This window comes from Benincasa hispida, chromosome 11 (assembly GCF_009727055.1).
Source record: "Benincasa hispida cultivar B227 chromosome 11, ASM972705v1, whole genome shotgun sequence".
NCBI classification, from domain to species: Eukaryota; Viridiplantae; Streptophyta; class Magnoliopsida; order Cucurbitales; family Cucurbitaceae; genus Benincasa; species Benincasa hispida.
In genome coordinates, this window is record NC_052359.1 from 24,157,530 (window position 1) to 24,229,618 (window position 72,089).

Consider the following 72,089-nt stretch of genomic DNA (forward strand, 5'->3'; position numbering starts at 1 on the left):
CAAGAATATGCGGTCTTTAAGAAAATGCGTTCATTTCCCAAAAAAAAAAGTTGTTTTTTTCAATAAATTTTCATATAAAACTCCAATGTCAACGCAAGGGAAAACCTCAAAAATAATCCCAACCTGATAAGAGTTAGTTGTGAAAGGAACCTGCTTGTAGTTGGATGTTCGCATGACACCCGTGGGAGCAAGCTAAAACGAAGGTGGGTTTCCAAGAACAACGCAGTATAAAAATGGAAAAGAAAAAGGAAGAAAAGAAAATAAAAGAATGAAAAAGACAACTCCTCTGAAATTCATGAGTTAAAGTTGAAATTGGCGCACAACCGTGGTTGGATGTTCGCATGACACTTGTGGGAACAAGCCAAAACGAAGAGTGTAACCATGATCAACAGTCTCTAATAAATGACGCAAGATTTGACAACTGCATACAGATGCATTAAGTTTTTTTGATAAAGAAGAGGTAAACATTCTTTTTAAAACTAGAAAAGCATTTTTTAGTAGAAATTTGTAGTATAGAAAAATAAAGTAGGGCTTTGTTAGGAATTAGCAAGGATAGGAGGAAATTGCGTTGTCAAGTAATGTGCCTAAGTGTAACATTCGGAGCAACCAATCGACGCAAAAATATAGGATAGGAATTGAGCTTTATTGCCTTCATAGAGGATATGCTTGAGGACAAGCATATATCTAAATTTGGGGGGTGTGATAACTTGTAGAAATACAAGTTATTTATGCTGCCTTATTTAGATATTGCGGCTAAAAGGGAGAAAATATGCGTCGATTGTATGAAAATTAGCTAAGAAATACAGTAATTATAAATTATCGCAAATACACCCACTAAGACCATTAAGATGGTAGGAAAGGATATTTCAAGTTTGTTTTGCAGGAAACCAAGTCACCGCTTGTGATCAAGGCTCAAAAAGAAACTGAACAACGCATCTCCATCGCAATGCGCCCGTCAAATCAAGACTGAAGAGACGATCAATGCAATGACGACGCAATGCGACAGTCGATCCAGAGCTAAACTTCAATTGCATGTGATAATAAAAAAAACACCGCATGTGAGCACACGATCAAAGATGCAAATGAGTAGCACAAACCCGGAGGATTGTGACACGTGTACAACTAACCATTGTGCATTCGACGAACTGATTTCATAACAGAAGGAATATTTATTCCACCATTTTCAGACTTTCCATAACAATAAAGTGGGGACCACAAGTAAGAGAGTCAAAGCCTCCAGCCTATAAATACCTTCAAAGAAATCACTAAAAAGATATACTTGATACGGGGATAATTGATACGAGGCTATTGAGAGAGAGCTGATCTGAGTGCCAATCAGAGGAAATTCGGGAAGAGAAGAGACAAGGCCGAGAGGTAATTCTTAGTGTAATACTGCCAAATCCCCGCCGAGAAGTTCTATACTCATATCCTTTCTATCGGTTGAGCAAGCCTGAGAGGGAAGCTCATCCTTCCATTCACTCCATCAATTCCGGCAAGTGATTCTCCATTCCAGATCTATGCCAAGACGTTGGCACTTATTTGTATTTGTTTCTAACTCTCATTCATTAATTTTATTTCATCTTCTTAATCTCTTCATTTATAACCATGTATCAGACGCTAAATAGTATTATTAAATAACTTGATCATTTCCATTTCCACTTCTCCATCTATTTTCGTTCCTCCATAAATAATTTTCTCCATGATGTTTTCTTAATCCCTTGGTGATTAATATGAATTAAACAAGTAACTTAACTTGTGCTAAAGAAATAAAGATGTTTAGCTAAAGCATGCTAGACGGCATCTTCACCTATGAGAGCAGAAGTGAAGATGCCATTCTAATCTGTCGAGAGAAGGTTAGAAGAATGCGTTAACTAAAGCAAGAAGTAATTCCAGAGATGGAAGCAACCTTGCATTCTTTACGTTCGTCCCTGTTTCACCATAGAGATGTGGGAAACGCGGCCGATCACTGAGAGGTGTACGCTAAGGGAAAAACAGAACCGTACTTATGCCTTTAACGCAATTAAGGAACTTGTGATGTTTGTACTAATTATTTTTTCTCTCTCTATTTCACACATAAGACTTGCCACCGCATAACACGATCTTTGTATAATCTTCACAGTCAGTCTCACCCTCGGTATCTTGTATCACGAAGCTTGTATTTTGTATCATCATAGCTTAGGTTTATTTTATCCCAATTTACTTTATTATCGCATTTTTATCGCTTACCTTTACTTTATCGCATTTTTAAATACTTGTACAAACAACCTTTTTATAAATTGAAAAACCTCTGGTCGCATATATCATAAATGTAACACAATAACCTAAAATAATCCCTGTGTTCGATCTTGGATCACACCAAGAAACTTGCGGTGGAATTATACTTGTTTCCAACGCAAGGAAACTTGTGACAACGCATAGTATACTACAAGATTCTCATTTATAACACATATCTAGAAGTAGTATCGAATAAAGGACATAAAGTCATCATTCATCCATGCGTTGTATGGCATAAGATTAGAAGCTTGTATGATGATAAAGACTTAAAATTTGAACCTTGCTTGCATCATTGCATCACATCTTGTGTAACAATAGAAAGTGATTTACAAATGAATGGAAATAGACAGAAAGATGGAGAAGGAAATGATCATGACATTCAATACTAAGATTTAGCGTTTGATACATGGTGTGAATGATAGACTAAGAAGATGAATACAACTGATGATAAAAAGATAGAAATGAATATAGAAGAGTGCCAACGTCTTGACACAGATCTGGACGGTGGATTTTGCTTGCCGGCGTATGAAATGGATGAAGAGAAGAGCTTCCCTCACAGGCTTGCTTGTCCGGTAGAAGTGACCTTCGTATAGAGCTTCAACAATGGGGATTGAAAGGATTTGCCTTGTGACTCACCTCTCGGCCTTATCTCTTAACCTTTTCGGATCTTCTCCGATCAGGCTCTTTAGACCAGTCTCTTTTTCAATATACAAATATCAAAATATGCTCATATCAAGTATATCTTCTCAGTGGAATGGCTAGAGCTATTTATAGGCTCAACTTTGACTCTCTGACTTGTGGACCCCACTGTATTGTTAAGGCAGTTCCGGAAATGGTGGAGTGAATATTCCTTCTATTACGCAATCAATCCCTTCAGAGATGCACAACGGTCAGTTGTAAACGTGTCAAAATTCTCCAACATTGCGTTGCTCTTTACATCTTCGATCGTTTGCTCGCATGCGGTGTTGTTTTTTATTACCATATGCGGTTGAGATTGCGTTGATCGCTTAGCTCTTGATCAATTATCACATACGCTTTCATTGCGTTGATCGTCTATTCATTCCTGAATGATGGGCGCAATGCGAGTAGATACATTGTTCTTTTTATCTTGAGCCATGAACGCATACGGTGACTTGATTTCCGAAAAACAAACTTGAAATATTCTTTTCAACCACCGCAATGGTGTCAATGGGTGTATTGACGACATTTTGTAATTCTTGTAGTTATTAGCTAATTTCTATACAATTGACACAACTTTCCTTTCTTTTGGCTGCAATATCTAAATAAAACAGTATAAATAACTTGTATTTCTACAAGTTATCAAACATGCATCGCATACCGCGTCCAAGGGATTTTAGTTGTTGAGTAAAATCGACTTCTAATTTCCCATCATCAAGTTTTTGCCACCGTTGCCAGGGACTTGGCAGCTAAATGTTCAAAGTTTTGTGTCTCTGCGAGCAAACTTTTTATCTTGGGAGTATTGTAGCTTGTGCGACCAGGTTGCAAACAATATTGAAGTGCAGGTGATGCGCTGAAAGCCAGTATTGACCCCAAGGTAGAAGGGCAATCAGTTGCAAAAGAGCTGAAGGTAATTCTAAGCACATGACAGCCGCATGCGTCCAACAATTGCCGGAAGTTCTAATGGTTAGTGCAACTTGACCATAGCAGACGTCTTCAACTCTATATTTACTTTGCTTTCTTCGTATAGGTTATTTTCGTTTTTATTGTTATTTTGGATATATGGCTGCTTCCTTGGTTGTGGTATGTTTCCTCTTGTAGATCCAACAATAAGTCTCCTCAGTTTATAGAACAACGGAAGAATTCCTTTCACCCTTCAACGCATGGATTCAATCGCGTGGATTCCAACGCATGAGCGCATGCGTTGTTCCGCCTAAGGTCTTTTCTTGTTATCTTCTATGCCTTATCCTTTTGAAATTCTCTCTTTCCCGATTACGTTATTTTGCGATGTTTCTATGATATAGTTCATCGCATCTTCTAACTAATCAACACAATGCATTCTTTACTTTTATTAGCTTCTTCAAATTTTGAAAGTCTTGAGTTTTATTTTGTGCAAACCTTTATTCAAACCTTTATTACCGCATTCTTGTAATTTTGTTTTTAGCTTTGTGGTGAGAACGCTACCAACCTCTAAGTTTGGGGGTGGCAGCGGTCTCGGAGAATTGCATTCATTGCATTGCGATCATTTGAGGGAAAAAAAGTGAAGTGGGCTTTTGAGAATAACAACTCCACTGTCAACGCAATGAGGAAACTCTTGTTGATAAAAGTTAAGTTGTGAAAGGCACTTGCTCGTAGTTGGATGTCCGCATGACACACGTGGGGGCAAGCCAAAATAAAGGCAAGTTGCCAGGATCAACGCATAAGCGCAACTTCTCTGTCCGGTGCAAGAAAAATCAATGGGACAAGAGTTGAGTTGAACATGGAACGCAACCGAAGTTGGATGCCCGCATGACACCTGTGGGGGTAAGACAAAACGAAGAGCGTAACCAGGTTCAACGCCGCATTTGAATAAGCCATTGCAAAGTTTCGAAGTATTTTGAATGAACGCATTCTCAATAGCTAAACACAAAGTTGTGGTGAATGAAGAAATAGTTTTTGAGCAAAAGCTTGCCGGATCTAAACTTAGAAAAGATCTTTTTGAAGAACCAGCCCAAGTAGAGGAGAGTATTGCAGTGATGGTCAAAGGTGTGTGTAAATTATATTCTGAGAAGCTAGTCATCGCAAAGGAAAGCATGAAGGTGAGTTAGAATTTCTTAAGTATAACGCATGCTTGAGGACAAGCATGATTCTACCACCCTTGCGTTCATTCCTCTATTATGGTTATTATTTTGTAGCCGCAATTTCCCTGCGATCACCGCATTCGCTTGATCGCCGCAACACCCATGCGATGGACGCATGCGATCGTCTTCGTGATAGCCTTGCTTCCGCGCATGTGATTGATTTCTGCGTTCGCTACAAGAATAGACAATTGAATGCATAATAAGGCATAATAGTGGTTAGCCGAGATTCTTAATGTCGATCGACGTAAGCTCATTTTCTCATGAATTCTTAGCCTTCATAATTCTAAATGAAAGGCCTACAATGACGTGCATTTCTGCTCGTCATCACACCACAAACTTAGAATCATGCTTGTCCTCAAGCATGCTGTATACTTAGGCAATTCATAATTCGCCCTCTAGCTTTCCCATGTGATGACCAGCCTCTTAGAATATAATTTACTCATCCCTCTGACCTTGCCAGCAACGCTCTCCCCAACTTTCAGCGACTTCTTCAAAGAGATCTTTTCTAAGCTTAAATCTGGCAAGCCTCTACTAAAAAACTTTTTACTCATTCCCTGCAATTTTGCGTTTAGATTTTAACAATGCATTCGTTGAGGTTAGTCAAAACTTTGCGATTTTATTATTAGAATGCAGCGTTGAACCTAGTTATGCTCTTCGTTTTGGCTTGCTCCCACGTGTGTCATGCAGACAGCCAACTTCGATTGCATGGCATATTCAACTCAAATCTTGTTTTGGCTTAATTTTTCACCACATAGAGGAGTTGCTCTTATGCGTTAATCTTGGCCACTTACTTTCGTTTTGGCTTACCTGCACGTGTATCATGCGAAGTATCCAACTATGGGTAAGTACCTTTCACAACTTAACTCTTCTCAGCATGGGTTTCCCCATTTTGCTGACAGTGGAGTTTTTATTCCTGAATAATTTTTTTTTATGAAGGAATCACAATGTAGTGAACGCATTTCTCCAGGACCGCTGCCACCCCCAAATTTAGAGTTTGGCAGCACTCTCACCGCAAAGCTAAAGACAAACTCAACAGGAATGCGGTAACAAATGTTTGAGAAGAGGTTTACACATAATAAAATTTAGACTTTCAAATTTCGAAGAGGCTATTAAAAGTAAGGAAAGCCTTGCGATGTTTAGTTAGCAACTGTAGTGAATTATACGTACCATCATAGATGCATTGCAAAGGTAAGCAATCGGACAAAGAGAATTTCAAAAGGATAATGCATAAAAGATAACAAAGAGCCTTGAGTAGAATAACGCTTGCGACAATGCTTTGGAATTCATGCGGTCGAAGACATGTGTTGAATGGTGAAGAGGATCCTTCCTTTGTAACTACGCACTAAGGAGAATTATTGTCGCACCTACAAGGAGAAAATGCACCACATCCAAGGAAGTAGCCGCATATCCAAAATAACAATTAAAATAAACTACACGAAGAAAAGCAAGGTAAAGATAGAGTATAAGACGTCCTTGGAGAAATTAGAGTGAAGTCACCGCAAGGAATTTTCCATGCAGGAGATTGCTCTCAACTGCTTAGGTCAAGAAGCTCGCCTTGACCATTGGAACTTCCGACAATTGCTGGGAGAATGTTGGTCACCATGTGCTCAGAACTATCTTCAGCTAACGCGACTGATTGCCCTTCTACCTTGGGGTCAATACTGGCTTTCGGTGCATCGCCTACACTTCAAATATCATTTACAGCTTGGTTGCACAAGCTACAATACCCCCAAGGTTTGGGTTGCCTGCGAAAACAAAAAACTTAACAAACTATTAGCTACCAAGTCCTCGGCAACGACACCAAAAACTTGATGATGAGAATTTGGAAGCGCAATCTATGATGCATGTCTTAGGTTATGCATTTGTTCATGCGTTGGAATGGAAAATATGCATTAATCTTGTATGCAATGACCATGCGTTCCTATCACAAGTTTTCTTGCTCTCTCGCCAAGTATAATGAGATCACAAGTTTCTCGGATGATCCGAGGTTGAACTCAGGGACTTGTAGCTAAATGTTATGAAGTAATGTGTTTGTGGCGAAGAATAAAAGAATGTTGAGGCTTATTGGCTATGTGCTACTCCTACTTCTAGCTAACAGATTAAGTAGTGGAAGTATGATTGTGAGAGATAGAGACACAACATCTTTGAATGCTAATCACTTGTAGAAATACAAGTTATTTATGCTTTTTTTTTAGATATTTCGGCAAAAAGAGAGGAAAGTTGCGTCGATAGTATAAAAATTGGCTAAGAAATACGAAAATTATGAAATGTTGTAAATGCATCCACTAACCCCATTGTGATGGCGAAATAGAATGTTCCAGTCTCTGTTTTGCAGGAAATAGGTCACCGCATGCGTTAATGGCTCGAAGACAAAATGTACAACGCATCTACATCACATGCCCCAATCGATCAAGAACAAAGAAATGATCAATGCAATGACGGCGCATGCAACAATCGATCATGGACTCTAGAGATCAATACATTTCAACCGCATGCGGTAATAAAAAACAACAACGCATGCGGTGATCGATCGAAGATGTGAAGAGCAATGCATTCACAGACGATTCTGACAAGTGTACAACTTTTTGTTGTGCAATTCTGACAGATTGATTGTGGAGCAGAGAGGAATTTTCCATTACGCCATGGCAGGAATTATCAGAATTATACAGTGGAACCATAAATTCAAAGAGCCAAGGTCTTGTCTATAAATAGCTTCCTTCAATTCACTGAAAGATATATGGGTTGGGAGGGAGGTTGGTCTAAAGAGACTTTACAGAGTAAATCCGGGAGAACAACAAGACATGGCTGAAAAGTGAGTCTCCGAGCAAGGAATTCTTCCGATTCCTGAAGCTGGAGCTCTGTGCAAAAGGTCAGTTCTACCGGGAAAGCAAGCCTGAGAGGAAAGCTTTCCTCTCCACTTCATCCATACGCCGACAAACACAAGTCTCCGTTCGGGATTTGTATCAAGACGTTGACACTCTTTCCGTATTTGTTTCTATTCTCTAATTCATCTTCTGTGTTCATCTTCTTTAATCCTTCATTCACAATCATGTATCAAATGCTTATATTTAGAATTAAATGTTATCATCATCATCATTATCATCTCTGTGTCCCTTTCCATACATTTATCATCTATTTTCTCCATGATGTGTTCTTAATCCCTTGGGTAAAAAGGGAGAATTAAGCGAGTGAGTTAATTTATGTTAAGGTAATCAATTAAGTTTAACTAAAGCATGCTCGACAACATCTTCACTTATGAGAGCAGAAGTGAAGATGTTATTCTGCCTATCGAGAGAAGGTTGGAAGAATGCGTTAACTAAAGCGAGAAGTATTTCCAAAGATGGAAACAACCTTGCATTCATCATGTTCATCTCTGTTTGACCATAGACGTATGGGAACACAGCCGATCACTAAAAGGTGTACGCCAAGGGAAATTGGAACCTTAATTGCATCCTTACCGCGATTGATGAACTTGCGATGTTTTTACTCTTTACTCATTCTCTTTTAACCTCATTCATAAGACTTGCCATCACATTCATAGATTCTTTTGTACAACTTCACAGCCAGACCTCGACCCCTATATCATAGTAGTTTGGAAATTTACTTTCTAAACGCATTTTTACTTTTAGCGGAATTTATATTTCGGCACAAACCAAATTCTTTATTCTTTATTATAATCGGTCACATATATCACATTAGTATTGCATTTAATGAAAAAAATCCCTGTTTTCAACCTCGGATCATTTTTAGAAACTTGCATTGGAATTATACTTGGTTTCAGTGCAAGGAAACTTGTGACACGCTGATGACATAAAGATGGTTTATAGTTTATGCACATTACTGAAGCCAAGATGGTTTATAGTTTATAGTTTATGCACATTACTGAAGCCAAGGATACGGAAGGATGTGTTGAATTTCGATCAGATGGAGAACGAGACTCTAAGCACCACCTGGGTGCGTATCAGAAGATTGGTGAAGAATTGTCTGCATATCAGGATTCTCGATTGCTTTCTGATGAAGAATTTTTATAACGGCCTGAATCGATCAACGCAAGTTGTTGCTGACACCTCTGCAGCTGGAGGATTTATGGATACGACCTACACGAAAGCCAAGGTCATCCTTGATCGCATTTCGCAAAACACGGATGATTGGGTGGATGACGGGTATGGGGGAAGAAGTCCTGAGAGAAGAACTGAAAATTCCATTGTACTGGCAAATACAATGACAACCTTGGTTGCACAAATGGCAGCGGTGACCTCTCTCCTTCAAACGATGGCAATTAATCAAGGTGCCCTCTCTCAAGGTGCAGAGCAACCAAATGCGTTGGTGCAAGTGGCCGCAATAAGTTGCTTCCAATGCAGAGGGGGTCATGTTGTAGAGATGTGCCCATCAAACCCGCAATCAGTGTTTGCTATCCAAAACAACCCTTATAACAACATGATAACTTGTAGAAATACAAGTTATTGATACTGTTTTATTTAGATATTGTGGCCAAAAGAAATGAAAGTTGCATGAATTGTATAGAAATTAGCTAAGAAAGGCGAGAATTATGAATTTTCGTCAATACACCCACTAACATCATTGCGATGGTAGAAAAGAATATTTCAAGTTTGTTTTGCAAGAAATCAAGTCACCGCATGCGTTCACGACTCAAGATAAACTGAACAACGCATCTACGTCATATTGGACCCATCATTCAGGAATGAATAAACGATCAACGCAATGACGGCGCATGCAACAATCGATCAAGAGCTGAGTGATCAACGCAATCTCAGTCGCATGCGGTAATCAAAAGAAACACCGCATGCGGGCAAACGATCAAAGATGTGAAGAGCAACACAAATGCGGAGGATTTTGACGCATGTACAGCTGACTGTTGTGCATTTCAGACGGGATTGATTGCATAACAGAAAGAATATAAACTCCACCATTTCCAGAACTGCGTTAACAATAAAGTGGGGACCACAATGCAAAGAGTCAAAGGTTAGCCTATAAATAGCTCCGGCCATTCCACTGAAAATATATGCTTGAATACCTAGAAAAGTGTATATATTGATCTGAGGGAAAGACTGGTTGAGCGACTAATCAGAGTAGATCTGGGAAGAATTAAGAGACAAGGCCGAGAGGTAAGTCTCTGGGCAAAGAATCCTTCCGATCCCCGCCGTTGAAGCTCTGTATGAAGGTCACCTCTACCAGACGAGCAAACTTGAGAGGGAAGCTCTTCTGCTCATTCATTCCACATGCCGGCAAGCAAAACCACTGTTCAGATCTGTGTCAAAACATTGACACTCTTCTGTATTTGTTTTTGTCTCTTTATCATCACTTATACTCATCTTCTTAATCTTTATCATTCACACCATGTATCAGACACTTAATCTTGGTATTAATTGTTATGATCATTTTCATCTCCATGATTCTGTCTATTTTCGTTCATCCGTAATTCACTTTCTCCATTATGTTTTCCTAATCCCTTGGATAATTAGCATGAATTAAGCAAGTAATTAATTGGGTTAAGGAAATAATTATGTTTAATCAAAGCATGCTGGACGGCATCTTCACCTGTGAGAGCAAAAGTGAAGATGCCATTCTGCCTGTCTCTTATACACATCTAGATGTGTATAAGAGACAGCTACAAGCATTTCATTAATAACGCATACACAGCATCCACACTCTATCTCTATCTTTCTAAGTTAACAAGTTTATGGAAACATGAGCTTATATGATTCATATTTCTGTCTCTTATACACATCTAGATGTGTATAGCCATAGAGATATGGGAACGTGGCCAATCACCGAGAGGTGTATGCCAAGGGAAAGCGAAACCTTAGTTATATCTTTAACGAAATTAACAAACTTTCGACGTTTGTACTAATTATTCTTGCCCCTTCTGATTCATCCATAAAGACTTTCCATCGCATACCACGATCCTTTGTATAAACTTCACAGTCAGTCTCGAACTCAGCATCATGTATATCATGTATCTTGTACCTTGCATCACATTAACTTAGATTTATTTTCATCGCAATTTATTTTATTAACGCAACTTTAGTTTATCTGCATAATTTTTCTTTACCGCAATTTACTTTCCTGTACAAACACACAATCTTTATTAAGTGTAAAAACCGATTGCATATATAAAAAATGTAACACATTAACGACAACAATCCCTGTGTTCAACCTCAGATTACTCTGAAAAACTTGCGTTACAATTATACTTGGTTCCAGTGCAAGGAAACTTGTGACAATGCATAGCATACTACAAGCATTTCATTAATAACGCATACACAGCATCCACACTCTATCTCTATCTTTCTAAGTTAACAAGTTTATGGAAACATGAGCTTATATGATTCATATTCATCATTGGCCATATTTGTCCACATGCTTAAAGATATAAAAATTATCGTCAACACAACACTTACAATCCAGGTTGGCGGAATCATCCTAAATTTGGTTGGGGAGGTAACAATGACAAACGAGGCCAGGGGAACCATCAGAATAGTAATTCAGAGAATCGAGGAAATCCTCCATCTTTTCACCAGAATCAGAATCAGAGTCACCAAAGGGAACTGCATAACCAACCGTCCACATCAAACACCTCTGTCAATTCGTCATCATTGGAGTCCCTGCTGAAACAATACATTGAGAAAAATGATGTTGTCATGCAGCCGCAGGAATCTTCAATAAGGAACCTGGAGATCCAAGTCGGGCAATTGGTAGCCGAGCTTCGCAACAAAACAACGGGAATGCTGCCAAGTAACTCAGAAGCCCCGGGATCTCATGGGAAGGAAATGTCCTTGATGACATTGCGCAGACAAGCTTGACTGCCTGCGGGAATGCGGATTGTGGTAATCGTGAGGAATTTGTCTTTCAATCACCATCCCTAAAATCTGTGTTATTTACTGCTTACTAAAATTAGCCTTTACTGCTTTCCGAAATTACTTTCAATTTAATTCAATTGCGTTATTTCCATGCCTTGTTCAATTTACTTACTTTTTTGTTATAGTTTGCGTTGTTTTTAAATCTCCATGAATGACTGACTAAAAGGAAAATAAACACCGCAAAGTCTTATTGACATGCATTGTTGATGAAAAAAATATAATAATAATAATAATAATAATAATAAACTTTAATAAACATCCGGTATGCAGTGCAATGACAGGTGCATCTTGCGCTGATAAGATACACTTTGCATCCATCTTCCTCAAATGCATTGTGCTGAGGGGTGTGTTGCACGCGTATGTATTCTATGCCCGTCCTTAGAGAAAATGCACTATGTCGAGGTAGTGTTGTGCCAGTAGAAATACCGTGCACCCGTCCTCTAGAAATGTGCTGAGTTGAGGGGTGTGTTGCGCTAATGCATGCATTGTTTCCGTTCTCTACAATTATGCATTTGCAGTAATGGATGCATTGCATTCATCTTTAACCTTATGCTCGTCCGATTAAGATACAAAAGAGAAATTTTTTTTGTGAAGAGAGTAGTCCAATCGTTTAGGCTTCCAAAGAAATGATGATTTAGCAGACGAAAGGACGTCCTTTTCTGCTAATTCATAGATGCGAGAAGCACGGCAGGTAGGCTTTTTGAGTATGTCAAAGCCTGTAACAAAAGGATTGCGTTGGGCCCATCAAGGCCCAACCTATAAATTCTCTCCTCCTTCGTCTGAGGAAGTTTATTTGAATCCCAAGCGAAAAGAACCTTAAGCAAATCCTCTGCATACCAAACCTTTGAAATTTCTTCCTAAGTCCCAAAGAAAATTTTCAACTCTTCCACTCACCAAAACCATGGCCGAGCAATCCTTACATTCATCTTCCCTGCCTTCATCACCTTCCCCAGCCCAAGTCACTGCAAGGGAGGCAACATTCCTCGTAGAAAGCCGCCACCTCGCTGCCTAGCCGAAGCCTATCCAAAGAATCGTCAGAAAGCCTCAGCAAAGACCTGCGGTAGCCAAACCACTCCCAATCCGGGAGAGACCGAGAATGGAGAGTGCCCCACTCCCAATACTGTCATCGAAAAGTGAGAAGAAAAGAAGAGATGACAAATAAGTATTTGGGAGCATCCTGAACAACATGGAGAAAGAGGGATGGCTACCCGAAGCCAAAGTTGTTAATCAGCCCTTGCCTTCGGAGGAGAAGATGGCAGAAGCTTTGCGGAGAAGCGCCCTGGCCGTTGCGAATCCTAAGGAAACTGTTGAAATAGAATCCTATGAGGGACCCATCAAGGTTGCTTTAGAGGAAGTGGGAGCAAAGAAGCAGCCTGAGATGGCTGAAGGGAAGAAGAAAAGAAAAAGCAAGGAGAAACGGGCAAGAGGAGATGAAGAGGCCTGACCAAAGAATGAAAAGAAAGAAAAGAAGTCGGGTGGGAAGAGGGAGCGTAGGCGATAAGAGAGGCGCCTGAAGAAGGAAGAAAAGAGGAAGAGGGCTGAAAGCCCGGACGTCTATTGAGAATCCACCACTGCAAGGGTGGAAGAAGGGGTGTTACCGCATGAAAACGAATATGCGTAACCTCAAGAGGCATCAACGCATATCAGAACGGTTGCGACTAAAGACCGAGAGGATCTAGACATTACCCCTCTAATGCGGCATCGTAAGGAGAATGCGCTGCAAAGGTCAATGAGCGACCAACAATTTTGGCAAAGTCTAACAGAAGAGAAGGAAAGGAGAAAAAGAGAAGAAGAGGAAAAACAAGAAACGATGTTATGTGCACGCCAAATCACCACATCTAGCAATTTGGCAAGAAAACTCCACGATGAGTAGCACATATTGCTGGCCTCGGAGTAGTTTGAAAAAGAAATGAGAGAAGGCGAAGAGGAAGAAAATAAGAAGAAGGAAGAGAAGGAGAAACAGCGTAAAGCGAACGTGCAGCACATTAGAGAGAAGAAAAGAAAAGAAGTTGCGAAGTGGGAAAGGGAAGAAGAAGAACAGCGCAAGGAAAGGGAACGCAAAAAAAGACAAAAGTCTCGCCTTGCGTTGGCTGTAACAATAAAATTTAGTCTTTAAGCATGTGGATAAATATGAATGTGAATGAATGAACAAGTTCATGTCCCCAGCAACGACGCCATAAACTTGATGACATAAAAATGGAATGTTAGTTATGCATGCACTGTGATGATAGATAAAGAGAGTTCTATGTGCGATACTACGAGGTATATGCGTTGTTAATGATATGTTCGTATTATGCGATGTAGTAGTGCTTGTCACAAGTTTCCTTGTGCAACCAAGTATAATTCCAACACAAGTTTCTCAGAATAACCGGAGGCCGAACACAAGGATTTTTTTCGTAAATGCGTTACTTTTGTGATACATGCAACCGATTTAAATTGAATAAAGAATTGGGTTTATACAGGAATATAAATTGCGGTGAAAGTAAAATTGCATTGATAAAATAAAGTTGCATTGATAACATAAAATCCTAAACTAATATGATACAAGATACAAGATACATGATACATGATACTGAGGTCAAGACTGACTGTGAAGTTATACAAAGAATCATGGTATGCTATGGCAAGTCTTTATGAATGAAGCATAAGGGGAAAAAGCAAATAGTAAAAACAACCCAAGTTTGTCAATTGCGTTAAAGATACAATTAAGGTTCCACTTTCCCTTGGCATACACCTCTCGGTGATCGGCCACGTTCCCATATCTCTATGGTGAAAAAGGGATGAACGTGATGAACGCAAGGTTGTTTCCATCTCTGGAAATACTTCTTGCTTTAGTTAATGCATTCTTCCAACCCTCTCTCGATAGACGGAATAACATCTTCACTTCTGCTCTTACAAGTGAAGATGTCGTTGAGCATGCTTTATCTAAACTTAATTATTTCCTTAACACAAATTAACTTACTTGCTTAATTCTTGCTAATTACCCAGGGAATTAGGAAAATATCATGGAGAAAATGGATTATGGATGAAAAGAAAGAGATACAGAGATGATAATGGTAATGATCATAACATTTAATACTGTGATAACTTGTAGAAATACAAGTTATTTATACTGTTTTATTTAGATATTGCGGCCAAAAGGAAGGAAGTTGCGTCAATTGTATAGAAATTGGCTAAGAAATGTGAGAATTATAAATTGTCGTCAATACACCCATTGACACCATTGTGATGGTAGAAAAGAATATTTCAAGTTTGTTTTGTAGGAAATCAAGTCACCGCATGCGTTCATGGCTCAAGATAAACTAATCAACGCATCTACGTCGCATTGCAAAACATCGTTCAGGAATGAATAGACGATCAACGCAATGACGGTGCATGTGACAATCGATCAAGAGCTAAGATATTAATGCAATCTCAACCGCATGCGGTAATAAAAAAAACACCGCATGCGGGCAAATGATCGAAGATGTAAAGAGCAACGCGATTGCGGAGGATTCTGACGCATGTACAGCTGACCGTTGTGCATTTCTGAAGAGATTCATTGCATAACAGAAGGAATATTCACTCCACCATTTCAGAAATTGCCTTAACAATAAAGTGGGGACCACAATATAGAGAGTCAAAGCATAGCCTCGGAATAGCTTTGGCCATTGCACTGAGAAAATATGCTTGAATATAGAGAGAAGTGTATATACTGATCTGAGAGAGAGACTGGTTGAGCGACTAATTAGAGTAGATCCGACAAGGCCGACAGGTGAGTCTCCGGGCAAGAATCTTTCCGATCCCCGCTGTTGAAGCTCTGTACAAAGGTCACTTCTACCGAACGAGCAAGCCTAAGAGGGAAGCTCTTCTCTTCATCCACTCAATATGCCGGCAAGCAAATCCACCGTCCAGATCTATGTCAAGATGTTGACACTCTTCTGTATTTGTTTCTATCTCATTATCATCACTTGTATTCATCTTCTTAATCTATATCATTCACACCATGTATCAGACGCTTAATTCTATAATTAAATGTTATGATCGTTTCCATCTCCATCTCTTTGCCTATTTCCGTTCATCCATATTTCACTTTCTCCGCGATGTTGTCTTAATCCCTTGGATAATTAGTATTAATTGAGCAAGTAAATTAATTGGGTTAAGGAAATAATAATGTTTAGTCAAAGCATGCTAGATGACATCTTCACCTGTGAGAGCAGAAGTGAAGATGTCGTTCCGCCTATCGAAAGAAGGTTGGAAGAATGCGTTCACTAAAGCGAGAAGTACTTCCAAAGATGGAAGCAACCTTGCGTTCACCACGTTCATCCCTATTTCACCATAGAGATATGGGAATGCGGCCGTTCACTGAGAGGTGTACGCCAAGGGAAAGCAAAACCTTAGTTATATCTTTAACGCAATTAACAACCTTGAGATGTTTGTACTAATTATTCTTTCTCCTTCTGGTTCATCCATTAAAACTTGCCATAGCATACCATGATCCTTTGTATAAACTTCACAGTCAGTCTCGAACTCAGCATCATGTATATCATGTATCTTGTATCTTGCATCACGTTAGCTTAGGTTTATTTTTATCACAATTTATTTTATTAATGCAACTTTAGTTTATCTGCACAATTTTACTTCACCGCAATTTAATTTCCTATACAAACACAACCTTTTATTAATTGTAAAAACACCGGTCGCATATATCACAAATGTAACACATTAACGACAACAATCCCTATGTTCGGCCTTGGATCACTCCGAGAAACTTGCGTTGGAATTATACTTTGTTTCAGTGCAAGGAAACTTGTGACAACGCATTACTCCATAGCATACTACAAGCATTCCATTAATAACGCATACATCTAGAAGTAGTATCGCATAAAGTGTAAATAAGCATAACATAGTATTCACACTCCATCTCCATCTTTCCAAGTCATCATGTTTATGGCAACATGAGCTTGTATGATTCACATTCATCATTATCAATATTTGTCCACATGTTTTCTTAAAGATAATAAATTAGCGTTACATACTACGATTAAGCGTTCGATGGTGTGAATGAAAGACTAGAGAAGATGAATACAAATGATGAAATAGAGATTAGAAACAAATATAGAAAGAGTGTCAACGTCTTGACACAGATCCTAAATGGAGATATTGCTTGTCGATGTGGGGAAGTAGTGGAGAGGAAAGTTTCCCCCTCAGACTTGCTTTCTTTGTTGAATTGACCTTCGCACAGAGCTTCAGCTATGGGGATTGGAAGGATTCTTTGCTCAGAGACTCACCTCTCGTCCTTGTCTCGTGGTTCTTCCCGAATCTACTTTGGACAGTCCTTTAGACCAGTCTCTCTCTCAAAATCAATATATGTACGTCTCTATGTATTCATGTATATTTTTCAGTGAATTTGTATAAGCTATTTATAGGCGAAGCTTGGCTCTTTGACTTTGTGGTCCCCACTTTATGGTTATGGTAGTTCCTAAAATGGCGGAGTGAATATTTCTTCTATTACGCAATCAACCCGTCAAAAATGCACAATTGAAAGCTGTACATTTGTCAGAATCCTCTACAAATGTGTTGCTCTTTACATCTTCGATCGATCACCGCATGCGGTGTTATTTTTTATTACCGCATGCAGTTGAAATTGCGATGATCACTAGATCTCTTGATCGATTGTCACATGCACCATCATTGCGTTAATCATCTCTTCATTCCTGAATGATAGGCACAATGTGACATAGATGTGTTGTTTATTTTATCTTTGAGCCATTAACGCATGCGGTGACTAATTTCTTGTAAAACAGAAATTGAAACGCTCTATTCTACCATCGCAATGGTGTTAGTAGGTGTATTGACAAAACTTTATAATTTTTGCATTTCTTAGCCAATTTCTATACTATCGACGCAACTTTTTTTTTCTTTTAGCCGTAATATCTAAATAAAAAAGTATAAATAACTTGTATTTCTACAAGTTATCATTGGCTCAAGATAAGGGCAAAGAAAAAGTTGGAAGCAGCGAGCCTGCGTTGACCAAAAGGCGCCCATCAAGGAAGAATGAAAATGATGACATGATGATGAAGATGGGGTTCTTTCCTGTGTCAACACCACTACCTGATTTAATTACAAGTATTGTGCTGGAGCATGGGTGGGAGAATTTCTGCCAATGCCCATCCATCATAATTCCAACTGTAGTGAGAGCTTTTTATAATGGACGACTCCATGACACCAAAGATGCGGTGATCATGAAAGGGTGGACAGAGCCATTTAGTGCAAAAAACATCAACGAATTATATAAGATGAAGGACATCCCGAATGCGCCAGGCAACAAAATTATTGATGATCTCGAAGAAGAACAAATGAAGGATGCGCTGAGAACATTAATGCAATCGGGCACTCAGTGGTCGGTATCTTTGAAAGGTGTTGACTCACTTTTGGATAGGTAAGGATGTATGATGTTCTATGCTCATGATGATGCGATACTACTTCTAAATATGCATTAATTATGGATGTTCATGTTATACCATACGCTGTCACAAGTTTCCTTACGATGGAACCAAGTGTAATTCCACCGCAAGTTTCTCGGTGTGATTCGAGGTCAAACACGGGGACTGGTTTAAGTTATTGTGGTACGTTCATGATATATGCGACTAGGTTTTCAATCTTTAAAAGTGTGTGTGTACAAGTATATAAATTTCAATAAAATAAAGTAAAGCAGTAAAGATGCGATAATAAAATAAAAATACAGTAAACCTAAGCTAGATGATACAAGATACAGGCTTCACGTACAAGATGCTGGGGTCAAGGCTAGCTGTGAAAGTTGTGCAAAGACGTGGGATGCAGCGGCAAGTCTTATGAATAGAATAGAAAGAGAAAGACAAATAATATAAACAACGCAAGTTGTTAATCACATTGAAGCTACAAATACTATTCCGCTCTTCTCTTGGCATACACCTCTCGGTGATCGGCCGCGCTCTCTCATGTCTGAGGTGAAACAGAGACTAACGTAACGAATACAAGGTTGCTTCCATGTCTGGAAGTACTACTCGCTTTAGTTAACGCATTCTTCTAACCCTCTCTCGATAGATCAGAATGGCATATTCACTTCTGCTCTCACAGGTGAAGATGCCGACTAGCATGCCTTAGATAAATAACATAAATAAGTACTTGGTTAATTCATATTGCTTATTAGGGAATGAAGAAAACATCATGAAGAAAGTGATTGACGGGTGAACGGAAATAGACAAAAAATGGTAAATGGAAGCTATCAAAACATTTAATATCTCTATGAAGTACTTGATACATGGTGTGTGAATGAAGAGATAAAGAACGGTGAAGTACAACGATGAAAAAGATAGACAGGAATAATAAAGTGTCGATGTCTTGGCACTGATTCGATGAAGATCTATTTGCTGGATAGGATGGATTTGATGGCAAGAAGAGCTTCCCTCTCAGGTTTGCTCCACTGGTAGCAGGAATCTTTGCACAGAGCTTTCAATTGGATGTTTGGCAGATTAGATTTGAGATTCACCTGTCGGCCTTATCTCGTCTTCTTCCCGGATTTCGTCTCTTAAGCACTCAGCTCAACCTTTTCTCTCAGCAATTTTGCAGCACTTACCCCGTATCTAGTAGCATTTTTTTTTTTGAAATCAATGGGATATTTATAGGTGCAGATCTTTGACTCCGGCCTTGTGATCCCCACTTGATCGTTATGGTAATTCCGAAGATGGAGGGATATTATTCCTTCTCTTATTCAATCAGACCATCAATTCTGCACAACCGTTAGTTGTACACGTGTCTCAATCCTCCACTTTTGCATTACTCAGCTGCATCTTCAGATCATGGGTTCCCATGCAGTGTTGTTTTTATTACTACATGCGGTTGAAACACAGCTCTGGATCGACTGTTGCATTGCACTGTTATTTCGGTAATCGTCTCTTCATTGTTGATTGACGGGCGCATTGTGACAGAGATGCGTTGAATAGTTTCTCATGAGCCTTTAGCGCAAGCGGTGACTTGGTCTCTTGCAAAACAGAGTAAAATTCGGCTTGTCTTCCATCTTTATGGTGTTAGTGGGTGTAATTGTGATCATTTATAATTATTGTAATACTAGGCTAATTTTCATACAATCGGTGCATATTTGCTAACTTTTGGCCGCAATATCTAGATAAGGTGGCATAAATAACTTGTATTTCTACAAGTTATCAAAAGGCATTAAGACCCTTGCATCCAACAAACTGCTTCCAGAAGCGCGTCTTTGGATTTACTTGATGAAAAGGCGACTCATCCCTACATCGCATGCTAAAACAGTTTTAAGGGATCGAGTAATGGCTGCATATTGCACAGCGCGCGATATTCCGATTGACGTGGGCCAATTGATAGCAAAGAAAATTCGAGGTTTTGTAGGGCGTGTGAGAGGCCAGTATTTCTTTCCTTGGATGATTTCAAGCTTATGCCTCTCTGTGGGTGTAGGTATTGAAGAGAAGCCAATGCCAGAAGTCCATGGTCTCATAAACACAAAGATTTTGAGAATGTTTCTCAAGGTCCCATGGTGCCTCCCCATTTACAGTAATCTCTGCATTTTGAAGAAGCTCCTCGAGTTCCTCCGCAAAATCCTCCTCTAGAGCCCCCACCGCAACTCTAAATTCAGAGGTGTGCCACCTTCTCAATAAATTTGAAATTTTTCATTTGCAGCCATTCTTTTATTCATTCATTATTTTTTTTATGTATAGAAGATATACCTTGATTTTTTATACATGCTTAAATTTTGTGTTGCGATGATTGTAATTCTTTGTATACTTAGTTAATTTTAATACAACTGAGTAGCTATTCTTTCCATATGCGTTAGCCTCTTTACTTATCATCCTTTGTCAATTATTGCGATATTCCTTGTCTTTTATTTTGCGTTATTAATTGCACTACCATGATGAGTAGTATGCATACCCTTAGCAACATTTCTTACACTTTGCACTTTCTGACTAACACTTAGATAATTCATAGCAATAGCACTGCTTTACCTTTTCTATTTCAAGACTCTGCTCAAACCTTCTTCTCAAAATTTTGACCAAGTGTTTTGTTTTTTCTGTCCAAAACAATGCAATGAGAACCTTGCGCATCTCTAAATTTAGGGGTGGGGAAGGTTTGAGCAGATGCGATCAAGCGAATATGGTAATTATCAGGAAAATATGTTCATTATATTATAAAAAAAAATCATAAAAACTCCAATGTTGACGCAAGGGAAAATCCCAACTTGATAAGAGTTAAGTCGTGAAAGGGACCTGCTCGTAGTTGGATGTTTGCATGTCACCCATGGGAGCAAGTCAAAACGAAGGTAGGTTTTGAAGATCGACGCAATATGAAAAGAAAAAAAAAAGAGAGAAAATAAAAATATAAGAGACAAATCCTCTGATCAGCAAAAGTAAAACTTAGCTGAAAATCAAGAGTTAAAGTTGAGATTGGTACACAACCGTAGTTGGATGCTCACATGACACCCGTGGGAGCAAGCCAAAACCAAGGGTGTAACCATGATCAACAGTCTCTAATAAAATGACGCAAACCAGCCCACCGCATAAAGACACACCTAGTTTTTTTTGGCAAGAAGAGGTAAACATTCTTCTCAAAACAAGAAGGAAATTTTTGGGTAGAGGTTTTTGTAGAAAATAATAAAGTAGAGCATGTTGATGAATTGTTAAAGGATAGAAGGAAATTGCATTGTTAAGTAATGTTGTAGAGGTGGAGTATTTGAAGCAGCCAATCGACGCAAAGTTAGGATAGGAATTGAGCAAAATTGCCTTAGATGAAGATATGCTTGAGAACAAGCATATATCTAAATTTCGAGGTGTGAACTTGTACAAGTTATTTGTGCTATTTTATTTAGATATTGTGGCAAAAAGAAAGGAAAATTGTGTCGATAGTATAAGAACTAGCTGAGAAATACGAAAATTATGAAATTTCGTAAACGCATCCACTAACCCCATTGCGATGGCGAAATAGAAGGTTTCAGTCTCTGTTTTATAGGAAATAGGTCACCGCATGTGTTAATGACTCGAAGAAAAAATGTACAATGCATCTACATCGCATGCACCAATCGATCAAGAACGAAGAAATGATCAATGCAATGACGGTGCATGCAACGATCGATCATGGACTCTAGAGATCAATGCATTTCAACTGCATGTGGTAATAAAAAAACAACACCACATGCGATGATCGATCGAAGATGTGAAGAGCAACGCATTCGCAGACGATTCTAACAAGTGTACAGCTTTCTGTTGTGCAATTCTGACAGATTGATCGTGGAGCAGAGATGAATTTTCCATTACGCCATGGTAGGAATTATCAGAATTATATAGTGGGGCCACATATTCAAAGAGCCAAGGTCTTGTATATAAATAGCTTCCTTAAATTCACTGAAAGATATACGGGTTGGGAGAGAGGCTAGTCTGAAGAGACTTTACAGAGTAAATCCAGGAGAACTACGAGACAAGGATGAAAAGTGAGTCTCCGAGCAAGGAATTCTTCTGATTCCCGAAGCTGAAGCTCTATGCAAAAGGTCAGTTCTACCGGGAAAGCAAGCCTGACACGAAAGCTTTCCTCTCCATTACATCCATACGCCGGCAAGCACAAGTCTCAGATCGAGATTTGTGTCAAGATGTTGACACTCTTTCCGTATTTGATTATATTCTTTAATTCATATTTTGTGTTCATCTTCTTTAATCCCTCATTCACAATCATGTATCAAATGCTTATATTTAGAATTAAATGTTATCATCGTCATCATTATCATCTCTTTGTCCCTTTCCATACATTTATCATCCATTTTCTCCATGATGTGTTCTTAATCCCCTAGGTAAAAAGGGAGAATTAAGCGAGTGAGTTAATTTATGTTAAGGTAATCAATTAAGTTTAGCTAAAGCATGGTCGACGACATCTTCACCTGTGAGAATAGAAGTGAAGATGTTATTCTGTCTATCGAGAGAATGTTAGAAGAATACATTAACTAAAGCAAGAAGTATTTCCAGCGATGGAAACAACCTTGCGTTCTTCACATTCATCTCTGTTTCACCATAAACGTATGGGAACGTGACCGATCACTGAAAGGTGTACGTCAAGGGAAAGCAGAACCTTAGTGTATCCTTACCACGATTGATGAACTTGCGATTTTGTTACTCTTTACTCATTCTCTTTCTGCCTCATTCATATGACTTGCCATCGCATTCATAGAGTCTTTTGTACAACTTCACAGCCAGTCCTCGACCCCTGTATCACAGTAGTTTAGAAATTTACTTTCTCAATGCATTTTTACTTTCAGCGCAATTTATATTTCTGCACAAACCAAAATTCTTTATTCTTTATTATAACTGGTCGCATATATCACATTAGTATTGCATTTAACAACAACAATCCCCGTGTTCAACCTCGGATCATTCTGAGAAACTTGCGTTGGAATTATACTTAGTTTCAATGCAAGAAAACTTGTGACACACTGATGACATAAAGATGGTTTATAGTTTATGCACATTACTGATGAAAGAATGAGTCATACAAGCTCATGTCCCTGACAACGGCGCCATAAACTTGATGACAGAAAAATGGATTCCTTGTTATGCATGCACTGCGATGATAGATAATGTGCTACAAGCTCATGTCCCCAGCAACGGCGCCATAAACTTGTAATGCTAAAAATGGAGTGTTTGTTATGCTGTGTTATCTCTTATGCACACTACATCTGATTATATGCATTGTTAATGATATGATTGTAGTATGCTATGGAATAATGCGTGTCACAAGTTTCCTTGCATTGAAACCAAGTATAATTCCGACGCAAGTTTCTCAAAATAATCCGAAGTCGAACACAAGGATTTTTTACGTTAATGCATTACTTTTGTGATACATGCGACCGATTTTTACAATTAATAAAGAATGGTTGGTTATACAGTAATGTAAATTGTGATTAAATGTAGCTAAATGTCATGAAGTAATGTGTTTGTGGTGAAGAATAAAAGAATGTTGAAGCTTATTGGCTATGCGATACTCCTACTCCTAGCTAACAGATTAAGTAGTGGAAGTATGACTGTGAGAGATAGAGACACGAAAACTGTTAACGCGTAGCAACATGCATGGGAAAATAGATAAAAATGGCGAGGATGTCTTCCATCGCAACACTAAGCCTGACCGCAAGAGTAACCCTAGCCAACGCATGCTATGCGATCATGCTATATACACTTGAAGAAGACGCATGTGATGTATATGCGATAGTGTCGAGAGGCCTTATTTCTAAGTCTCTATTCCCGCTTACGTGCTCTCACACATAAACAAGATGACCGCATACCACCATGTCCTACTTAAAAGGTGCATAGGCTATGTAGTAGCAAACGGAGCTTATTCCTAAGTCCCCATTCTTGCCTATGCGATCCAATCTACTCTCCCAAGTCTTGATTTGGATTTTAGACTACTCTCCCTAGTATGTCTAAATGATGAATTATGCGCTTATAAGACAAGGTAATCACATGAAATATGGTTGACATAAGATTATTCCTATCACCAGTGAACACTTGCTTACATTGCTTAATGCGATCAACAACTTACCCTCCCGGGCAGTTGGTTGTTGTTCACTCTACTCATAGACAAGCATTGTGTCTGCTTATAGACAAGCGTTGCTACAACTTCACACTAAGCAAATAGGATTTTCTCGCAACACTCACCCAATGCACACCTCTCGGTGGTTTGCTACATGCTTCATATGTTCATGTCGCATGATTAAGTATGCGATACTCTAGTAGTCTTACTTAGTAATGCAATGAAAGTAAAGGATGCTAAGAAAATGAAGATGGAGATCGAGTCGATGGAAAATATCGAAATGCATTGATCAAAAAATGTATTAATCTCTTAAGCCAGAATGTAATACAATACAAGGATAGAAGAGAAATATAGGGCAGATGGAAGCATTGTCTTACTTCCATCAGATGTGTGTCAAGGCTACCGGTGGTGCCATGGATGGGTGGTGGAGTAGACTCTCTTGAGCTCTAACTTCGGCGAAGACTCGATCATCACTCGGAATGGTTGAAGGGATGAAGAACTCTCAAGACTATCTTCTCACGCTTTGGTCTGGATCAAAAAGATCTGCCCTCCGGCAGAACGACTTGGATGCCTTGAAATTGTGCTCTAAGGCTTCCATTTATAGAGCTTGATCACCGATAGCATTTATGGCCCTACTCTGAATCTGACACCCGCGACGCGATGGTCTTTTTCTGAATCTCTGCTGCTAACAGCGTGGTAGGTGAAATGTCAACATCACCTTTTGACACTCCTGAGGTATGTGTTCATGCTTGGTTTCTGAAGTGTCAATGCATTCCACCACCCTTGCGTTCATCCCTCTATTATGGTTATTATTCTATAGCCGCAATCTCCCTGCGATGACCGCATTTGCTTGATCGCCGCAACACCCATGTGATGGACGCGATCATCGCATGCGATCGTCTTCATGATAGCCTCTTTTCCGCGCATGCGATCAATTTCTGCATTTGCTACAAGAATAAATAATTGAACGCATAATAATGCATAATAGTGGTTAGCTGAGATTCTTAATGCAAATCAACATAAGCTCGTTTTCTCATGAATTCTTATTATAATCATCTCATCTTCTACTTATTAGCCTTCATAATTCTAAATAAAAGGCCTATAATGACGTGCATTTCTGCCCATCATCAATTGGCAAGAAAGCAATCAAAGAGCAAAACCCGGAGAAGGTAATGCAAGTAATGGTGTCATCGCATCATTGCAAAATCAGATGAATGCGATGATAAATTTATTACAAGGCATCGCAATAAATAATTCTGTAACTCGAAGTGGGTAGGTCAATGCGATAGAGCAGACAAGCACCAGCTGTGCTACATGTGAAGAATCGCATTCTATTGAGGAGTGTCCACGAAACCCTCAGTCAATCTACTTTGTCAAAAACAACCCTTTTTCAAATGCGTACAACCGGGGGTGGTGAAATCACCCTAATTTTGCTTGGAAAAATAACCAACAACAAGCCTGTCAACATATGGCAGAAAGAGAAAGACCACTAAGATTTTCCCAAAGAACTAAAGATCAACAGCAACAACAAGCTAGTAGCTCTCAAACCCCACCATCCTTATCACTGGAGAACTTGTTAGAACAATACATCAAAAAGAATGAAACGGTCCTCTAGAACCAAGTGACATCCATCTGCAAATTGGAAATCCAAATAGGAAAAATTGCGGGAGAGCTGAAAACAGACCGCAAGGGATGTTGCCTAGCTCAACTGAGCTTCCACACAAAATAGGGAAAGAACACTGCCAAGCAGTCACCCTAAGAATTCAAAAGGCGACAGTGGAAGTTAGGAAAGAGCCTAGCAATACCGATTCGAAGGAACAACCTACAATGGAATCGAAGAAACCGTTGACGCAAACTAAGTCAAAGAAGCCCAAGATTATGGAACCTGAAGATGCGATCAGCTCTAAACCTCCAGACCAAGGAATAGTGAAAGTACAACTACCTCCATTCCCTCAAAGACTGAAAAAGAAGCAAAACGATGAAGGTCAGTATCATCGCTTCCTGGAAATATTGAAACAACTACACATCAATATTCCATTTATAGAAGCAATAGAGCAGATGCCATGTTTTTGAAGGATATTGTTTCGAAGAAGAGAAACACAGGAAAATTCGCCATGGTGGCATTAACACAAGAGTCAAATATTAGGAGGGATCTACATTGGTCAAATACCCAAGATCGCATAATGCTTGACCAATGAAAAGGGCAGCTTTACAATACCCTGCTCAATAGGAGGGATCTACATTGGTCAAGCATTATGCGATCTTGGGGCAAGCATAAACTTAATGCCCTTTTCAATCACTAAACAATTGAATGTAGGTCAGCTGACACCCACAACGGTGACTCTCCAACTTGCAGATAGGTCCCTAATACGTCCTGACGAAAAATTGAAGGATGTCTTGGTCACAATAGACAAATTCATTCTACCTGCAAACTTCATCATTCTAGATTATGAAGTGGATAAAGACGTGCCAATCATATTGAGATGACCATTCTTGTCTGCTGGTCGTGCTCAAATAGACGTGCACAAGGGAGAAATCACAATGAGCATCAATGGAAAGAAGCTAAAGTTTAATATTATCAAGGCAATGAAGTTCCCAGAAGATGAAGGCTTATCAGATTCCGAGTTCAAGATTGGGAGTCCGATGAAGAAAATGAAGAAAGAGAGGATGTGACAACATCCTTAAAAACCTACCATGCAATGACGGAGATAGTGAACAATGAAGAAAAGTTAACTTTGGATGAAGAAAGGAAAACACGAAAACCCTCTTTAGAGCAACCGTCTATAGTGGAGTTGAGAAACTCTACCAAATCCCTTGAAGTACGCTTTCCTTGGCCAGAATGAAACCTTGCCAGTAATCATATCCTCTACGTTACCAGAAGAAAAAGAAACTACCCTGCTCAGTATTTTGAAGAAATATATTAGAGCAATCGGATGGACGATCGCAAACATCAAAGGTATTAGGTCGACATACTGCATGCATAAAATTCCGCTCGAAGAAAACCAGAAAGGCTTGATAGAACCTCAACGCAAACTGAACCCTACGATGAAAGAGGTTGTTAAAAAAGAAATCTTTAAATGGTTAGATGTCAGCATAAAATCCCGTTACTTGGGTTAGCCTTATACAATGTGTTCCCAAGAAGGGTGGGATGACAGTGGTCCCCAACGCAAACAACGAGTTGATCCTCATGAGGACTGTCACAGGTTGCCGAATCTATATGGACTATAGGAAGCTCAACGCCACGACAAAGAAAGATCATTTCCCCTTACCTTTCATTGATCAAATGCTTGACCAAATAGCAGGGAATGACTATTTCTGTTTCTTTGATGGGTATGCAGGCAAACCAGATTATGATCGCATCAGAGCATCAAGAAAAGACCACGTTCACCTATCCATATGGAACGTTCGCCTTTCATTGCCTGTTGGGCTATGTAATGCACCCAGCACATTTCAAAGGTGTATGATGGCAATCTTCTCCGAGTACTTTGAAGACTTTGTTTAAATCTTTATGAATGATTTCTCAGTCTATGGACAAACATATGAAATTTGTCCTAAAATCTTAGAGAGAATATTGAAAAGATGTGAAGAAACTAATCTAGTACTGAACTAGGAAAAGTGTCATTTCATGGTTAAAGAAGGAATTGAGCTTAGGCACAAGGTTTCAAAGGATGAGCTAGAGGTGGATAACGCAAAAATTGAAGCCATAGAAAAACTTCCACCTCCTGCAAATGTGAAAGCTTTAAAGAGTTTCTTAGGACACGCGAGGTTCTACAGACGATTTGTGAAGGACTTCTCCAAAATAGCTCGACCATTGAATGCGTTGCTAGAAGTTGATAGACCTTTGGACTTTGATCCACACTGCCTCACCGCATTCAAAGCACTAAAGGACGCATTGAGTACAACGCAATTATGATCGCACCCGATTGGAGAAAGCCATTCGAGGTGATGTGAGATGCCCCCAAATATGCGATGGGGGTAGTCTTCGCACAAAAAGTAAAGATAATGTTGCACCCCATCGCTTATGGGAACAGAACATTGAACTCCACGCACGCGAATTATACCACCACAGAGAAGGAGCTTCTAGCGGAAATCTTTGCGATTGAAAAATTTAGACCTTACTTGTTGAGATCAAAAGTTTAGTCCACATCGACCCCTCGACGATAAGATATTTAATGACCAAAAAAGATGCAAAGTCGAGACTAATCTGATGGGTTCTCCTACTCCAAGATTTTAATATGGAGATAATCCACAAAGGAACGAAGAACCAGGTGCTGACCATTTATCGAGGCTAGAGATCCCGGAAGTGGATCGCATCCAATCGGAGGTGAACGCATCATTCCCAGACGAGCAATTGCTTAAAATTGAAGAACTACCCTGGTATGCAGATATTGTCAACTTCTTGGTCTGCAAACAATTTCTGGAAAATTACACATCCCATCAAAATAAGCGACTCATTCATGAATATCTGTCTCTTATACACATCTAGATGTGTATAAGAGACAGGAACTACCCTGGTATGCAGATATTGTCAACTTCTTGGTCTGCAAACAATTTCTGGAAAATTACACATCCCATCAAAATAAGCGACTCATTCATGAATGCAAATTCTACTATTGGGACGGGCCAGATCTGTACAAAAGTAGACCCCAGATATTGAGACTTTGTGTTCCAGAGACTACTTTTTAGCACATACATTTTCGGGGGACAGCACACAGCGACAAAAGTTTTGCAAAGTGGGTATTACTGGCCAACTCTTTTTAAGGATGTATAAGAATATTCCATGAAATGTGATAAGTGCCAACACGCTGGAAACATTTCAGAGAAAAATGCGATGCCAATGAACATCATCTTGGAAGTGGAACTATTCGACGTCTGGGTATAGATTTCATGGGACCATTTCCATCGTCAAATGGTCATAAATACATTCTGTTGGTTGTCGACTATGTTTCCAAATGGATTGAACCGGTTTCATGCATTGCAAACGATGCGGCAACAGTCTCCAAGTTCTTACAGAGAAACATCTTCACTGGTTTTGGCACTCTACATACCATAGTAAGTGACGAAGGGACCCACTTTGTGAATCGTATCATTAACAAACTACTGATCAAATACAATTTCTACCATATGATCGCCACCGCATATGACCCCCAGAAAAACAGACAAGTCGAGGGTCCTAACAAAGAAATCAAGTCGGTTTTAGAGAAGATGGTGAATCCATCGCGAAAGGATTGGGCCATGAAGCTTGACGATGCATTGTGGGCATATAGGATTGACTATCAAATACCCATAGGCATGTCACCATATGCATTGGTGTTTGGGAAGGCTTGTCATCTACCGTTGGAATTGGAGTATAAGGAGTTGTGGGCAATTAAAAAGCTTAACTTTTATCTGAATGCTACAGGGGAAGAGAGAAAACATCAGCTACTAGAGCTAGACGAATGGAGACTGCAGGCGTATGAGAATGCCAAAATTTACAAAGAATGGACGAAGCAATGACATGACAAACGTCTACCAGCTTTCCTTCAAAATTACTTATACGAAATTTCCTAAGTCCATCGCATGAATCATTTTGTCTTTCAGCAATGAGGACATTGTTGTGTGTTGAATTTGGGGGTGCTAGTTGAAGGAAAAGTCGGCATGCGCAACGAAATTGAGAATCAATTTTACTCTAATCGCCAAAAATAAACATGAAACCCTAAAAGAATTAATTAGGGTTATTTTGAAATAATACCTTTGAAGGTCCCGAAACTCGTCTATCTGCACCTGAACACGAATAGACCACCACTAGAGCTGACCTACTATTCTTTGGACCTACTCGTCTATCTGCACCTAAAAGAATTAATTGGGACCTGATGGATGAAGATCCCGAGAGAGAGAAAAGATGGAAATAGAAGAAGGGATTTTTTTATTGGGTTTGGGTTTTTCTTTTTGGCCGAATTTTAGAAAACTATTTTGGCAAAAATCCCAAAAGTTTTTAATCCAAAAACTTGCCCATATTTATAGAAAAGGGCCATGCAAAATTGCATGAAATAATTTCATAAAATCCCAACATCTAGAATCCACTATCTTAGTGGGCTTAATGTCTCTACTATAAGCCAACACCTAGCAAACTATTTTGTTAGTGGAATTATCCAACAAAAGTTTGGATTTTCCCATTAACTTTAGTCAAAGGGAAAAATAGTCATTTGCTCAAAGTCAAACTTTGCCCAAAAAGTTAAAATTTTGACTTTTTATGATTTTTTCCGTGTTGACCAATTTTGACCTCCCGAGCATGAATCCGCATTCATTTTCTCGAGATTCAAATCAAATTTGAATATAAGATTGGTCAAAGTTTGACTTTTCAAAGTTAAAAGTCAACTCTTTGACATTTTACGTCTTTGACCATTTCTATTATTCCGAGCTTCCGAATATGAACGTATTCATATTCTTGATATTTAAATCACATTTAAATATTAAAGTTGTATCTCTAAACTAAAAAATTGACCACTGTATCTCATATACTTGTCGGTTCCTCTCTCTTCACCTAATTCGAACAATTCGAATTATTCTATCATACTGTTCTAAGTTTACACCATATAAGCTAGTAGGGGAACCTAATGGACCTATAGATCATGGGCTCCAATGATCCGAGATTAGCTGGCTAAACTCTTTAGACAGAGCTAATCAACATTCGTTAACTAACGGGTCATTCCACTATAGTCCCGTAGTTGCACTCCCCTCACTATAGATATATTTGTGTCCATTTGATATAACCATGAATAGTAAGATAATCATTCACAAGTTGTTAGTAATCTCGGCTGGGCCATAAAAACCGTTTTACCCCCAAGACTTATTCCTTAATTTCCACCGATTCTCTAATGAACAATTGGTTTAAGATCCAACCTATAAACCAAACCCCTCTCCAGCCAATGAGAGGGTGGGGCCCCTTGTTCAAGACCTAGATTCAATACTACAAGGAACAACTATCTACTATCCCTATAACGGGTAGGAGTGAATTTCATCTTGCACCCTATGTTACCAGCTATCCACCTGATCTTACCCCTGAAATGGAAGGCTTATTGGGTCAGCGATAATGAGCTGCCCTCACCTGTGTAGATCTAAGGATAGTTCCGAGTGAACATGAGTTCATAGTTAGCTCAAGATTAAGATTAAGTTACCTAGGTCATCAATTAACAAAATAGTCAGTTTTATATATTAAACGACATTTAGAACGTAAAAGTGACTATTTCATGGTTCAGTTTTATGTAAACTCTTTACACAGGATGCCCCCATTTTCATGTCTCCACATGAACGGTTTAGGATCACATCGTTTGTACTAACTACAAAATGGGTCGCATCCATAGTGTCCCCAGAATAAGGCACCCAACCTTATTCCTGTCTCTTATACACATCTAGATGTGTATAAGAGACAGCATATGAGTACAATAAACATATGAATACAATAAACTAGGGCATTCACGCCCAACATAATCTCCCACTTGTCCTAGTTTAGAAACACCGTAGACCTAAACTCTGTAGGTGACCCTCAAAAACTTTAGCCGTGAGGGTTTTTGTAAAAGGATCAACAATGTTTTGCTCAGAAGGTATCTGGGTCACTACAACGTCATCACGGTATGATTTCCTGGATAAGGTTGTACTTGCATTCGATGTGCTTTCCCCGTTTATGGCTTCGTGGTTCTTTTGAATTTTCATCTGCACCGCTATTGTCACAATAAAACGTGATGGGTAGATGCATATTTGGAACAACTTCCAAAGGTGTCAAGAATTTCCTCAGCCATACTACTTTTGCTACTTCGCAAGCAACTACGTATTCAGCTTCCATTGTGGAGTCAGCTATACAGGTCTGTTTTACGCTTCTCCACACTACTGCTCCTCTGTTAAGAGTGAACAGTGATCCAGATGTAGTCTTTCTAGCATCTTTATCAGTTTGGAAATCAGAGTCAGTGTATCCAGTAAAGATCAGATCCTTAGCACTATACACGAGCATGTAGTCCCTAGTTCTCCTGAGATACTTTAAGATGTTCTTAATGGCAGTCCAATGATCACGTCCAGGAGTAGACTAGTATCTACTGACGATCCCTACTAAGTAGCATATGTCAGGTCTAGTACATAATATTGCATACATCAGGCTTCCAATTGCGGAGGCATAGGGAATATTTCTCATATCCTCAACTTCTTGAGGTGTCTTAGAACATTGTTCTTTTGACAGATGAATTCCATGTCTGAAAGGCAACAGACCCTTTTTGGAATTCTGCATTTTATATCTAGACAACATTTTGTCTATATAAGATGCTTGAGCCATGGCTATCCTATTCTTGTGGTTCCAAACAATTTGGATCCCAATAATATAGTGCGCATTTCCTAAATCTTTCATTTGGAATTGTGTATCTAGCCATTGTTTGTCGTCAGTAAGATATCCTACATCATTCCCAATGAGTAGAATATCATCGACATATAAAACTAAGAACGCTATAGTAGAATTGACGATCTTCTTGTAAACACAAGGCTCGTCAACATTCTGTTCAAAACCATAAGATTTGATTGCAGTATCTAGAAGATGAATACGTTCCAAGTCTAGATCTATTCAAAGCCAAGATCTAGAAGCTTGTTCCAACCTATAAATGGATTTTTGAAGGTTATAAACCTTTTGTTCTTGACCCTGTGCAATAAACCCCTCTGTTGAGCCATATAGATACTCTCTTCAAGATCACCATTTAGAAAGGTTGTCTTGACATCCATCTGCCAAATTTTATAGTCATAAAAGGTGGCAATGGATAAGAGTATTCTAATCGACTTAAGCATGACAACAGGAGAGAAAGTTTCTTCATAGTCCACTCCCTCTCTCTGGGTATAACCCTTTGCCACAAGTCAAGCCTTAAAAGTCTATACTTTACCGGCTTGGTCTCGTTTTCTCTTGTAGATCCACTTACAACCAATTGGTTTTACATCATTTGGTTGATCTACAAGTTTCTAGACAGAATTGAAGTGCATAGACTCCACTTCGAGGTCCATGGCTTTGACCCACTGATCACGGTTCACATCTTTCATTGCCTGTTTATAGGTCGATGGATCCTCTATGCCATCATCAGGTACGATGAATTTTGTTTCTGTTAAACCCAAGTAACAGTCAGGCTGCTGAACAACCCTCCCATTCTCATCTCTTGAAAAGGATGTGACTGACTTGATGTACTAGTTTCTAGCTCTATCTGTAGCGTCTTTGGAAATTTCATTCAATACTAGTTTACTGCGCGGTTGATGACTTCTTATATGGTCTTCCTCTAATAATGTGGCATTTTTCGATACAAATACTTTATTCTCTTGAGGATGATAAAACAGACCACCCCTTGTTTCCTTTGGATAGCCTACAAATAGGCATAATTTTGAACGATGTTCAAATTTCTTGGGATTTTGTACCAACACATGTGATGGGCAACCCCCAATTCTAAAGTGACGTAAACTACTTTTACGCCCTTTCCATAGCTCATAAGGTGTTTCTAAAACACTTTTAGAGGGAATATTGTTCAAAATATGGACAGCGAATTCAAGTGCATATGCCCAAAAGGAATCAGGTAATTGAACATAGCTCATCATAGAGTGAACCATATCTAATAAGGTTCAGTTTCTTCTTTCTGATACACCGTTCTGCTGAGGCATACTAGGTGCAGAGAGTTGTGACTGGATCCCGTTTTCTATCAAATAGTCTTGGAATCGTATGTCCCTATATACTCTCCACCCCGATCTGATCGAAGTGTCTTTATTGTTTTACCTAATTCATTCTCAACTTCAGTCTTATATTCTTTGAACTTTTCAAGAGAATCAGACTTGTGATAAAGCAGGTAAACATGACTATACCTTGAATAATCATCAATAAAACTGATGAAATATTCATACCCACCTCGAGCCTTGACATTCATTGGTCCACAAAGGTTCGAATGTACGAGCTCTAAGGGTACTTTGGCTCTGAGAACTTTTCCAGTAAAGGATCTCTTGGTCATTTTTCCTTCAAGACAGGATTCACATGGAGGTAAAGAGTTATTTTCTAACTGACTTAAAAGTCCACTCTTGACCAATCTCCCAATCCTATTGACATTTATGTGACTAAGTCTAAGGTGCCATAGATAGGCGTTGGAAGAAACCTTTTGTTTTTTATTCTGAGTTTCTAATGTTCTAAACATTTCAGTATTTAAAACAAAATTTGCTCTAAATGGTCTTAACTTATATAAGTTGTCTTCAAGTGTAGCAGAACAAATTTGAATACCTTTACAAAAAATGAACGCCTCATTTATATTAAAATATATTGTATATAATTGTTCTATAATACAAGCGATAGATATCAAATTCCTCTTCATAAGAGGTGCATACAAAACATTTTTAAGTACTAGATATCTATCTTCAAAAAACAACTTCAGATTTCCCACTGCTTCAGCTGAGACAACCTCTCCTGTTCCAACTTTAAGGGTTATCTCACCTTCTTCATGCTTTTTCCAAGAACTAGTTTCCTGAAATGAGAAACAAATATGATTAGTGGATCCTAAATCTAGTATCCAGGTTGAAGTATCATATTCCAATAAACATGTTTCAATGACCAGTAAATCATATTTACCTTGTGTCGTTTTCTCAGCATTCTTCTCTGCTAGGTACTTCGGACAATTTCTCTTCCAATGCTCGTTTTGGTTATAGTGGAAACATTTTCCTTTATCTGTATCCTTCTTTCCGTTCTTTATCTTGGGAGCCTGCCCTTTTCCTTTCTTTTTCATTTGAGCTTTAGAGGGTCCAACTTTGGCTTTAGACGACGATCCTCTTAAAAAAAATTTCTTAGTGGTAGCAAAATTTTCTTTCACTTCCTTCCCTTTACCTAAAGTAAGGTTTTGGAATCGCTAGAGCACGTTAAGAAGGGTAGTGAGGTTAAATTCTATCTTATTTAAAGACGCATTTTTCTCGAAAGGTATAAAACTCTTCGGAAGAGATTGTAAGATAAAGCTAACCTGGTTAGCCTCATCAATGGGTTCGCCATTTACTTCAGCGATATTAAAGTACATCATATTGTCCAGGACATGTTCTCTAAAAGAGGTCCCCATCTTCATCTGCTTCATGTAAATGTGTTTAATAGCCTCGTGTCTAAGGGACCATGATGGTTGCACAAACATTTCTCTTAATGAATCTATTATCTCTTTAGTCATAGCTAAAGATTCATGTTTCTTTGCCAAAACATCAATCATGCTGGCAAGAATGTAAACACAGGCCTTGTCATTGGCTTTGACCCATCGATCGTATGCTTCCCGAAAAGTTTGGTTAGCATTTGAGGCTAGGGCTTGAGGATATTCCTCAGTTAAGATGAATCTTAGATCATCAACTACCAGTATTGTGTTTAGATTTGATTTCCATGCCGAATAATTATCACCATTTAGTTTCTCGGAAGCTAAGAGTTAAATTATTGAGCTATTCATGCTGAAAAAGATAAACATATTCTTTTAGAAAAAACTATAATCACAAAGAAACCAATTTAATTTAGCAAAAACTAATAATGTACCCTTCATTATTATATTTTGCAACGATATTTCAAAAGTTTAGAGTCTGTCTCTTATACACATCTAGATGTGTATAAGAGACAGACCATGAATAGTAAGCTAATCCTTCACAAGTTGTTCGTAATCTTGGCTGGGTCATAAAAACCATTTTACCTCCGAGACTACATCTTATTCCTTAAGTTCCACTAATCCTCTAATGAACAATTGGTTTAAGGTCCAACCTATAAACCTGTCTCTTATACACATCTAGATGTGTATAAGAGACAGACTTTTACCTTTGTTATAGATTTTAAAGCTGTCTCTTATACACATCTAGATGTGTATAAGAGACAGCGGAAGCACGAGGCGGGTCGACAGAGACAGAGCGGGTCGTGGAGCAGGTGGGTGGCGAGCGGACGAACGCGCGAGGCAGAATAGAAATGGGTCAGACCGAAGCGGGCGGAGAAATCGGTCGGGTTGTGGAACGGGCTGGACCGCTCGTGGATAGCTGGTGCACGTAGGTTGCAAAGCGGATCGAGCGAGCGCAAACTGGGTCGGCGGGTTTGGACAATTCTCTCGGGTCTGGGAGGAAAAACAGGTCTGTGAGCCTTTTTTTCTCCATTTTGAAGCTGTCCTCCTTTTCGGAATCGAGCAATTACATCCTAATTTCAATTCTAATGACCCTAGCAAATTTACAGACCCTTTTTCACACATTAATGCTCATAAACATGTGAGCAATTACAAATTAATACTACAAAAAAAAACTTAATTTAATTGCCAAAACCTAAAACCATTTTAGTTTCCAATCTCAAATTTATCTATGAAATTGATATCCACCACATGCAATTGAGTAAAATTATAACATGCTTTGATACCACATGAAGGAAAAGTCGGCATGCGCAGTGGAATTGAGAATCAGTTTTTCTCTAATTGCCCAAAATAAACATGCAACCCTAAAAGAATTAATTAGGGTTATTTTGAAATAATACATTTGAAGCTCCTGAAACTCGTCTATCTCCACCCGAACACGAACGGACCACCACTAGAGCTGACATACTATTCTCTGGACTCAGAACTGGGTTGTGGGACCCGATGGATGAAGAACCTGAGAGAGAGAAAAGATGAAAATTGGATTTTTATTTTTGGCCCAATTTTAGAAAACTATTTTGGCAAAAATCCTAAAAGTTTTTAATCCAAAAACCTAAGCCCATATTTATAGAAAAGGGCCATGCAAAATTGCATGAAATAATTTCATAAAATCCCAACACCTAGAATCCACTATCTTAGTGGGCTTAATGTCTCCACTATAAGCCAACACCTAGCCCACTATTTTGTTAGTGGAATTATCCAACAAAAGTTTGGATTTTCCCACTAACTTTAGTCAAAGGGCAAAATAGTCATTTGGTCAAAGTTTAGTCAATATTTTGACTTTTTATGTTTTTTTCATTGACTAATTTTGACCTCCCGAGCATGAATCCGCATTCATTTTCTCGAGATTCAAATCACATTTGAATATAAGGTTGGTCAAAGTTTGACTTTTCAAAGTCAAAAGTCAATTCTTTGACTTTTTACATCTTTGACCATTTCTATTATTTCCGAGCTTCCGAATATGAATGTATTCATATTCTTGATCACATTTAAATATTAAAGTTGTATCTCTAAACTAAGAAACTGACCACTATATCACATATACTTGTCGGTTTCTCTCTCTTCACCTAATTCGAACAATTCGAATTATTCTATCATACTATTCTAAGTTTATTCCATATGAGCTAGTAAGGGAACCTAATGAACCTATAGATCATGGGCTCCAATGATCTAAGATTAGCTGGCTAAACTCTTTAGACGAAACTAATAAATATTCGTTAACTAACGGGTCATTCCACTATAGTCCCGTAGTTGCACTCCCCTCACTATAGATATATTTTTGTCCATTTGATATAACCATGAATAGTAAGCTAATCCTTCACAAGTTGTTCGTAATCTTGGCTGGGTCATAAAAACCATTTTACCTCCGAGACTACATCTTATTCCTTAAGTTCCACTACTTCTCTAATGAACAATTGGTTTAAGGTCCAACCTATAAACCCCTCTCGGGACAATGAGAGGGTGGGGGCCCTTATTCAAGACCTGGATACAGTACTAAAAAGAACAACCTATCTACTATCCCTATAACGGGTAGGAGTGAACTCCATCTTGCACCCTATGTTCCCAGCTATCCACCTGATCTTACCCCTGAAATGGGAGGCTTATTGGGTCAGCGAAAATGAGCTACCCTCACCTATGTAAATCTAAGGATAATTCCGAGTGAACAGAAGTTCATAGTTATCTCAGGATTAAGATTAAGTTACCTAGGTCATCAATTAACGAAATATTCAGTTTTATAAATTAAACGACATTTAGAACGTAAAAGTGACTATTTCATGGTTCAGTCTTATGTATACTCTTTACATAGGATGCCCCCATTTTCATGTCTCCACATGAACGGTTTAGGATCACATCGTTTGTACTAACTACAAAATGGGCTGCATCCATAGTGTCCCCAGTATAAGGCGCCCAACCTTATTCATATACTATAGACCGTTTTGGCTATATATATTTGAACTTGATCCACATTTATGTCACTACATAAAGTTCAAACTTAAACTTAATAGCCTCAGAAGCTTAGTTTATTGGATTCATGAATATAGAATTTAAATTTACTAAAGATTTTCAATAACTACTTTATTGAACAAGAATATGATATTACAAACTACGAGTTTTAGGACATGAAATCCAACACTAGTAATGTTATTTTCAAACTTGTTACTTTTAGAAATTCGGAATATATATATATATATATATATATAACATTGAGATCGGATCCTGCTCAAAGTTGGATGTTCGCATGACATCCGTGAGGGCAAGCCAAAATGAAGGTGGGAATCGTGATCAACGTAGAAACCAAGTGATCACAACTCCGATGCCAAATAAAGAGATGGGCATGAGTTTTAATTGAGAAAGAGCGCCTTGCTCATAATTGAATGTCCGCATGACACCCGTAGGGGCAAGCCAAAATGAAGGCACGGCACTTAGATTAGCGCATGATCACAAAACGAATATCTGAATCATGCAAGGGTCAAAATTACTTAAACACCCCAGGTAGATAAAATTTGAAATAAATCATGCGATATCCTGGAAACGAGTAAAGATTTTTTTTTAAAGGTTAAGCTTGTGGTCCCTAAATATTATAAATATTATAGGAAGAGATCATGATAGAAATTAAGAAGGCAATGGTTCAGCAATTTGAATAAGGCACCTTGAGAAGTCTAGGTAGGGTAAAGGCGGTTGATATTTTAAAGAAAATCTTTAGTTTATGCTTGAGGACAAGCATTGTTTTAAATTTGGGGATGTGAGAACTGGTAGAAATACAAGTTATTACAACTCAAATTAGTAAAACAAAGAGAGAAAGCGATGGTAAAATAGGCAATATCATGTCTGAGAGCGCCAAATTAAAAGGAATTGCGATCACGAGTGCTCATCAGATAAAAGCATTTAATTTGCCTATTCTGTGCAGGTACAATGTGATGGTGCATTGGAAATTGTGATCCAAGGGCACAATGCAACAATGTGCTTGAAGTTGCGATCGTAAGTCATGTGATCGTGAGACGTTTCTAAAAAAAGTGATCGCATAAAGACCTCGCGTCAAGGCGACAACATATTAAATCATGATGGGACATAAAGTTGATAACAGATGATTTCGAATTTAGTTGATAAGCCATTAAAAACCATACTGTTGCAAGTACATTGAACTTTCAGTGACCTTTAAACGACGCAACAGAGTAGGGAAATTAATGTCGCCCATCATTGCAATCATTGGTATAAAGAGCTGCTTCACCTTGAAAAATATAAATACCCAATGCTACTAGAGAGAAGGGGGACCGGATACACGCATATACACACATACATACACAGAGAGGAAGAAAGAACAAGGAGGCGAGGCGAAGCTGAGAGAAATTGTTCCTGTACAGATCGAGAGACTACCGAAAAACAATACAAAAGAGAAAGGGCTAACCCTTGCGAGGGCAAGAATCCACACTAGAAGAGAGTTGAAGTGATAAAGAGCAGTGTAAAAGGCAACGGGAAGCAAGACATTGCCTACCTGGCTTGTTATTTCTCAAATCCATTGGTCATTTTGTACTCAATACTTTATTTGTAGAAAATGGAAACTTCATTTCAATTTATGTTCAATCTCTCCACACCATGCTGATAACAGGCAGAAACACACGTTATTACAATGCAAAGATATAAAACAATGTAGGATTGCGATGGTAAAAAAATGTAAAATCGTGTCCAAAAGCATTAAGTTGAGAACATTGGGATCACATGCGCCCATCACATTAAAGCAGCTAATTTAGGTATTTTGTGTAGGAAAATGCGTTTGTGCAAGGTAGAATTGCGATCCAAAGAATTCAGCGTCCGGGCGCATTAGAAGATTGTGACTGCAAATCTATGCGATCATATGCGTTCATGAAGATCTGCTTAAGAATGTGGCCACATAGAGACGGCGCATCAAGGTGAAAGCTTAATAAATCATGATGGGACAGAAAGCTGATGATAGTCGAATCTAAATTTAGTTGACAAGCCATTAACGACACACTGTAGCAAGTACACTCAACTTTTCGGTGACAATTAATCGGTGCATCAGACAAAGATTTAATGACATCCCATCAGTGCAATCATTTGAGAGAAAAGCTCTTCACCCTGAAGCTCTATAAATACCGAAGGTCACCTTCATTAAAGGAGTTCAGTAGTTCAGAATTTTGGAGTTCTTTTTTGCCACATACTTAGAGATAATAAATAGTCGTAGTCTGTAATTTTTATACTTAGAAGGTGAACGCAATTGAAGAGAGAAGACACTGAAAGATCGTTCCTAGTTAGCTCGAGAGAGTGTCGGGAAGCATTGAGAATGGAGAGAGGGTCGACTCTTGCGAAAGCAAGAACATTCTTTTGGGCAGAGTAGAGAAAAACACAGTGTAAAAGCCTTGGGAAGCAAGACATTGCTACCAAGCTCACTATCCCTACTCTCTATTGTCATTTTGAATTCTGATTTTATTTATATAATGGAATTTGCATCTCTACATCTGTTCACTCTCTTTACATTATGCATGAGTAACTAAACTTCCGAATGGGTTGAGAAGCACTTAGCTAGCATAACCTGTGATCTTCACTTTATGCAATCATCTTGTATTATATATGCGTCATTCGTCCTTTAGAGATGCTCGGGAGGGTGGTCTAAGGATAGAAGGCTTGGGAAAGTTAGATTAGAATCTAGGCTCAGGAGAGTCAGATTAGAATTACATAAGCAAGAGATAGAAACTTAGGAATAAGTTATGTTTGCTATGAATGCATCGCATGCTCCCTAGAGATAGGATATGATAGTATGCAGTCACCTTGTGTATGTGTGCATCATTCATCATCAAATAGACAAGAATAGAGACTTAGGAATAAGTCCTATCGACATCATCGTATACATCGCATGCGTCCTAGAAATAGGAACTATGGCATTTGCATTGGAAGATGATTTGTTGTTGTGTGTGTGTAGCATGATTGCATAGTGTGAATGCAATCTTAGGAAGTGTTAGCTAAATCCCTTCTCAACCCGTTCCCCGCATACTCATTGTAACTTTCGCTATCATCAACTCTTTACTCAATTCTGTCGCATAGAATTTATACTTGAAACAAAATACCAAACAAACGTATATGATGTTCGCCATCGCAAAGGAATCAAAATTTACCAACGCATAGTGTCTCAGTAGTCCCTATGTTCGACCCTGGACTTACCAGGAAACCTAGTAGGATTTATACTTGGATTTTACTAGGAAAACTTGCATGTGGAACGCATAATGCATCACCGCAATTTCATACCATTATTTCATCGCATTCACAATGCATCACATGCATGAGTAGCTAAATTTCTGAATGGGTTGAGAAGTACTTAGCTAGCATGACTTAAGATATGAATTTTATGCAATCATCTTGTCTTATGTATGCATCATTCATCATTTGGACGTACTTGAGAGAGTGGTCTAAAGACAAAATCTAGGCTTGAGAGAGTCGGATTAGATCGCAGCATAAGTAAGAGTAGAAACTTAGAAATAAGTTCTATCTGTTGTTTTCCATACACATCGCATGTGTCCTAGAAACAGGAAATGTGGCATTTTGCATTGAGAGTACTAATATTTGTGTATAGCATGATGGCATAATTTGTACACAATCTTAGGAAATGTTAGCTAAATCCCTTCTCAACCCCTTCATCGCATACCTGTTATAACTTTAAGCTTTCATCACTCCGCATTCAACTCCATCGCATAGGAAAATCTAAATCAAAACACCATCTACTTCTTTTTCACCACCGCATTTGAATCAGAGAGTCTGTCACATATCTATTTAGTAGTCCCTGTTTTCGACCCTGGACTTAACAGGAACCTAAGGAGGCTTATACTTGGGCTTTGTTAGGAAAACTTGCATGATCATCACATAACACACATCATCGCATGATAAATCAATGCATCATCCCCCTACTAGCTCGTAAATGGTTAAGCTTTAGAGTAGTTTAAGAAATTAATTTGAAATGTTCAAATTAAAATTAGATGGAATAGGAGAATATAAATTTAAATATGATTTAAATATATGAAGATGGATTCGAGCAAAAATTAATTTAATATTTGATATTAAATTAATTAGTATCTTTTTTAAATTAATTTATGAAATTAATTAGAAAATTAAATTTTTAGTTTTGAGATCAAAATTGAAATTTTGAAATTGGTTTTGATTTTAAAGAAAAAATGGAAAATTAAGATTACATGCATAAATGGAAATATGAGATTTTCCATAATCATCTTCTTCATGCTCATACAAAACCCACTTCCTCTTCTTCATTAAACTCCAAACATTAGCTACAAGCCATGCACATTTCTTCTTTTCATGTTCATCTGCAATAAATAAAGAAGAATGAAATGATTTAGAGGTAGGCATTCTATAGAAATTTGAGAGAAAGTTTTGGTTAAAGAAGAGTTCTTCAAAACTGAGTGCTGTGAGTATCTCCTTGTGTTTTTACATTGCTTCAAGCTGTTCTTGAGTCCCATAACTCAATCTAAAGCTCCAAGAGAATAGTGAGAAAGATCTTGAGGTGGTTCATGGTGATCTTTGGAGAAGACTGCTACTGTTTGATTGAGATCTTGAAGTTTCTACAAAGGTATGATCTAAAACCCTCTTATTTAGATGAACATGCTTTAGTTTCTACCAAAATTAGTGAATTTGAATGCTTATTGATCCTTGTTACTTCCGCTTCATATTATTACACTCTTGCACCTGTTTACTTCTTATTTCAGACCTTTAATTCTCAACATTGTTATCTATAGCTCATTTAGTAAAGTAGTCAAACTGTATTCAATTTTATTCATGAGTGCATACCTGCAGAACTACAGAAAACTCTTTGGAAGAGATTCTAGAATAAAACCGACTTGACTTCTCTCGTCAACAACAACGTCGTTTACTTCTGCCACATGAAAGTGTACCATCATGTCCAGGACATGTTGGTGACATAAAATTAGTCATCAAAGACTTAATGAGTAAAATTAGTGTGAATGCAATATGAAATGTATGTCTTAAGTTATGCTTTGAGCATCATGCATCGGTGGTCATGCGTTAGACTATGCAATATGCGATTACGAATGTATGCGATGACCATTCGTTCTTGTCACAAGTTTTCTTGTGCTCACGCCAAGTATAACACGAATGCAAGTTTCTCGGGTGATCCGAGGTCGAACTCATGGACTTGTAACTAAATGTTATACGGTGATGTGTCTGCGGCAGATGAATAAAAGAATGATGGGTGGTATAAGCTAATAACTACTCCTACTAACTAACAGACAAAGCATTGGAAGTATGAATGAGAGGTAGAGACACAGCAACTGTTGACGCGTAGTGAACTGTATGGAAAATAGATAAAATATGAGGATGTCTTCATCGTAACCCTAAGCTTGACCGCAAGGGCAACCCCAGCCAATGCAGACTAATGCAATCATGCCAATGTGATCTTAATCTAGCAAATGCATGTGATCTGTATTAGCAAATAGAACTTATTCCTAAGTCTCCATTCTTGCCTATGCGATCTTAATCTAGCTCTCCCAAGCATCGATTATAACCTAGCTCTCTCAAGTCTTAGGTTCTTTCTTTAGACTCTCTCTCGAGTAGCTCTAAAGGTGTAATGGACGCATACATAAGATAAGATAACTGCAAAAGCCTGGTTGACGTAAGATTATTCCTATCTCTAGTGAACATTTGCTTACACTGCTTAATGTGACCAACCACTTACCCTCCGGGGCAGTTAGTTGCTGCTGACTTTACTCATAGACAAGCATTACAACCCGATAACTTGTAGAAATACAAGTTATTTGTACTACTTTATTTAGATATTGCAGCCAAAAGAGAGAAAATATGTGTCGATTGTATGAAATTAGCTAAGAAATACAATAATTACAAATTATAGCAAATACACCCACTAAAACCATTAAGATGGTAAAAAAGGATATTTCAAGTCTGTTTTGCAGGAAACCAAGTCACCGTATGCACTCATGGCTCAAGAGAGAAAGATTAACGCATCTACGTCACAATGAGCCCATCATTCAGGAATGAAGAGACGATCAACGCAATGACGACGCAATGCGACAGTCGTTCCAGAGCTGAACTTCAACCGCATGTGGTAATAAAAACAACACCGTATGTGGGCAAACGATCAAAGATGAAAATGAGCAGCACAAACATGGAGGATTGTGACATGTGTACATTTAACTATTGTGCATATTCGACTGTACATTTAACTATTGTGCATATTCGACTGACTGATTGCATAACATAAGAAATATTTATTCCACAATTTTTGGACTTTCCATAACTAAAGTGGGGACCACAAGTCAGAGAGTCAAAGCCTTCAGCCTATAAATACCCTTAAGGAATTCACTGAAAGATATACTTGATACGGGGGATAATTGATACGAGGCTATTGAGAGAGAGAGCTGATCTGAGTGCTAATCGAAGGAAATCCGGTTGGAGAAGAGACAAGGCCGAGAGGTGAGTCTCAGTGCAATTCTGCCAAATCCCCGCCGAGAAGCTCTATACTCAGATCCCTTCTACTGGTTGAGCAAGCCTGAGAGGGAAGCTCATCCTTCCATTCACTCCATCAATGCCGGCAAGCGATTCTCCATTCCAAATCTGTGCCAAGACATTGGTGCTTATTTGTATTTGATTCTAACTTTCATTCATCAATTGTATTTCATCTTCTTAATCTCTTCATTCATAACCATGTATCAGATGCTATAGTGTTATTGAATGTCTCGATCATTTCCATTTACACTTCTCTGTCTATATCCGTTTCTCCATAAATAATTTTCTCCATGATGTTTTCTTAATCCCTTGGTGATTAATATGAATTAAACAATTAACTTAATCTGTGCTAAAGGAATAAAGATGTTTAGCTAAAGCATGCTAGACGGCATCTTCACCTGTGAGAGTAGAAGTGAAGATGCCATTCTGATCTGTCGAGAGAAAGTTAGAAGAATGCGTTAACTAAAGCAAGAAGTACTTCCAGAGATGGAAGCAACCTTGCATTCATTACGTTTGTTCCTATTCCACCACAGAAATGTGGGAGCGCAGATGATCAACGAGAGGTGTAAGCCAAGAGAAAAGCGGAACCGTACTTATGCCTTTAACGCAATTAAGGAACTTGCGATGTTTGTACTAATTATCTTTTCTCTTTTTGTTTCACACATAAGACTTGCCACACGATCTTTGAATAATCTTCACAGTCAGTCTCACCCTCAGTATCTTGTATCATGAAACTTGTATCTTGTATCATCATAGCTTAGGTTTATTTTATCGCAATTTATTTTACCGCATTTTACTTTATTATCGCATTTTTATCGCTTACCTTTATTTTATCGCATTTTCAAATACCTGTTCACACAACCTTTTTATAAATTGAAAAAAACCCCTGGTCGCATATATCACAAATATAACACAATAACCTAAAACAATCCCTGTGTTCGACCTCGAATCACACCGAGAAACTTGCGGTGAAATTATACTTGGTTTCAACGCAAGGAAACTTGTGACAACGCACAACATATTACAAGAACATTCATTAATAACGAATATTTAGAAGTAGTATCGCATAGCATTGCATAAAATCATTGTCTTCAAGTTTATGGCATGAACTTGTAGCTTCGATTCAATTTTTGCGTGTCAAGTTTATGGCACCGTTGCCGGGGAACTGGTAATGGGGACATGGACTTGAACCTTGATTGCATCATTGTATAGTTTATGTCACAACATGTCTGCTTATAGAAAAGCGTTGCTACAGCTTCACACTAAGCAAATAAGGTTTTCTCACACACTCACACAACGCACACCTCCTGATGGGTTGCGACATGCTTCATATTCCTATGTCGCATGATTAAGTATGCGATACTCTAATAATCTCACTAAGTGATGCGATGAAAGTTAAGGATGCTAAATAATGGAAGATGGAGATGGAATCAAAGGAAACATAGAAATACATTGATCACAAAATGTATTAATTCCTTAAGCCAAAATGTAATACAATACAATGTAAGGAAAGAAGAGAAAGTGAAAGGACTAGTTGGAAGCAATGTCTTGCTTCCAGCAGATGTGTGTCAAGGTTGACGGTGGTGCCATGGAAATGCGGTGGAGATGACTCTCTCAAGCTCTAACTCTGGCAAAGGCTCCGGTCGTCACTTGGAATGGATGAAGGAGATGAAGAACTCTCAAGCTTTTCTCTCACGCTTTGGTCTGGATCACAACGATCCGCCCTAAGGCGATCCTCAAGGCGAAAAACCTTGGATCAAATGAAATTTTGCTCATCAGCTTCTATTTATAGAGTTGGATCGTCGAGAACATTAATGGACCTAATATGATTGTGACATTCGCGGCGTGATGGTCCTTTCCTGAATCTCTGCTGCTAACGGCGTGGTAGGTGAAATGTCAACATCATCTTTTGATTTTCCCGAGATATGCGTTAATGTTTCCATGCCACCAACCTTGCCTTCATCCTGCTATTATGGTTATCATTATGTAGCTGCAATCTTATAATGACCGCATTCGCTCGAGTACTGCAACTTCTACACGATGACCGTAATCGCTTGACGATCGCAACTCCTATGCGATGGACGCATGCAGTTGATTACTGCAACACCCATGCATTGAATGTATGCGTTCGCCTTTGCGATGGATAAATTCTCCACATACGGTCGTCTATGCGATAGCCCAGCTTTCGCGTATGCGTCTGCTTCCTACGTTATCTACAAAGATAGACAATTGAATGCATAATAACGCATAATAGTGGGTTAACCGAGATTTTTAATGTTGAACGATTCAAACTCATTTTCTCATGAACTCCTAACATATTCGCCGCATATTTCACTTAACAATCCTCATAATTCTAAATAAAAGGCCTAAGAAGACATGCATTTCTTCCCGTCATCACTTTCATACAATTTATGAGATTAATAACAAGTATATTGATAATAGAAAATGTTTATTATTTTACAAACTACGAGTTTTTAGGACATAAAACCCAACAATACTCCCACTTGGACTAAAACTCCAATGGATCAATATATACAAATATATACAATGTTGAGTTTACATGGAGAGAATAAAAAGTTCAAATACAATAAACTAGGGCATTACAATACCCATAAATTCTCCCACTTGCCTTAGTGATACAAAACTCGTAGACCTAGTCCTACTGAATGACCCTTGAAGACTTTAGCTGAGAGGGCCTTCGTAAATGGATCAGCTAAGTTTTCTTGGAAGCAATCTGAGTGAAAATGACGTCTCCTCTGTGTACAATCTCCTTGATGAGATGGTACTTTCGTTCGATATGCTTTCCCCTTTTATGGCTTCGTGGCTCCTTTGAATTTGCAACTGCTCCACTACTGTCCCAACAGAGAGTGACAGGCAGGTGCATATTTGGAACTACTTTCAGATCTATCAAGAACTTTCTAAGCTATACTGCTTCTTTTGTTGCTTCGCTTGCTGCTACATACTCAGCTTCCATTGTGAAGTCTGCAATACAACTTTGCTTGATGCTCCTCCACACAACTGCCCCTCCGTTAAGAGGGAATACTGAACCGGAAATTGATTTCCTTGAATTAATATCGATCTGAAAATCAAAATCAGTGTATTCAGTTAGGATCGGATCCTTAGGACCATACACGAGCATATAATCTCTTGTTCTCCGAAGATACTTGAGAATGTTTGTAATAGCAGTCCAATGGTCATGACAAGGATTTGACTGAAATCTGCTGACAATTCCTAAGGCACAGCATATATCGGGACAAGTACACAACATTGCATACATCAAACTCCCAACTGTAGATGCATATGGAATTCGATTCATTTCCTCAACTTCTTGAGGTGTCTTAGGACTCTGTTCCCTAGACAAGTGAATTCGATGCCTGAAAGGCCAAGTCCCTATCTTTGAATTTTGTATTTTATATCTAGACAACATCTTGTCTATATAAGATGTTTGAGATAAAGCTAATGTTCTGTTCTTGTGATTCCGAACTATTTGGATTCCAAGAACATATTGTGCTTTTCCTAAATCTTTCATTTGTAATTATTAAGCCATCCATCTCTTAATGTCAGCTAGATATTCTACCTCATTTCAATGAGTAAAAATCATCAACATACAACACCAGAAAAGCGACAGTTTTGTTGACGATTTTCTTGTAGACAAAGGGTTCGTCAATATTTTGTTCAAAACCATAAGATTTGATTGCAACATCAAATCTCATATTCTAGGATCTAGAAGCTTGTTTTAATCTATAAATGGATCGATTAAGCTTGCAACTTTTTGCTCTTGACCCTGCTGTATAAACCCTTCTGGTTGAGACATATAGATGCTCTCTTCAAGATAACCATTCAGAAAAGCTGTCTTGACATCCATTTTCAACATTTCATAATCATGAAATGTGGCTATGGACGAGTATTCTAATAGACTTTATCATGGCAACTAGAGAGAAGGTTTCTTCAAAATCTAACCCCTCTCTTTGGGTAAACCCTTTTGCCACAAGTTTAACTTTGTAGGTCTGTACCTTACCAGCTTGGTCTCGTTTTCCCTTGTAGATCCATTTTCAACCGATGGGTTTTACCCCTTTAGGTTGATCTACAAGATCCCATACAGAATTGAAATACATAGATTCCATTTCAAGGTCCATGGCTTTAACCCATTGGTCTTTGTCCACATTGTTCATTGCTTGATTAAAACACAATGGATCCTCTAAACCATCATCTGGTATGATGACTTGAGTTTCAGTTAAACCTATGTACCGGTTAGGCTATTGCACAACCCTCCAACTACGATGAGGAATTCTCAACTCTTGAGAAGGATGTGAAGTATCAGTTTCATCAATAACTCTTATTGATGGACCTGCTCGATCAACAACTTTTGTTGAAGGACCTGCTCGATCAGCAACTCTTGTTGATGCATTTTTCATTTCTCTCGACATTTCTTCTATTACTAGCTTACTGTGAGGTTGATGATTCTTTCTATAATCTTCCTCTAGGAAGTTTGCATTTGTCGATACAAAAACTTTATCTTTTTGAGGTTCATAAAAGAGACCATCTTTAGTTTCTTTTGGGTATCCTACAAATAGGCATACTTTTGAATGGTGTTCCAGCTTTTTAGGATTTTGCACCAACACATGTGCTGGACAACCCCAAATCCTGAAGTGACTTAAACTTCCTTTACGTCCCATCTAGAGAACGTAAGGTGTTTCAGAAATGCTTTTCAAGGGAACTATGTTCAAAATATACACCGCAGTCCCAACTGCATGTCCCCAAAAAGAATTTGGTAACTGAGCGTAACTCATCATTGAACGAACCATATCCAACAAGGTTCTGTTTCTCCTCTCTGCCACACCGTTCTACTGAGGTGTGCTAGGGGCTATGAGTTGAGACTCAATTCCATTTTCTATCAAATAGTTCTCGAATTCTATGTCCATATACTCACCACCTCGATCCGATCGAAGCGTTTTTATTATTTTTACCTAATTGGTTTTCAACCTCAGCCTTATACTCTTTGAATTTTTCAAAAGTTTCAGACTTTTGGCATATTAGGTAAATATGCCCATACCTGGAATAATCATCTATAAAACTGATGACATATTCATACCCTCCTCTTGCTCTGACATTTAGAGAACCACAAAGGTCTGAGTGAATCAGCTCTAGGGGTTCTTTGGCTCTAAGACCTTTTCAAGATCTTTTTATCCTTTTAGCCTTGAGACAAGACTCACATGGTGGTAATGAGCTGTCTTCCAACTTGTTTAAATGACTGTTCTTAACCAATCTCTCAATCCTGTTGAGATTTATGTGACCTACTCAAGTGCCAAAGATAGGCATTTGGACAAATCTTTCTTTTCTTATGAGTCCCAACAGTTTTAAACATCTCTATGTTCAAAACATCTTTGACCTCAGTTGGTTTTAACATGTACAAGTTATTTTCTAATTTTGCAGAGCAAATCTGTTTATTTCCATTTTGATGAACACTTCACCATTTTCGAAATAAACTTTATAATTTTGTTTAGCAAACATGAGACAGAAATTAGATTCCTTTTCATAGAATGAATATAATATACATTTTTCAAATAAATGTACTTATCTCCTATAAATAACTTCATATCTCCCACTGCTTTGGCTGAAACAATCTCCCCAGTCCTTACCTTAAAAATTGTTTCACCTTAAAACTGTCTCTAGGAACTTGTTTCTTGTGAGATAGTACATACATGATTAGTGGCACCTGAATCAATTATCCAGATTTTATCGTTTTCCACTAAACATGCTTCGATAACAAGTAAATCATATTTATCTTGTCGTTCGAATTCAACATTCCCATCTACATAATTCATAATTTTAGATGAGTTGGGAGATAGAGAACAATCCTCTGTTAAAACTCTATTGGTGTAATCAACTTCTAGTAATTTGTTTGTTGATTTGATTTTACTGATAATAATATTAAAAGCAAGTGTTCTAAAAGTATTCGACATGCTGATAAAATTCAAACGAATTCTAGTTAGCAAATTGTAACTAAATCCTAAATCAAATTTTAGCAAAAAGTAATAATGTACCCATAACTATTATTTATTTGCAATGATATTTTAATGAGTCAGAAAATGTGCTACCGTGGGGTAGTTAGATACTCCTTCACTAAAACAAACAATTTTGACAAAACACTATCCCTGGAGTAACTCTTATTCCTATAGTCGTTTAGTTATCATTTTCGGTTAAGATCTTTACTAACAACTTAGTAATTCTTGTAAGTGTGACCCGTCATTTTCAGATCTCATAGAATGGTATGAACTTGCCTCCAAAATAGAAGACAATATCCAAGATGGAACTATAAAACCCTATTCATTTTACTGGAGCTTGGGTTGTTCTGAATTCTATGTTACAACCCTCCGTGGGAATAACTGTTGCTAAATGACTAGCAAAGGGCCAATTAAAGTGAACCAGCAAGCACAACATAAGAATTTCACAATTCAGACTAATGGAGGAGACCATAGGATATATTGACACATATCCTTCACCCATTTACTATGAACTACTTCCTCCGTTTACCTTGATATTGACTCATACAATACACTCTCCGTAGAGAGGCCGCTTCCAGGGTGACACGAAGTGTCATATGAATCTCACGGTGTAAACTATGTGGAGACATGGCAGTTGAAATCTATTTATCATATAATAGATTTATGTTTGAAAAACTTCCTCTTATTCACCGAAATCTAGATTTAAGCCAAAAATACTTTCCGTAGGGAGGTCACTTCCATGGTGAAACGAAGTACCACTTAAATCTGGATTGTGAACTCTTAGAGACATGGGAGCTAAAAATAACATATCATATATGTTATTAATCTCCCACTGAAGTTTTATAATAAGTCTATCATATAGAAGTTATTAAACTGCCACTGAAGTGTTCTATTTTTGGTAGATTTATACTTAGGTTCTTTTCGACTAATAAAACAACCCTAAGTCTATGTGGTTTATCCAAGTATAACTCTTATAATTGGATTTTAACCTACGATGTCTAGGTGATAAATCATTTTATTACCTCACACTCACGTATGCTCATAAAATTGGTTACCAACGCTCAATTATTCAGCCATAATCCCCAGGTAGGAGTTGTTCCGTATCCTGTTAACTTAAGTACCGCCAGCCTTAGACAGGATTATTACCGATTGAGTTTGTAACGTAGGTTTTATAAGTTTTAACAATTAAAGCAGGTGGTCAACCTACGTGAGCATGCAATTGTTGTTTATGGATTTTAAATGTCTAACCAAATTTTATACAACTTATAAAACTTTAGACATGCTATTCATCCATAACATACATGAGGCATTCAACATTTAATATAACATTTATATTAAATACAAGAAACCCTAACATGCATACTATATATTATAACAATTATAACAAACTTTCGATGCATGTAACATGCTTTCTATGGTGGGATTTTAAATCTAAATGGCATATTATATGCACATACAAGATTTATTTAATTACAACATACATCAAATGCGTAAATAATTAAATACTAACTGATAGGGTTTTAGTTTTGGAAAAAACAAGCAAACAGAAGCCTAACTATTACAAATCAGCTTTCAAATCGTCTTTGAACCGCTCAAACCGCTCCAAACCAAACCCAAGCATCTTGAACCGGACTAGATGAGTTTAAACCAGACCATCAAAGTCTGAACCAAACCAGCCAAAACATTTTAAGGCTGAATCGGATTGGACCTTGAGAAAACCGGTCGAACCGGCTATTCTCGGTCCAGCTCAAAATCTTGCAAAGGCAAATCGTATAGCACTGAAGATTATCGTCTTACTCCATCACCTTGTGTTGTGAAAGGACTATATGATCGCTTAGTGTTTGCCTCAACTAAATGATCGTTAGCTTTATCACATAAACCTACACGATCGCTTAGTGTTTGTCGAAGCTAAACGATCGTTTAGCTCTATCGTATAGAACTTCATGACCTCTCAACTCCCTCGCATAGCTATCGCTTGGCTATCGTAAAGCTATCGCATAACTATCGCTTAGTTCTATCGTATGGAACCAAATGATCGCTTAACATCATCGTCTAATGTTTCATGTCATCGTTTAGTATCTGCCGTAGCTAAACGATCACTTAGTTGCATCATATAGAACATCACCGCGTCGTTCAACATCGTAGGTAAGCGATTGTTTAGTTCCATCCATAGAAACTTCAATGCATCGCTTAGTACTTCGTCTACATGATCGCTTAGCTCCGCCTCTCAACGGTCGCTCAGTGCTATCGTGTAGCACATCATCGCCATTGAATGCATCGTTTGGCTCCCGTATGTACACGATCGTCTAGCGTTCAACATCACAAGGACTAGTGCCCATTGATATACGATTGTTTAGCTTTTCTTCACATCGTGTAACGTCTAGAGCTAGATGATCGTTTAGCAACTGGAACCTCAACAACGATTCTGAGCAGAAGCTGAAAAACTGGAACAGTAGCTCGACCTCTTTGACTTTTTTCTTCAATTACATCTTAATTTCGACTCTAATAACTCCAAATAAATTATAGACTCTTGCTAACACATAAAATCTCATCAAACTAGAGCCAGTTACAAATTTAAATGAGAAATTAAAGAGAATTAAAATGGCAAAACATAGAAAACCATATCAATGCACCAGTTTCATATTTCTCATATAAGACACACACCAAACCAAAATTAAACGTAATTGAATGCTTATTTGATGCTCTAATACCAATTGTAGGATTGTATCAACAGTAGCAGAAGCACGAGAATCATCTAAGCACCCGAATTCACTAATTTTGGCAATATATAAAGCATGCTTCTGCAGAAACAAGTGAGTTTCAAGACATACCTCTTGTAGAACTTCTTCAAAGCTCCTTTACCAGTTGTTATCTTCTCCAAATCTTGTTATAGACTATCTCAAGATCTTCCCCACTATTCTCTTGGTGCTCTAGATTGAGTTGTGGGACTTAAAACAAGCTCGAATCAAGGGTAGAAAGAGAAATGCTCACTGCAAAAAATCAGTTGAAGAACTCTTTCTTCAAACCAAATTTTTCTCAAGTTATTTATACTGCTTTATTTAGATATTGCTGCCAAAAGAAAGGAAAGTTGCATCAATTGTAGAGAAATTAGCTAAGAAATGAAAGAATTATAAATTGTCGTCAATACACCCACTGACACCATCGCAATGGTAGAAAAGAATATTTCAATTCTGTTTTGCAGGAAATCAAGTTACCGCATGCGTTCATGGCTCAAGAGAAAAAGATAAACGCATCTACGTCGCATTACACCAATCATTCAAGAATGAATAGACGATTAATGCAATGAGGGCGCATGTGACAATCGATCAAGAGCTTTACAATCAACGCAACTTCAATCGCATGCGATAATAAAAAACAACACCGCATGCAGGCACACGATTGAAGATGCAAAAATGAGCAACGAAATTGCGGAGGATCCTGACACGTGTTAACAGCTGGACCATTTGTGCATTTTCTGACAGGATGATTCACGTAACAGGAAGGAATTATTCACTTCCACCATTTTTGAAATTGCCATAACAATAAAGTGGGCTCCACATTGCAGAGAGTCAAAGTTTGAGCCTATAAATAGCCTTCTGAAATTTATTGGAAGATATTACTTGATACGGGCATATTTGATATTTGTATATTGAGGAGAAGGACTGTCTGAGTGCTGAATCGGAGAAAGAACCTAGAAAAGGATTAAGAAGAAAGCTGATAGGTGAGTTCCTAGGAAAATCCTTTGTCCCCGCCGTGAAGCTCTGTACCAAGGTCACTTCTACCGGGACAAGGCAGCCTGAGAGGGAAGCTCTTCCTTCCATTCACTCCATTCGCCGACAAGCAAATCAAGACGTTGGCACTTTTCTGTATTTTGTTTCTATCTTCTTAATCATTCATTGTATTCTTCTTCTTAGTTTATCATTTCACACCATGTTTATCAGATGCTAAATATTAATAATTAAATGTCATGATCATTTTCATCTCCCATCTTTCTGTTTATTTCCGTTTCCTCCATTTTAATCGCTTTCTCCATGATGTTATTCTTAATCCCTTGGTTAATTAGAATGAAATTAAACAAGTAATTAATATGTGCTTTAAAGAAATAAATATGTTTTAGCTAAGCATGCTAGACGACATCTTCACCTTCGAGAGCGAAGTGAAGATGCCATTCTGCCCTGTCGAGAGAATGTTAGAAGAATGCGTTAACTGAAGCGAGAAGTACTTCCAGAGATTGAAGCATTCCTTGCGGTCATTAATTTCATCCCTGTTTCACCACAGAGATGTGGGAACATGGCCGATCACCGAGAGGTGTACGCCAAGGGAAAGCAGAACCGTAGTTATATCTTTAACGCAATTAATGAACTAGAGATGTTTATATTAATTGCCCTTTCTATCTCTGTTTCATACATAAAGACTTGCCACTGCATAACACGACCCTTTGTATAATATTTGCAGTCAGTCTCAATCTCAGTATCATGTATCAGTATCCTGTATCTTGTATCATATTAGCTTAGGTTTACTTTTATGCACTTTTATTATATTATCGCAACTTTACTTTACCACATTTTTTACTTTACTGCAATTTTAAATACCTGTATAAACCAATCTTTTATTAATTGAAAAACCCCCGATCGCATATATCACGAACGTAATGCATTAACTACACAATCCCTGTGTTCGACCTCGGTTCACTCCGAGAAACTTGCGGTGAAATTATACTTGGTTTTAACGCAAGGAAACTTGTGACAACGCATAGCATACTACCAGCATTTCATTTATAACACATACAACTAGAAGTAGTATCGCATATCATTGCATCATCAAATTTTATGTCAATAAGTTTATGGCGTCATTGCCAGGGATTGGTAATGGTTATTATTGAGTATGTTTGTGATATTTTGTAGGACAGATCTCTTTGTACTGTTAACTCTCAAAGTATACCACCCTACGACCAACCATTCTTATATGATACCTCTTGTACTACCTCGTCTCTAGAGACTTCATTGAAGCACTATATCGAAAAGAGCGAGGCAATTAGCAATCACAAGCTGCCTCCCTTAGAGGTTTGGAAGAGCAGATTGAGTAGCTTGCAATTGAGTTGAAAAATAAAGCTCCTGGTACGATGCCTAGCAGTTCAGGAGCATCGGGGCCACGGGGTAAAGAGCAATGTCACGTGGTGACATTAAAGAGTGGTAAAACAACAGGCCCTATGCCACCAATACCAGATTCAACAACAAGACCAGTGGATCTAACTACCGATGATGACCAATCAACTAGTAGTGGAAAAATTATCAGTCCAAAAGTAAGATACCTACAAAAGAGGAAGCTCCTCAAGACTTGAATTCTAAATCAAACCGGCAGCTAATGAAACACAGCAAGAACAAGACCTCAACGAATAGCCAACTAAACAAGAAGTACGATAGGATCCTCCACCTTTCCCGTCCAGGCTGAAGAAGAAAGATTATAGTAAGCAATTTCAAAGGTTCCTGGACGTTCTCCGACAATTACACATCAATATTCCCTTAATAAAAGCTTTGGAACAGATGCCAAGCTATGTAAAATTTCTCAAGGATATACTTGCTAACAAAAGAAAGATCAGGGAGAATGAAACGGTTTCGTTAACATATGAATGTAGTGCACTATTTCAAAACAATATCCCCACCAAAATGAAGGTCTTGGGAGTTTTACATTGCCCTGCTCAATAGGAGGGAAGAAGGTCGGGAACGCATTGTGCGATTTAGGGGCGAGCATAAATCTAATGCCCTTATCGATCTTTAAGAAGTTGGATATCGGCAACGTAAGACTAACCACGATTACACTACAGTTGGCCGATAGATCGATAATGCATCCTGAAGGCAAAATAGAGGATGTACTCGTGCAAGTGGATAAGTTTATCTTTCCAGCAGACTTTATCATATTGGATTACGAAGTTGACAGATAAGTTCCTATCATCTTGGGTCGCCCATTTCTCGCAACAGGACAAGCGTTGATCGATGTGCAGAAAGGAGAACTCACCATCAGGGTTGATGATAAAAAAGTGAAGTTCAACATTTTCAATGCGTTAAAGTACCCAAGTAATATGGAAAATTGCCAATATATTGAGGAACTGCGGGAAGAAACTTGGCACGAGCCCCTGGAAGGGTTGAAGGAAGAAGATTTTGGAATCGGCGCAATGTAGGAGGAAGATTGCGCCGCAATTCACATTGAATAAAATTTTGAACCACTCCAATTATCTGAACGAACTTCACAATGCACTAATCCATCATTGGAAGAACTACCCGTGCTAGAGTTGAAGCCGCTGCCTGTGCACCTCAAGTATGCTTACTTAGGAGGTAACAACACGTTACTGGTTATCATTTTTGCTTCGCTGAGTAAAGAGAAGGAAAATGCACTCATCCAGATCTTGAGAAACAACACAAAGGCTTTAAGATGGACCTTGGCAGACATTCGAGCAATCAGTCCCTCGTATTGCATGCACAAGATTCATCTGGAAGAAGGAAAGACAGGATCGGTAGAAAGGCAACGTCGCTTGAACCCTGCCTAATGAGGGAGGCTTGTAAAAAAGGAAATAGTGAAGTGGTTTGGATGCAGGTGTCATCTCCTATATCTAATTAAGTAGCTGGGTGAAGCCCAGTGCAGGCTGGTTTCCGAAGAAAAAGGGAATGACAGTCGTTCACCAATGATCAAGAATGAATTTAATTCCTCGACAGAATTAAAATCAAACCACACGGGGTGGGAGAATCTGGTATGGAATTATCGCAGAGTTAAATTTGCCACTAAAAAGGGATGGGCCAATTGCCATCCTCCCGGTTCATGTATGATCAAGAGTGTTTAGAGAGAACCTGCATGGCAACTGAAATTCTTTTACTTTCTTGACAAGCTAATTCAGGGGTACCAACCCAAAAGTTGCAATTGACGCATAGAGGATCAAGATAAGATAACATTTCACGTGCTCATTTTGGTAACGTTTGCATTCCGTCGCATGCACGTTGGACTCTGCAATCCGCTAGGTACTTTTCCAACGCTGTATATGGCGATCTTTTCAGATTACTTGGAGGAGTTAGTCGAGGTATTCATGGATGATTTTCAGTATTCGAAATAAATTAATGACTCCTGTTTTAGCTACCTTGAGAAATTCTTGAATGAGATGTGTGGCAACGAATCTTGTTCTGATTGGGAAAATTCCACTTTATGGTTGAGGAGGGATTGTACTGGGTCATAAAATCTCGAAGGTAGGATTGAAGTTGATCAGGCAAAATCGATGCAGTTTCAAGCTACCTCCACCAGTGAACGTAAAACACTTAGGAGTTTTCTGGACACGCTGAGTTTTATCAAAAGATTTAATTGCACCAACTTCTCCCAGATCGCAAAGGCCCCTAAGTGCGCTCCTTGAAGCTGACCTGAATATTATTGAACGATCGTTGCACTAGAAAGCATTCAAACACATTGAAATATGACTCATCCACCCATTTTGATTGCGTCGGATTGGACGCAACATTTGCCATTATGTGTAATGCTACGTTATGCAGTGTGCGCAATGATTCTTCTGCTTTCTTGACGCTATTTCGAAGGGACGCAACCATTTTCACTCGCAATCTTTTTCATTATATTGTAGATCAACAACTCATGAAAGAATGAATTTGCATGAGTTGTTGAGCTACTTTCAAAAGATGGATAATGGAAAAATCTTCATTTTCTATTTAAGTGTTTTTTTCTTTTCTTTCCTTTTCAATTTTTATCTCAAAAAAATCAAAATTTTATTTTATTAAATCTATTTTGATTTTAAAATAAAAAATGAAAAAATTAATTAATTTCATAATTAATTATAAATAAAACTTAATCAATTTAATATCAAATATTAAATTAATTTTAACACAATTCATCTTTTATATATTTAGATCATATTGAAATATATATATATATTATATATATATATAATATTATATATATATATAATAATTATTATATAGATTCTCAACTATTCCGTTTAATACTCAAATTAAACATGTAATTATATCTCATATAATTACTAATTCCCTTAATTCTAATTTGAACGATTCAAATTAACTTATCACGTATTCTAGAGCTAGTCTGTTACAAGCTAGTAGGGGAACCTCGCGGACCTACAGATCATGGCCTCCAACGATCCGAGATTAATTGGCTAAACCCATTAGACCAAATTAATCTTCATTCAGTAACTAATGGGTCACTCCACTGAAGCCCATAGTTGCACTCTCCTCACTGTAGATATATTATATCCACATGAATTAACCATAATCAGCAAGTCCACCCTTCACAGGTTGTTCATAATAACGGTTGGGTCAAATATCTATTTTACCTTCGAGATTACATCTTATTCCTCAAGTCCCTACTGATCCTCTAATGAACAATTGCTTTTTGATCCAATCAATAAACCAAACTCTCTCAGCTCAGTGAGAGGGTGGGGCCCCTTGTTCAAGGCCTGGATTCAATACTTGAGAGAACAACCTTTTTTCTATCCTAAATCGGGTAGGTGTGAACTCCATTTTGCACCCAATGTCTCCAGCCATTTATCAAGTCTTACCCCTGAAATGGGAGTCTTATTGAGCCGGCACTATTGAGCCAACTCTTAACTATGCAAATCTAAGGGCAATCTCGAATAAACATAAGTTCATAGTTAGCTCAAAATTAAGATCGAGTTACCTAGGTCATCTAGGTGAAATAGCCAGTCTTAAATAGTAAACAGCGTTATAAAGTAAGAGTGACTTATTTTTTGGTCCTGGTCTTATGCAAACTCATTGCATAGAACGCCCACACTCCTCATGTCATAACATGTACGAATTAGGATCACATCGTATGTAGCACTTTACAACTCTTTGTAACAACTACAGAGTAGGCCGCATCATGTTGTCACCAGAATAAGGTACCCAACCTCATTCATGTACCATGGATCATTTTGACTATTTACTCAAAAACCTGATCCACTCTTATGTCTCTACATAAAGTTCAACTACTCATACAATAGTCATGGGTCTTAGTTCATTGGATTTAGATTTTCATACAATTTATGAGATCAGTAACAAGTATATTGATATAGAAAATGTTTATTATTTTACAAACTGAGAGTTTTTCGGACATAAAACCCAAAATCCTTCACCCACTTACTATATACAACTTCCTCCGTTCACCTTGTTATTGACTCATACAAACACTTTCCGAATAGAGGTGACTTTCAGGGTGACACGAAGCATCATATGAATCTCATGGTATGAACTATGTGGAGACATGGCAGTTGAAATCTATATACCACATAATAGACTTATGTTTGAACCACTTCCCCTTATTCACCGAAATCTAGATTTATGCTAAAAAATACTTTCCGAATGGAGGTCACTTCAAGGGTGACACGAAGTACTGCTTAAATCTCGATTGTAAACTCTTAGGGATGTGAGAGCTAAAAGTAGCGTATCATATATGTTATTAATATCCCACTAAACTATTCTAATAACTTTATCATATAGAAGTTATTGAACTCCTACTGAAATGTTCTATTAATTGGTTAAATTTATACTTAGGTTCTTTTCGGCTAATAAAAACAACCCTAAGTCTAAGTTGTTTATCCGAGTATACACTTATAAATGGATTTAAACCTACGATATCTATGTGATAAACCGTTTTATTACCTCACATCACTCACGTATGCTCATAAAACCGATTAACAACACTCAATAATTCGACAGTAATCCTTAGGTAGAAGGTGTTCCATAGACGGTCAACTTAAGTACCCCCAGCCTTAGACATGATTATATACCGGATGAGTTTGTAACCCGAGTTTTACAAGTTTAACAATCTATTTGAACTATTAAAACGAGTGGTTAACCTACGTGAGCATGCAACTGTTTTTTTTTATGGATTTTAAACGTCTAACCCAATTTTATAACAGCTTACAAAATTTTATACATGTTAAACATCCACAGCATAGATCAAAGGCATTCAATATTTAATATAACAATTATATTAAATAAATAAAACCCTCAACATGCATACTATTTATTATAACATTTTATAATATACTTTCAATGCATGTAACATGCTTTCTATGGTGGGATTTTAAATCGGCATACTATATGCTCATACAAGATTTATTTAATTATAACATACATCAAATGCATAAATAATTAACCACAAACTGATATGGTTTTAGTTTTGGCATAAACAAGCAAACAAAAGTCTAATTATTACAAAACAGCTTCAAAACCGCTTCCAGACCGCTAGAACCACTCCAAACCAAACCCAAACAACTTGAACCGGACCAATTAAAAACCTTTTGAGGCTGAACCGGGCAAGACCTCAAGAAAATCGGTCGAACTGGCTACTCTCACTCCATGCTCAAAATCTCGCTAAGGCTCATCATGTAGCACTGACGACTATCGTCTAACACCATCGCATTGCATTTTCCAACTATCGTGTATCACCATCATCTAGTGTCGGACAAAGCTACACGATCGTATAGTTCTATGGTATAGCACCGGACAAAGCTNCCATCATCTAGTGTCGGACAAAGCTACACGATCGTATAGTTCTATGGTATAGCACCGGACAAAGCTACACGATCATGTAGTGCTATCGTATAACACTTCAACGCAACTTTCAGCGCCCGCGCAAAGCTACATAATCGTGTATTGCCATCTTATAGCACTTCAACGCATCGTTCAACATCTACACAAAGCTACACGATTGTGTAGTGCCATCGTATAGCACTTCTACAAATCGTTTAGCTCCCGTAGCTCCATGATCGTCTAGTTCACAACACTTCAATGCCCAACGCCCACAGCTACACGACCATCTAGTGTCTGTACACATCATTCAGCGCTCGAAGCTATATGATCGTGTAGCATGCTACACTTCAATGCCCAAATTTGAGCAGAGGCTGAAGAACTGGAATTTGCAGCTTGGCCTTCTTCACTTGTTTCTTCAATTACATCTTAATTTCAACTCTAATGACTCCAAATAAATTAAAGACTCTTGAGAACACATATAAGCTCATCAAACAAGAGCCAATTAAAAATTTAATCAAGAAATCAAAGAGAAATAAAATGCCAAATCTCAGAAAACCATATCAGTGCACCATTTTCATATAACTCATGAAAAACACCCAACGCACCAAAATTAAACCAAATAGAATGCTTATAAGATGCTCTGATACCAATTGTTGGAGTGTATCAGCAAGCAGCGGAAGGAACAAGGATTAATAAGCAATTTAATTCATTAATTTTGGTAGTAAATAAAGCATGCTCATACAAAACAAGAGGGTTTCAAGCCATACCTTTGTATAACTCTTGAAATCTTGATTCCCAACTGCAAATTTCTCCAAATCTTGTTGTAGACCACCTCAAAATCTTCTCCACTATTCTCTTGGAGCTTTAAATTGAGTTGTAAGACTCAACATAAGCTTGAATGAATGGAACTTGGAAAAGAACTCACAGTAGCAACCCACTTGAAGAACAACTTCTTCAACACGAATTTTTAAGCAAAAATTCTATAGATTGCATGCCCCAATTTCACTCCAATCTTCTCAATGTATTGCAGACTATCATGCAAAGAAGAACATGAGATGCAGCTCATGCTTGGAGTTATTGAAGCCAAATGAAGTGGGTTTTGTGTGAGCTACTTTGAAGTATGGAAAAATTCACAATTCCATTGTGTTTTTCAATTTTCAAATTTGATTTTAAAATCAATTTGATTTCAAAAATAAAAAATTATTAATTTTACAAATTAATTTTCTAATAAAATTAATAAATAATTATTTAAACAATCTAAATAATTCTAATTAATTTAATATCAAATATTAAATTAATTTTACACAAATCCAACTTCATATATTTAAATCATATTTCAATATTAATTCTCCTATTCCGTTTAATTCTTAAAATTAAACGTGTAATTATATCTTATATAATTATTAATTTCTTTAATTCTAATTTGAACATTTCAAATTAACTTTTCACGTTACTCTAAAGCTAATCCATTTACAAACTAGTAGGGGGACCTCGTAGACCTATAGATCATGGGCTCCAACGATCTGAGATTAATTGGCTAAACTCATTACACCGAATTAACCCCCATTCGTTAACCAATGGGTCACACCACTAAAGCCCATAGTTGAACTCCTCTCACTGTAGATATATTATGTCCACTCGATATAACCATGATTAGTAAGTTAACCCTTCACAGGTTCTTCATAATAAGTTGGGTCAAATTTTTGTTTTACCCCTGAGATTACCTCTTGTTTCTTAAGTCCCATTGATCCTCTAATGAACAATTGATTTGTGGTCCAATCCACAAAATGAAGTCCCTCTCATGCCAATGAGAGGGTGAGGCCCCTTGTTCAAGACCCAGAATCTGCACTTAAGGGAACAACCTCTTTACTATCCCTAAAAGCGGGTAGGTGTGAATTCCGTCTTACACCTTATGTCCCCAGCTATCTATTCTCTCTTACCCTGAAATGGGAGTTTATTGAGCCGGCGTTGTTAAGCCAACCCTCAACTATGCAAATCTAAGGATAATCTCAAATAAACAGGAGTTCATAGTTAGCTCGGGATTAAGGTCAAGTTACCTAAGTCATTGCTTTGAAATAGTCAGTCTTAAATAGTAAACAGTGCTGTAAAGTAAGAGTGACTGATTTTGTGGTCCAATCTTATACGAATCCATTTGCACAGGATGCTCCCACTCCTCCTATCATAACATGTACGAATTAGGATCACTTCGTTTGTAGCACTTTACAACTCTTTGTAATAACTACAGAGTAGGTCGCACCCAATAGTGTAACCAAAATAAGGCACCCAACCTTATTCATATACTATAGATCGACTATTTACTTGAACTTGATCCACTTTTATGTCTCCACATAAAGTTCAAGTACTCATGTAATAGTCATGAGTCTTTCCGGTTTAATGGATTTCTAATAAACAATACATATATTCAATAACAACTTATTGAATTTTCAAACTAAGTTTTATTGTTTACAAACCAAGAGTTTTAGGACATAAAACCCAACAAGTCCCACTATGACTAAACCCCTCTCAGGCCAGGAGAGGGTGTGGCGCCACATTGTTCAAGACCCAAAATCAACTCTTAAAGGAGCAATTTATCTACTTACCTCTGCTTTGGGGAATGAATGAATTCCATCTTGTGTAGTTCTATTCCTAGCCCCCCAATTAGGCGAATCCCAAAATGGTAGGCTTGTTGAGTTGGCGATCTGGCCACTCTCACCTATAGAAATCAAAGGACCACCCTCATAGGCAGAAGTTCATAACTCACTCAAGATTCAGGTCATGTTACATATGGTCATCCTAGTGAACTATAAGTCCTTATTATGAACGACATTATATTATGAGACTAAACATTTCATGGTCCGGTCTTATACAAACTCCTTTGTATAGAATATCCCCGCTCGCATGTCTAATACATGAATGATTAGGATCAGATCATTTGTAGCACTTTGTAACAATTCTAAAACCTAAAAAGCGGGTCATACTGGTAGTGTCACCAGGATAAGGTATCCAACCTTATCCATCTACTACAGACCATTAAGTTATCACTTAAACATGATCCACCTGTATGTCTCCACAGACATGTTAAGTTACAATGATAACCTTGGATGTTAGTTTATGATTTTGTGCTAATGCAACTAAAATATCACATACTTTATAGACAAAGTGAATATAATATCATATATTATTAATCACATAAAGAGTTTGTTCATACAATGTTTACAAACTATAGGACCCTATGAGATTTAGAGCATCAACCCCAACAAGTTGTAACAAAGTTTAGAACAATCTTGCTTCTAATCCAAGTTAGACATTCATTGTAATTCTTATCATTCAATTCTACAAATTTAATTCATAATCAGATTAAGCACGCAACTACTTACTTAATCAAGATTAAACTAGTCTGTACAAAGGCGGATAACTAGCATAACCTAGTCAAGAAAGCGTCCTAATCAACGATTAAGGTAGGATAGCCCTGACCCTAATCTATGTACGTGCTTCTACCTCTATTGGTTTCCTTAGCGGTCATATAGAAGAGAAAACATGCGCGTTAAGTTCTAGGATTCAATTGCATCGATTAATTGTTAAGATATCTTACTCAATTAACCGAATTTTCTCCAAATCTAGTAATTAGTGCATCCTAGGTTAGTTAACCATTCAATACACAATTACTATTGCCTTTTGAATATCTTCGCTAGACATTCTATCGAACACATTAAAAGCAACATATTCAATCATGAGTAAATGTGACAAAACCAAGAATCTAGGCTAAACATGTTCGAGATATATATCATTCAACATGCTTCAAGAATTAAAATCATATTCAAGAATGCTCAGATTGCTAATGATAGAAAAGTAGAAAACTCAAAAGAATTTGCAAGAACTCTTGAAATAGAAACAAGATTGAATTACTTCATAAACCCATAGACAAATTCATGAAGAATTACAAATTATTGATTAAAAATAAAAATAAAAAAAGAAATCAAAATCTAACCTAGGTAGGAAACAAAATTACCATAGAGATTAATTGATACATAGAGAAATTCCAGCCTCCATCGAAATCATGCCTCCTCCCCAAAAAATGGGTTTTTCGTTTTCGAAGTTTCTCTTAAAAAATGATCTCTCAAAATGATATCATTCTATTCAACAAAAATGAAAGAAATCTATTTATAGTTGTAGAGATAGCATTTAGACCCATCGTTGATGCTTGGTTGTGCGAAGCACATGCGTGGGATGAAACACATCAAAATCCAAAAAAAAAAAAAAAAGGACACATCGAGTTTTTTGCAGTTTAAAAAGAAAGTTTTATGTTCCATACTTGATCCTTGATGTTCGATGGTCAATACTTGATGCTCGGTTACTTGATGGTTGATTACTTAATGGCCCCTTTTAGTAATTAGTCAATGACTCGACAGCCTTACTCGATGCTTTATGGACTTAATTTGATGCTTGGTTACTCAACAGCTTTACACGATTGTACTCTATAGTATACTGCTAAATACTCAATAGAATATAATGGTACTCATGGCATTTTGGTGTTTACTCGACTCTTTTCAGTTTGTTGATTTTCTAGTTAGTTTAGATCCTTTTGGCACAATTTTCTCTTAAAGAATTTTAAATGCCTCAAGGACCGTTTTACCTATAAATTTTGCATTTAAAGCAAATAATCAACACTATTTTTGTAGAAATTAGCATAGAAAATATACATCCTTTAAAGGCGTAACACTCGTGTATGGTGCTAAGGATCTGATCCTTACTGGATAAGCTGATTCTGACTTTCAAACTAATATTGATTCAAGCAAATCAACTTTGAGGTCAATATTCACTCTAAACGGAAGAGTAGTAGTGTGGAGAAGTATCAAGAAAAGTTTTATTGCTAACTCCACAATGGAAGCTGAGTATATAGCTGTAAGTGAAACAACAAAAGAAACAATATTGCCCAGAAAGTTCCTAACTGATACGGAAGTGGTTCCAAATATACACCTGCTAGTCACCCTGTATTGTGATAACAGTGGAGCAATTGCAAACTTAGAGGAACCTTGAAGACATAAATATTGAAAGCATATCGAGTAGAAGTACCGTCTCATCAAGAAGATTGTACACAGTGGAGATGTGATTGTCACATAGATAGCCTCACAAGAAAACTTAGCTGATCAATTTACAAAGGCCCTCTCAATTAAAGTGTTCGAGAGTCAACTAGTAGAACTGTATATGAGATACCTACAACTAGGGCAAGTGGGAGAATTTATGGGTATATGGTGCCCTAGTTTATTATATTTATAAATTTTATTCTCTCATTGTACTCAACATTATATATTTGTATATATTTGTCCACTGGAGTTTTAGTCCAAGTGGGAATATTGTTAGGTTGTATGTCCTAAAACTCGCAGTTTGTAAAGTTAAAAATATTCTATTATCAATAAAGATGTTATTCGACATTACTTCAATGAAGTTGTTATTGAATCTATAAATTGCACTTATAGAGTTTAAATCCAATAAACTAAGATCCATGGCTATTATATGAACACTTGAACTTCATGTGGAGACATAAAAGTAGACCAGGTTTGAGTAAATAGTTAAAATGATCTACAATATATGGATAAGGTTGTGTGCCTTATTCTAGTAACACTATCGAATGCGACCCTCTTTGTAGTTGTACAATTTTTTGTAAGGTGCTACAAACAAAGTGATCCTGATTCGTTCATGTATTGACATGAAGAGTGGGGACATCCTCTGCAATGAGTTTGCATAAGATCAAACCAAGGAATAAGTCACTCTTACTTTATACGTTGTTTACTGTTTAAGACTGACTATTTCGCTTAGATGACCTAAGTAACTCGATCTTAATCTTGAGCTAACTATGAACTCTTGTTTATTCGAGATTATCCTTAGATTTGCATAGGTGAGAGTCGGCTCAACAGCGTTGACTCAATAAGCCTCCCATTTCAGGGGTAAGACCAAGTAGATAGCTGGGCACATCGGGTACAATAAGGAATTCACGCCTACCTGATTTAGGATAGAAGAAATATTGTTCTCTTAATTACTAAATCCAGGTCTTGAACAAAGGGGCCCCACCCTCTCATTGGCCCAAAAGGGACCCGGTCTAGTGATTGGATCATAAACCAATTGTTCATTAGAGGATCAAAGGAACTTAAAGAGCAAGATGTAATATCGGGGGTAAAACAACATATTGACCAAGTCGTTATTACCAATAACCTGTGAAGAGTCGACTTACTGATTATGGTTAAATCAAGTGAACACAAATATATCTACAGTGAGGAGAGTGCAACCATCGAGCTATAGTGGTGTGACTTGATAGATAACGAATACTGATTAATCTGGTCTAAAGATTTTTAGCTAATTAATCTTAAATCATTGGAGCTCATGATCTATAGGTCCATAAGGTCCCTCTACTTGCTCGTAAAACATGAACACCTTGAATTAATAAATTGAGTGAATTTGGAATGATATCAATTTGAAGTGTTCAAATTGATTTTTAAATTAAAATTACGGTTTGAATTTGAATAAGTTCAAATTCAAATTAGGGTTTGTACAAGTATATTCGATATAATTAATCAATGTTTAGTTTATCGAAATTAAACGAAATTGAAGAGTTTATAATATTTAAATATTGATTTAAATATTAATTACATGAATCCTAAAATTAGGTGTGTGATTAATTTAATATTTGATATTAAATTATTATGTTGAATACTACTTCGTTTGAAGAGTTTATAATATTTAAATATTGATATTAAATTTAATATTTAAATATTAACGGGTTTTGGATTGGTGATATAAATTGCTCACAATGATGCAATACTACTTCTAGTTATGCATTAATTATGGATGTTCATGTAGTATGCTATGCGTTGTCACAAGTTTCCTTACGATGGAACCAAGTATAATTTCACCACAAGTTTCTCGGTGTGATCCGAGGTCGAACACGGGGAATGGTTTAGGATATTACGGTATGTTCATGATATATGCGACCAGGTTTTCAATCTTTAAAAATGAGTTTGTATAAGTATATAAATTGCAATGAAATAAAGGAAAGCAGTAAAGATGCGATAAAATAATAAAAATACAGTAAACCTAAGCTAGATGATACAAGATACAGACTTCATGTACAAGATGCTGCAATTAAGGCTGGCTATGAAAGTTATGCAAAGACATGGGATACGGCGACAAGTATTATGAATATAATAGAAAGACAAAGACAAATAATACAAACAACGCAAGTTCTTAATTGGATTGAAGGTACAAATACTGTTCCGCTCTTCTCTTGGCGTACACCTCTCAATGATTGGTCGCGCTCCCACATGTCTGTGGCGAAATAGAGACTAACGTAATGAACGCAAGGTTGCTTCCATGTCTAGAAGTACTACTCGTTTTAGTTAACGCATTCTTCTGACCTTCTCTCGATAGATCAGAATGACATCTTCACTTTTGCTCTCACAGGTGAAGATGCCATCTAGCATGCTTTAGCTAAACGTATTTTATATCTTTAATATAAATTAAGTTCTTAGTGATTCATATTGCTCATCAAGGGGTTAAGAGACATCATGAATAAAGTGATGGATGGGTGAACGGAAATAGGCGAAAAATGGTAAACAGAATCTATCAAAACATTTAATATTTCTACTAAGCATTTGATACATGGTGTGTGAATGAAGAGATAAAGAAAACATGAAATATAAATTGGAAGAGAGATAGAACAAATACAATCAAATGCCAATGTCTTGGCATAGATTTAATGGAGATCTGCTTGCCGTATACGATGGATTTGATGGTAGGAAGAGCTATCCTCTCAGGCTTGCTCTACCGGTAGCAGGGATCTTTGCACAGAGCTTCCAATCGGGTGTATGGCAGGTTGGATCTGAGATTCACCTCTCGGCCTTATCTCGTCTTCTTCTCGGATTTCTTCTCTTAAGCACTCAGCTCAGCCTTTTCTCTACAATATAGCAGCACTTAGCCCTGTATCAAGTAGCATATCTTTTCTCTGAAATCAATGGTGTATTTATAGGTGCAGATCTTTGACTCCGGCCTTGTGGTCCCCACTCATTGTTATGGTAATTCTGAAGATGGAGGGATATTATTCCTTTTGTTATGCAATCAGATCGTCAATTCTGCACAGCCGTTAGTTGTACACGTGTCTCAATCCTCCATTCTTGCGTTGCTCAGCTGCATCTTCCGATCATAGGTTCGCATGCAGTGTTTGTTTTTGTTTCTGCATGCGATTGAAGCACAACTCTTGGATCGGCTGTCGCACTGTGCTGTCATTGCTGTAATCATCTCTTTATTGTGGATTGACGGGCGCAATGTGATAGAGATGCATTGATTAGTCTCTCGTGATACTTGAGCGCAAGCGGTGACTTGGTCTACTGCAAAACAGAGTAAAGTTCGGCTTGTGTTCCATCTTTTTGTTTTTAGTGGGTGTAATCGTAAACATTTATAATTATTGCAATACTAGGCTAATTTTCATACAATTGGTGCATAATTACTAACTTTTGGCCACAATATCTAGATAAGGTGGCATAAATAACTTGTATTTCTATAAGTTATCACACCGCCAAATTTAGATATGCTTGTCCTCAAGCATATATTCTACTAAGGCAATCATGCTCCATTCCTATCCTATATTTCTGTGATGATTGGTTGCTCCGAATGTTACACTTAGGCAGATTACTTGACGTCCCAATTTCCTTCTATCCTTGCTAATTCTTTGCAAGCCCTACCTTATTCTTCTATGTAACAAAATTCTGCTCAAAGACACTTTTCTAATTTTCAAAATAGAATGTTTATCTCTTCTTAATCAAAATAACTTGATGTATCTATATGCGGTGAGCAAAACTTTGCGTCATTTATTCACTTAGAGATAGTTGATCATGGTTACACTTTTCGTTTTGGTTTGTCTCCACGGGTGTCATGTGAACATCCAACTACGGTTGTGTGCCAGTTTCAACTTTTAACTCATGATAATCAGAGGAGTTGTCCCTTGTAATCTCTTTATTTTTCTCTTTTTGTTTATACTACGTTATTCTTGGAAACCCACCTTCGTTTTGGCTTGCTCCTACGGGTGTCATACGAACATCCAACTACGAGCAGGCTCCTTTCACAACTAAACTCTTATCAGGTTGGGAACATTTTTGCAATTTTCCTTTGCGCTGACATTGGAGTTTTGCATAACATCTTATTTTTATTTTTTTATTATTTTTATTTTTTTTAAAAAAAGGTAAATGGATGCATTTTCTTAAATACTACATATTCTTGATATTATCTGCTCAGACCTTCTTCACCCCCAAATTTAAAGATGAGCAAGGTCCTCATTGTGTTGTTTGGGTAGACTACACAAACACTTAAAAGAAAATTTTAAAAAGAAGGTTTGAGAAGAACTTTGAAAGATAAAAGGTAAAGTACTGCTAAACTAAGAATTAACTAAGTGTTAGTCAGAATTTACTAAGTATGGGAAATGTTTCTAAGTGTAAACATATAATACATCATAGCAACACAATGAAGATCGTAAAAATAAAAGATTAAGAATGTCACAAAAATTAACAAAGGAAGATAAAGAATGAGGCACAGGTAAAAAGTAGAGTGAATATATACTCTGATTGTATTGACTATTAACAAAGTATACAAATATATTACAAATGAACGCATTACAAAAATTTTACTATTGCCTATACAAGAATCAAAGAATTTGATTAACTTACAGATTTGACTAAAAAAGGAGCATGATTTAAAATTCACACCATGTTTCCAATAAACACAGATACATTTTTGTCAAGGACGAGCAACAGCGCATATATCCCCGCAGCACACCCCTTAGCCAACGCATTTCTGGAGGACGCCTCAACATAGTGCATTTGGCTAAGGACGGGAAAAGGACACATACATGCGCAACACACCCCTCATCGTAATGTATTTGAGTGTACTAGACGCATAGCTTCTCTTGGTTTCACTTACTACACCCATCCTTTCATACATACCAGTTTATTTTCCTCTCTTCATAATTCATAAAAAACACAATTCGAAAAGACCTTACGGTGATTTATCCCATCATTCACAAAACTATACGACCGACGCTACTACATTTAAAGTATGGAAACATATGCGAAATTAAATTGTCCAAAACATAAAAGACGAATCCTACTACACATTAATTACGGAAGTAAGAAAATGGTAAAAGAAAGCGGTAAAGAAAGCAAGTAAACGTAGATAGGAAGGTCGATTGAAAGAAGTTCTTAGAGTTACTGCAATCGCTTTCCCTGCAAGCGGTTTAATCCTGCTTGCCCAAGTCAATGGTGTCCATGCATCGATCGAAGTCGCCTCCATAGTAGGGGTCTCTTATACACATCTAGATGTGTATAAGAGACAGAGTCAA

The 72,089-nt window shown here is 37.7% G+C and overlaps 1 protein-coding gene across 1 annotated transcript; it reads left to right on the top strand.

Moving 5' to 3' along the window:
• Positions 1-29,398: 29,398 nt before the first annotated feature.
• On the top strand, positions 29,399-30,007 carry LOC120090624. Its single transcript, XM_039048343.1, has one exon. The coding sequence runs from the start codon at positions 29,399-29,401 to the stop codon at positions 30,005-30,007; it is 609 nt and encodes a 202-aa protein (XP_038904271.1).
• The last annotated feature ends 42,082 nt before the right edge of the window (positions 30,008-72,089 follow it).

Excerpts from the sequence above, each read along its gene's own strand:
- LOC120090624 (XM_039048343.1), top strand. The coding sequence starts at position 29,399 with ATGGGACCATTTCCATCGTCAAATGGTCATAAATACATTCTGTTGGTT.